The sequence below is a fragment of the Fundulus heteroclitus genome, chromosome 22 (genome assembly GCF_011125445.2).
Source record: "Fundulus heteroclitus isolate FHET01 chromosome 22, MU-UCD_Fhet_4.1, whole genome shotgun sequence".
NCBI lineage: Eukaryota > Metazoa > Chordata > Actinopteri > Cyprinodontiformes > Fundulidae > Fundulus > Fundulus heteroclitus.
This window is the reverse complement of record NC_046382.1, coordinates 33,621,534-33,692,876: the sequence shown is the minus strand read 5'-3', so window position 1 is coordinate 33,692,876 and position 71,343 is coordinate 33,621,534. Positions and strand designations below refer to the sequence as shown.

Below are 71,343 nucleotides of genomic sequence, written 5' to 3'. Positions count from 1 at the left end.
TACAATGTAAATAAAATATAAAAATAAGAATTTAACTAACTGAACATATATGATGCATGTGTTTAAATAAGTTTCTGCATCATACAAAAAAATTATCTATCCACACTAGAAAGTATAAAACTAAGATTACATACCTACAGTCCACTACCTACAGTCGTGGACTGTAGGTAGAAAAATTCACTTCAGTACCATGGACAGTTACAACTGTCGATGGGAAAAATAAAGGAAAAAATAAACAATAAGTGATTATGTTTCATTTTGTCTTAGGTCTTAGCTCTCCTGAACCAATTTTCTTGGCACCTTGTCTTTGTCTAAAAGCAGTGAGCAGACAGGAAGGAAGTAGCATTGCGGTGGTACCAATAAACAGAGCCAGTTTATATGAAACCGGAGCTCTTATGGCTTTCTTCCAGCAATAGCTCATCCAGGCCAGATTTTTGAAGAGCACAATGAATAGTTTTATCAACAAATCTCTCTCTCGCCTTGCTCAACCAGTAATTTAAGGTGGAGCACAATGCCTTGGTAGGTGTACAGTTGTGCTTTCTCTAGCTGTCCATTTCCCCATTTGATTTAATTTAGTACTTTTTATTGTGCTCTATCTATTGTTACAGATGATGGACTGGACATCCGCTATAAGAAGTTAAAATTTTGGGATTTTATGACCCTTTTTTTTTAAACAAACCTCTGAGGCCTTCACAAAACAGCTGTATTCATACTCAGTGATTTACACACGAAGGGGCTGTATTTACTCAGCTTCTTTAATAATAAAAAAACAACAACTTTATTGTCCCCAGAGGGGCGATTTGTTTTGCAGCCAGCAAGAACAAATTCAGAGGAAGAAATCAAATATAAATGAAATAAAATAAAATAAATAAATAAAAAACATTCGCAGCAATATTGCAAACGTAAATGTCTACTAGACAGGTCAAATCACTGATACGGCTCACACTAACTGGGACAAATGAACATGTCTACCATTTTGTTTTGCACTTAACCACCATGTATCTGTGAGTAGATAGCAGCAGCCTGTAATTACTGAAAAGAGGGCTGCTTGGGATAGCCTTAGTCTTCCTTAAAACTCTTGTCCTGTAGAGCTGTGAGAGCTCCACAAGACGTATATTTTATCTAGGTGTAGCAGATAATGGGGGCTGATTGCAAATGGACAAAGCACTTGTTCAGACTTTATATGGAAAAGATGTATCACTTTTCTCCCACCTCACAAATATAAGCTACTCAATGTTGCTCTGTCACATTTGTTTCCAAGGAACTGCGAAAAGATTTGTTTTAGAATGGGTAAAAAATGTGAATCGGTTCAATGAGTATGAATGCTTTTGTAAGCCACAGTGACTTCTTTGATGTTAAACAACAGATTTAATAACGATATATTTTCTGACATAACTCTTCATGGCACAGAGGTTAAAAAACCCTGAAAATGCCTTGTTGCATATTAAATTATATATATATATATATATATATATATATATATATATATATATATATATATATATATATATATATATATATGTTTGTGTGTGTATATATATGTTTGTGTGTATATATATGTTGCATAGTCACTAAATAACTTTTATATTCCTGAATTAAACTACAGACATTGCCGAGCTAAAACACCTGTTCTTCCCTTCTCATAAAAAGTTAAATAGATAAATGCAAAAAAAAAAAAAAACACAAAATCCACAGGAAACACAAACAACAACAACAAGAGGTGAGTTTATGGCTTTCATTTTAGTCTTCTGTTGGATTTTCTTTTTTAGATTAAAATACATCAGTATTCATCAGGCTTCTATTAAAGAATTTTAGCCACATGTAATTATCAAGAGGTTTTGTGAAAAAAATATATATTTCTTGCCAAAAATAGTGTTGGTTATAAAATCACCCCTTCTTACCACACATGGACAACTGCAGACTAGTACGTCTCTGCACAAAAAAAGTTTACTTTGTTATAAAAACACCTCTATTGATGAGATCATCACAGCTTTCCAATCCAGCCCAACATCACGCCTCTGCTTCGACTTCAGCTGGTCTTCGCAGCTTCGGTGAGAGGAGTTCATCTTCCTCATGTGACGCAGGTCTGCTGTCTCGTGTGTAAAGACCTCTGTGACGTTTAAAGGCGTAAAAGTTGTTGCTTTGGGAGCTGTTGTCATGAGCTGCACCAGAATGTGAGTTTTCACAGCTGTGATTTGTCAGGTGAAGAAAGAAAAGGCATACTTCTCACTCGCCTCTCCTTAAAATGTGCTAAAATTCGACGTCAGGGATATGTGACGCTCTTGTTCATGTTTGCTTTACTCTTCTTTTTTTTAAAGATTTTAAAGTGTGTTTACGTAACATATTTATTTAGTAGCCAGATGGGTTTACATAAGAAGGAGGTTTTGAGCAATTATTAAATCACATTTACACACCCAATTTGACACCAGCTGCTGAAGGGAGAAGCAGCAGCATTTTTGCCCTTTCAGACCACCACTATTTTTTTCAGAAACTGCTTTTGTATAAACATTTTCTGTGTAATTAGGATTTCTGTTCTATGACCCAAACTTGGAACAAAATCAACAACTTTGTTTTGTTGTCTAGAGATGCTGCTGTTGTCGTTATCCCTTGAGCATTGGCGACAGCAGTAACTGTGGTTCATTTAAATAGTTTTCACACTTATTTCTATATCCACTTGGCATGCCGATTTGTCCTCCACATGAGAAGATCTGGAGTTTGAACCTCTGTAATTTCTCACTTTTTTTGTTGTTGTTGCTCTGTAGTTTATATGTTGATCAATGAACCACTTTAAAGAATAAATGGCTAGCTTTACCTTGAAAACTGTCCCTGGAGCACTGTTTCTACCAGTGGTGAGGAGCAAGAAAACAACAACACATTAAGACTTATTGTGACTTTGTATACTTGTCAGATTTAGGGAGGGATCAAATTTCTTTTGGTCAAAATATGATGGAGCAGAAACTTCATCTGTGGCCTAAGAGGCTAGGTAATTTTACATTTCTGACTAGAGACGATCAATCAAATGCAGCCCCGATTTGTTAAAAATAAGTAAAAAAAAAAAAAAAAAAACTTTGCTGTTTTGTTGCTGTTTAAATACGAAGTGTTTAGCACAGAAAAATAATCAACTGCAGTGTCACTGACCACCATAGTGAGCAGCTATGATTTTTTTTTAAATGAATACACTGAGCACATCATAGGGGGGCCGCCCACTCCTTATTGACAAGAGTTGAAAATAAGCAATGGGAAACCTATGCAATAGTGGCACCTCCAGGCACTCTAAGTGGAGAGCCATCGTCCTGAAATCAATGGAAAACATTTCAAAATCAAGTGCAAATGTGTGGAATCAAAATGATCACGGTCTTGTTTTTTTAACTGGCACAAGAAAGCATGAGCACATTTCCCCTGTTTTAGTCTGGCTGCACTGGTGGCCTGTACATTTAGGATACATTTTAAAGTCCTTTTATTTGTATTTAAAGCATTACACGGCCTTGCACCACTCTACCTCACTGAGCTGCTGCCTTCTTATTCCCCCTCCCACTCTCTCAGGTCAGCCGACCAGCTGCTCCTGAGCGTCCTAAAGACTAATGGGAAGCTTTGAGGGGATCGTGCTCTCTCTGCTGCTGCTCCTGAACTATGGAACCACCGGCCTTTGGGCATCAGACACGCCGCCTACCTGTCAGCTTCCTAATCACTTCTTAAAACCCATCTCTTCCCTTTGGCTTTAGGCACCATGTAAAATGTTGATTTTTTATTTTAAATTAAGATTGTTTTAATTGGTCTTACATGTTTATTGTTGTTTCTGCATGGAGTTTGCATGTTCTCCCTGTGCATGCGTGGGTTCTCTCCGGGTACTCCGGCTTCCTCCCACAGTTCAAAAACTGTTAGGTTAATTGGCCTCTCTAAATTCTCCTTAGTTTGTACGTAAATGGTTGTTTGTCCTGTCTGTCTCTATGTTGCCCTGCCATAGACTGGCTACCGTTCCAGGGTGTACCCCGCCTCTCACCTGTTGAATGGATGGATGTTAATTGTTTGTTTTTTTTGTTCAGGCTTTTATTGTGCACTGTGGCTGCTCTTGTGTTTTGTTGACTGTGACTGTACAACATGTTGGTACTATGGTTGTTTAAAAAGCTTTATAAATAAAGTTGGTTTGGTTTTCATGTGGCTCATTTTGTTTAAGCGAAAGTGACAGCAAATACAGTCAGTAAAAAAGTGCACCTAATGTCCTATATAAGCTTTTAGTGTGTACATGATATTGTCATTACCATGTTCTGAAATATGAAAAATCTAACCCCGTGAAGTAGCTTAAAAAATTCAAAAAGGCATTTGTAAGACCAATAAACAGAGCTGAATTAGAAAGGATGACTGGTTTAATACAGGCTCTGCAGGTGTCACGATCCCCAGGTATAAGGCTTGATTGTATTTTTTTTTTATATTCTCGGGATCGTGCAGTCTTCAGTTTTCATCTTTTTAGCATCACTCAGTTTGTAGATTCTGTTTATTCCTTCTTGTTTCTTGTTCTTGTTAGATTTCTGTTTTCCTCCCTGATTGTCATATCCTTGTCACACTGTCACACTGCTCTGTACCACCTCCAGATGTTTCTATGCCTGCCTTCCCGGTGTTTCAGTTACTGTGAGTTTGTTCATTTTCAGTAAACATCACGTTTAACCCACTACACTCTGCACTTGGGTCCTCCATCTCCAACACCTGACAGCAAGTCAAGGAGTACATAAGCCATTATGTAAAATATATTGGTGAAACTTGCAAGATTTACAAGGCTGACAAATAATTGTTTCTGTCAGTAGGTAGCATCACATATCCATTATAGTTAATTAAATATGTTTTTTATGTGTCTTGTCCTGGCAGGTCAGGCAATGATCATAGGTGGTCTGGTTGCTTTGCGGTGTCAGGGCAGATTCCATCTAGCAAAGAATTTAATAGGATATTCTTAACGTTTCATAATTGCCTGAACTTAAGGTATCTGGTTCACAAATTACAGTGGGCAGCCGCTAACAGTCACTATACATAGATCCATTGATGACAATGGATCTATGTATAGATCCATCATGCTTGGTCCAGCTGATGACCAAGCATGAGTGTCTCGTAAATGATACACTGATGAATGAATCCACGGTATATACCATAAATTGTCAAATATTTTCACTCGTCCGTCCTACTACATTAATTGCAGTGGTCCAAACACTTCCGTGGAGACAGGAGCATAAAGCCCAACCCCAAGACCCCTACAGACTGCTTCGGCAAGCAAGGGTAAAGGAATTTTTAGCTTTCAGGAGCTCAGTGAATTCCAGGGTGTTGCCGCGATAGGATGCCATCTACCCAAATAAAATAAATAAATAAAAGGTTAGGAAATTTCAGCTGTTAGATGTATTATAACAATGGGGAACAGTAACTCAGCCATGAAGAGGTAAAAAAAAAAAAAGTAAAATGTCAGATCTCAATGCAGTGGGTATCTGTTTTCCGGAGTGACAATTTATGTCTCTCTTTGTGGCGCTCAAATGATGACGTTGAATTTGATAGTTGCCAGGAGAATGGCCGGATTGCTTTGTGGCGAGTGTTGCTGTGAGGGAACTGTGATGTAAGGCTGTGTTTAAGGAGTTGGGCTTGGCCCCTTTGTTCATGTGAAAGGAACTCTTAAGGCTTTTAGTATACTAAGAGGTTTAAGACAGGCTCATAATCTCAATTGTATGGTAATAGTTCGAAGGTAGTCTCTTTCTGTTCCATCACAGGTGAGCACCAGTGCACAAAGTAAGTCATGGATGTCTTAGTGTAGAACAACTTTACTGACATACAGACTCCTAACCTAGATGCGTTTGAGCAACTATGGGATGAATTAGGGCAGAGACTGAGAGCTAGGCCTTCTCGTCCAACATCAATGTCTAACCTCACAACTCCACATGGGGAAGATCGGTCAAAATCATAACAAAAAAACATCTAATAAGCCTTTCCTGCAAGAGTTCCACAAAATAGGTCAGCATCACTTTTAAATCTCTGCATTAGAGAAAGGATGTTACTTAAATTAATATATGTGTGAAGGCAGGTGAGCTAATATTTTTGACAATAAAGTCTAAGTACATGAAATATGATCATGGAAGTGTTCTTAAACCATAATAAAAAAAACATTTTGGAAAGACCATTTGGGAAACCTTTGAAACCAAATGTTCTGAATTGCTTTAAGAAACCAGCAAATGCAAACTAAATGTAAAAAGTTTATATATTTTCTAACAGTTTCAGCACCCATATGACTCCAATGCTGTATTTTGTTAATTTAACTTTCGAAGAAGTTTCAAATCTGACACGGGTTAAATTAAAATGCGTTGCGTTGAGAAAACACAAAAACTGAAGAAAACAAAACAAAATTGTCTGCAAAAGTGTAGTATTTTGCACAAATTCGTAATAAAGATTATGTTATTTAAGTCTACAATAACACATCAACATGCCTGCCCATTTATAGTGTGTGTCCTCCCGCTAACCCTCCATGATTACCGACTGCTTTGTGGAGAGGCTTCACTCATTAAATATCATCACCGCTGATCTTAATGGACCAAACAGAGCAAAAACAGACAAGAGAAAAGGACTGCTGCCTTTTAATACCAAGCACTGAATATATGTGTGTTGTTTCTTTTCAGACAACTAAATCAATAATTCTGCAAAAGACATGCTTGAATCTACAAATTCACAAGTAAAGGGAAGCTCATTAGTTGATAACACCCAAACACGGCCATACAGCCAAAGTCTTTCATAAGAGAAGATGCTGACCCTTCCTTGGATCAGTCTGTGTGCAAAAGAAAAGAAAGTTTGTGTGCTGAGTCACACAGAAATTAAGGCCCTTAAAATAGTCCGAAAACATTTTCTTTAATATTTGTTTTGTGGTTCAATGGGTAGCTTTTACAGCAAGAGCAAAGCAAAGGAAACATGGGCATCATGCATTGGGGAAATTTGGAGAGAGTATATGAATTCATGTGGAACCAACATGCTTGATAAAACGTTTTAGTTAAACTGGGAAAAGCCAAATACTGACAGGCTAAAAGGGTTACATACTCACTGACAGCACAGTGACGTATCTCGATCCTTGTGCTGATACAGAGATGGGGATCAGGACAGAAATCCAATTAAACTGCCTTGGTGAGCTTTAACTGTTGCTTGATTTAACTGTATTGGTTTAACACTCTTTAACAGTGTTAGCAGAAAGAGAACCACTGGGTTCCCTGGATGTCAAGTTGAAGAACATTATGAAACAAATGAAAAGCATTTTATGGAACATCAAGTCCTGTCATGTGTATCAAGTAAGTCAATTATTTATGACACACTTTTGTCATGTTTTGTAGGTTATTAGTATGACCAAATGAAGACTGGAACTTGGGATGAATAGGGTGGAGGTTTCATAATAAATCCAAAAATCTTTCAGTACTTACAAAAGAAGAACAGGAAATTGAGCTGGGGCAGATTGACAGGCAAATAAATTAAGGAATCCAGCAAGCAACACGATTAACAGATTAGACCAGATATGGAACATCTGCGGCAGAAAGAAAGCAAGAAAACTGTGGGAGGGCGACTAATTAACACAAATAAAACTACTAACCAATTGGAAAGGAGTGACACTGTCAGATATCAGAGGAATAAATCCAAATTCGCAAAGAACAGAGACAAGAGTAAGCTAAGAAACTAAACACAGAGAAATGAACCTTGTATGGCAACTTTATTATTAAAACTTTATCATCAGGCATCATCCTCGGGACACTGGCGTAAACAGTTAAACAGATTTCAACCAATGAAACAGGTGTGACAATTTGCACACTTTTTAATTTGGATGAATATTACTCAATGTTTTTGACTCACAACTTTGATAAATTTCAATGATCTAACTACTCTCTGAAATTTGGTGAATTGAAATATCTATAATGTTTTTATTTATTTATTTATTTATTTATTTATTTATTTTTTACTGGAATTAGTGCAATTACTCAAACAAACATTTACTTTGTTATTGAAATATATAGTGTGATACTGATTTGGACTGTCTAACTGATTTGTTAATTTGATATTTTACAAACAAAATGGAAGAGCAAAAGATCTTCATCATCAACAATTCATAAACAATGAGATAATAACAGCATTAAATAAAAAAATTGCTAATGCTGGATCATGTTTCTTTATATAGACTACATTTAAAACCTAAGTGTTACATGGGATTCACAGGGATACACTCTCACAGCTCCTGTTATGAATGTAAACAAACCAGTTTCAAAGACGCAGAGGACCCCCCTCTGTTACAACAGTCTCCTCTGATGGCACCCCTGTGAAGCAGAACATCATTAACAAGCACCTTCACCGTCACAAAACCATCAGATATATTCTCAATTTCAAAAAGACACTAATATTAAGGCATGAGTTTATACTGAAAAAGTGATAAACTTTCAAAATGAAAATAAGGTGATGTGTAAATGTTTTTGAAGGCACCCAGCCCAGCTAACATGTTGCGTTAGCAACGGGGTAGCAAGAGCTAACGCAGCATTCGGACGCTTGCTAGCAAGTTTGACTTTAGCATTAGCGCTGTTGCTAAGTAAAAGCGGTAAATTATAATTCCTTCTCGGACACATAATCATTGTCAAACGCATATCTGACAGATGTGGGTCAACAGAAAGAGTAGTCATCCTGCAGTTGGAAAGTTGTGGGTTCGATATCTGTTTCCTCACAGGTTGATGTGTCCCTGGGCAAGGCACCTTACCCCAAGTTGCCAAGCAATCGGTGCATCAGTGTATTAAGGTGTGTGCATTAGTGAGTGCAACTGGGAAAACGTAGCTCTAGTGCAAAGTGCTTTGAGTTGTCAGGGAGACTAGAAAAGCACTGTGAATTCAGCCCTCTTAACGATTTAAATCTAAAATCTGCTACAAGTATGAATGTTGCTTTAACCAAGAGGTGCAGAAAAATCCTACGGGTGCAGCTGAACCTTATTTCAGATTATTTATTACTGATGGCAGATCTAAACCCAATAAAAAGCTATTTCAATTAATCAAGGGGTGTGTATACTTATCCAACCAGGTTATTGTAGCTTCTTAATGATTAATATTTTTTCAGATGTTTGTTTTTCAGTCGAATTGAAATAGATATACGTCAAATTAAAGAGGTGAAAATGCTTAGAAATGATTTATCATATTCTTAACATTTTACATAACAAGAACCTGGAATCTCAACGATGGAGTCAGCTGTGAACTGGGGTTGTTTGTTTTGCTCTTGAATCATTTCCTGCTCCATTCATGTTTTGCTGCAGGCACTCGAGTGACAGCCTCATTTCTGGGCTTTTACAGTCCCGCTTTGGTGACATCCAGCCAATTGACCTGTAGAAGTCACTGCACATCAGGATCACCAACCCAAAAAAAGAATAGAAACACATCACACATGTTCTGCGTGTTGCCTTGTCATGCACCAACCCTCATTACTTCCTCTGGCCTGAGGCTGAAATGAGCTAGAAGCAGAAAAAATGTGAACTTTAAAGTGATAAAGTGATAAAAATGCTGGAATGCTGACAGACAGGAGGAGAGAAGAAGAGATATTGGGAAAGTAAATACGGAGATTTCACAAAGTATTGACATGTCTTATCTGGGACACTTTCAATTTCAAACATGTAGGCTGTCAGAGGTTTTTGTTAAGGTCCGGTTTGTTATTAGACACATAGCGTCACCTATACACATGTGACAGGCTGCTCTAATGACTTCCACAGCCAGCAGGCCTGATTGTGTCAGGGATGTGCCTCCGTTCAGCCTCCGATCAATAAATCTGCCGGATAAATGATCCCGAGTCGCCGAGGGAGCGAAAGGCCAGAGTACGGATTAATCAGCAGACGCCACCACAGCCCTGACACCCGCCCAGACTCTCTACAACAAGATCCATTTTACAGCCTCATCATGACATTTTATTGTTTGTTACATTAACTCGTCTGTGGCCCTCTCCTTTCTTTCCACCCAAAGTGACCGCTTTCTATTTGATCATTTTTCAAGAGAGGTGATGAGGACCTGGAAAAGACTTGCAGTATGACAAAGACCCTAAAACCCATAATCCCAAATTATACTGGAATGGTTAACATCAAATCATATTTAAGAGCGAGACGGTCATAGCCCAGAAAACCCAAGTCCAACTGTCAATCTGTGGCAGGACCTGAAATTTGCTGTTCACAGATGCCCTCCATCCAGTCTGAACTGAAGGGAAAAGGCAATTTATCCAGCGCTCATCATCAGACTGTTGAGTCCTGGATCTTTTCAGAAAGACACCCACACAGGGTTGCACTGTTGGGGGTCTTTTTAGACTTTGCAAACGGTTTCCTTGTCATCTGATAGCAAATTTAGCTTAGTTTCATCGTAGTTTTCCTCTCACTTTGTTTTGCGGTTGCAGTTTCAGAGACAGCAGTGGGGGCTCGGCCTGATTTTGCTCTTTCTAACCTCTTCAAGACATGTTAATATTTAGGTTCCTGCTCGGTTCTTTCTAAGCTTAATATCATACCCTGTCCTGGCCATTCTTGAAGTCTAATAATAAGCATTTCCTTTAAGACAACATAAACGACGAAAACCAAGCACAGGTCAAGTGCGAGCCACCAGAATTGACAAAGACTCCTGGATAGGTGTCGAAACGTTTTCAGAAAGAACTGAGCTGAAGCCTGTTTGCTGTCAAAGACAGGTCCCAAATGAAATTAGCTTGTGATGCTTCAATCACAGCATCAAGGTCTTGAACACAAAAATAGGATCATTTTGTAAAACTATGTTGACATTGTCAACATAGTTTTACTTCTGTTTGAACAGACATTTCTGTTCAAACAGAAATACAACGTGAACTTAAAGCTCTCACTTACTTGAGTCGGACAGGCTTGTCTAAAAATATGGCACATCGACAACATTCACACGTCCTAGTTTCCTTTACCAGCTCACCTAAAACTGTGTCTATGTTTTAATGTATGCTTATCATGGAAATCACTCTGAGTCATATTAAATTTAGATTTTTCTTATTTATTTAAATAGATTCAGACCATCCACCCATGGGTTATTTGGGGTTAATGGGTTAGGTGGCTCTAACTCCCAATTACCGCTGAGTTTGGACGCATTCCAGGTAAAGCTGTAATCAGGTTACATTAGTAAAGACAGAGGCTCGGGTCTGTTTATTGAATCAGTGCACACCTGCTCTGCCTGACTGGAAGGGGCTGTTTTCTGACAGCCACAGGACTTTCCCTGCCACGGGACATCCCACCGACAAACAGCAACGGCATCCACACCGGAGTTAAATGAGAGCTGACTGCTGCGTGCGTTTGTCATCGCAATCAAAACAGGCGCACGGCAGCTCCGCTCCGAGAGGCAGAGACGAGAGACAAATGGGTCATCTCGCAAATGTCAGGGGTAACCATCCAGTCTCGGTGATGCTATTTGTAGATTCAGAAGTCATCTGGGCGAGGGACGGCTGATTCAGCCCAACCTGTTCGAGGGGAAATTGCAGATATCCTGGGAGGAATTTTTCAACACTTGGTGAGTGGATGTTTTGGGCAGGTGCTTTTCCAGAGCTCCAGGTCAGATGAAGAGATAATTGAGATGTCATCACGCAAAAGCTAAAAAAAAACAAAAAAACTCAAGATTTTCTAAACTCATTTCGACTGAAAGGAAGTAGAAGGGGCTATCCCCAGCAGCTATTGGGCAAGAGGACATCGTGGACAGTCCATCACAAAGCAGCATAGAGACACAACCAGAGAGAAATTAACACCATAGTCATGTTTTTGCACTACAGGAGGAAGAGAGCCCACACATGCATGTGGAGAACATGCAAACTCAGGCCAGGATTTGAACTAGGGGCCTACCAACTGCACCACTCTGCAGCCTGCCTTGTACCCATCTCTCATCATGACTGGCTGTAAACGTGCTTTCCCTCCTTGCAATTGAATTGACTCAGTCAGCGATGTAAATATAAGTGTTTACAACTGTAAAGGACAAGTATCCAAACACAAAGCTTGATTTATCCATCAACCAAAACTCATAAATGAAACGTTGCCTGGAAAACAATGTGTGAACCTTTACTTAAATATATTAAATGGCAGAATAAGTATCTGCATAAACAAATAAAGATTTTATCAAGCATAATGGTTATTTCTGGACTGAGGTTGCATTTAAGGGTGCTACATCTCAAACTTAAACCACTTTGTTTAATGCGTTGCATGAAAGCTTCACGGTGAACCGCCCCGCCTGAGAAGGTCTGACCCGGTGAACCAGTGTGAACTGGAAAAACCGGCGCTCATGTTATATGCATGAGTGTAATTGAAAAGGAAATAACTAGTTCATTTAAAAGCTGATTTTTAAGATCAACCTAAAAGCAGGACCATTAGGTGTTAGATCAGATCTTGTCCTCCTCACACACCCTGGGGAGGAAGGGCATTCAAATTACTTGTAAGTTAGGTTCTGAGTGCATTTTCACCCCAGACTTGACAAAGACAACTAGTTGAGCAGCTCCCTGACCTAGTTTTCCCGAGGTCACAAAACGGATGGCCCGAGTCACTGAGGTTTCTAGTAGAAAGCAGATGGTGCCGTCAATTACAGCAAGCAGGCCCAGAGCATCACACCGCCTCCACTTTGACGCTCACATCCATGTTGTCTTGCTGAACGGCTGTTCTTCATGACCTCCAGGACTTGTTGTTGATGTGGTCTTGGGAGAAATTTCTGAGGTCCAACACTCCCGGGGAGGTTCTCCGCTCCGTTTTCTCTTTGTGTGGATCACCTATCGTGGTTTTTTGGAGTCGCAAAGCGTTAGAGGTTGTTCTGCAACGTTTTCCAGACTGACAGTCAGCCGCTAACCAAATTAGTTTAGTTGTGTTGCTATTTTGAGAACTTTCAGCCTACTTCATGCTGTCAGAAAAGCCATTTAAATAATCTTATTTTACCAATCAGGCAGCAGCCACGTGTGTGTGGCGAATTACTTCTACCCAAATAGGTAGTTACAGTAAATTAATGAATTAAAAAGGGGCAAAAGCTTTTCCAGGAGGCCAAGTTGGTTTGGGTAGTGTTTTTTTCCTCTTAGGAAATTAAATAACTTAAAAAATGCATTTAATATTCATTCAGGTTATCTTTATGCTATTAACAATTTGGATGATCTGAAGCATGTGACAAAACAGACAACAGTAGTGTGTAAGGGGACAAATGCCAGACCCCAAATATTTACTTTTTACTGAATTTATCACTGAAGGTTTTGGCTGAAATTTCTATAAATATGCATAAAAAAAAAAGGAAAATTAGGTACCAAACAGCAACATAAAACTGAATCTGGTTTGTAGGTTTAAAATACGATATCATGACCATTGATAAGAAAAGCTTTGAAGAAAACAATACTGCCCTCTTGTGCAATAAACACCAATTATTCTTTTAGAAAAAAAAGAAATGCCATTTTACTGAAGCCAAAACTCAAGCTACGCTTTTTAGAAACATATTTGCTTTATCAGCTGTGAAGGTGATTTTAGAGCCTGGAGGAGAGAAAACGGGAATGTTGCCTCTCTAAACACAGTCATTTAGACGGGTACAGTGGGACTGGAGTGAAAAATACCCCGTTTCTCAAGCTTTGAAGAAGAAAAGCACAAAACTCAGGATAGATTTATATGTAAATATCTATTTACAGGTACAGGTTATACAAATGCAATAGAACTGAGCAAAACCAATGTCAACATTTATTTAAAAATGTGTTTAAAAGAATATAAAATGAATATATATTCATACATTTTCAACTTTAAAAATTATATAAAAAAAATAATAATCTGAAAGTTAAATACTTTCCATTTCTTTCTTTTTTTCTTTTCTTGGGGGCCCTAAAAAAAACTGTTAGGCAACAGTTTTGGGTAGATTGTTCCAGCAGTGCTTTAAGTGCTTGTTCCATTTGATCACAGTTTGGCACTCGAGTCACGCTCGCGTTGAGCTCGTGTAAAAGCTGTCCGAGGTTCAAGCGGAGCCCCTAGCAGCAGAGACGTTTACATCAGTTAAAAGAGTCAGTGAATAAAGGGACGGCGTAAACCGTCATCACAAGCGCCTGATGCTTCTCTTGCTGCGCGCGCTCCCCGCGATGATCGGGCTCTTCTTGGAGGTAGTGAGGCACGAACTGGGTTTGACTGTTCGGCACGGGGCGGAGCTGTGGTAGGGCTCCTGGCACCGGGTGCAGAAGTCAAAGAGACAGCTGGAGCGAGTGCATTTGGCCCTCTGTGTCTCGGGTGAATGGACCGCAGGCGAGTTGCAGCGCCTGCAGGAGCGCAGAGACTCGTGCTGCTTCAGACTGCTGGCAGCCTGCGAATGAGAGCGACAAATTAGGCTCAGTTAAGGAATGCTTTCAAAAAGCATGTGGCAAATTTACCTTTGATTAGAACTAGAACGAAAGAGACTTACTTGCACAAATTTGTCAAAGCGTTCACACTGAGGGTTGGGCAGGCTCCTGCAGCTTTGCGTGGATGAAGATTGAGAGGAAGCTGGTGTGCTTGAGGAGGCCAGAGTCTGCATGCAGGACAGTACCATCCTGGATGCAACGACGTCTCTCGTCAGACCAGTAGCAGGTTGTCTCTGAGAGCTTCTTGACTCCTAAATGTCAAAAGTTACATTAAGCAGCATGAAAACACGAATCTAGCAGGCATAATATTTAAAAACAGCACTGAAATATAGAGTGCCTAACAAAATTGTTTGAACCCTTTCAACATTGTCCTCTTGCAACCATTTGTTGCGATAGATCAACACCTGGTAGTGTATATGTCTGGGGAAAAAAGCTACATTTTCATCTGAATCTGAAAAGTGCGGCATATAAAGGTGTGATCTTAGCAGCCTTGTAGTTTACACGTCTAGCAGCCAACATTTTTGGCCCATTCTTCACAAAGTAGCTCAGACCCATATTGGATGAAGATGGTCTAGAGATAAAAAGTTTAAAGTGTTGCTAGGGCGAACCTCAAATCCTCCCACTAGAACTTCTCCGTGCATTTAGCTCCAGCCATCTTCCCATCATAATAAACTAGAGTAGGAACCACAGCTGAGGGTGTCCACTCAGACTGCTGAACTTCAGCAAAGGTCTTTTTGTTTTTTGGTAGGTGTAAGATGGAAGGGCTTTGGAGAAGAGGCTGTAGATTGCTATCACACAGACTTTTTAATTCTGGGCAAACCACCCTGTCCCCAGGATATCTTTTGGCAAACTACAAACCAGACTTCTTGTGGCTTTCCCCTCTGCACTCTTCCATAAAGGTCAGATTGGCCTGTCAACAAACTGCTCCAGGGTTATAGTAAACCTCTTGGCCGTTTCTGTTATCAACAGTTCACTGGTTGAGTCAGTTTAGGTGGTCCACCATATCCTGGTATTTTGTGGCTGGGCTGTACTTTCTGTATTTTCTGATCGACTGAACATGATCCTGGTTGTTCTGTGACAATTATGCATGGTGCCATCACAAGATGCATTCAATTTTGCAGTTAATGATGACACACACAAAAAAAAAAAGAAGAAGTTTAAGGGCCAAGAATACTTCTGCACGGCGCAGTACACACGGCAACAGCTTTGCATACTATCTGGGTGTTCGCATTGATTTCCTCACCCTGAGAGCCTGCTCAGCTTGCTGACACCTCCTCGTAGCTGCAGAATCCTCACATATGATCTTCTTCCAGGTCCTGCTCACCTTCTTACAACTATAAGGGAAAAAACACAAAGATGTTAAAGCAAATGTTAAAAAAAAAATGTCCAGGTACACCCAGGAGTGTCCCCCCCATTGATGGTTGTGTTGGTCTAACGGCTTTTGCCCTGATGGAAGAACTTTAAAGGTACCTTATGAGGTCCATGTCTCCCAGCAGGGCCAGGATGTTGGTGAGGATGCTTTTCATGTTCCTGGCAAGCAGAGATTCAAACACGTCGATGTACTCGAGGCCTATGGACCCTCCGATTACTCGGTCCAAAAGATAGTCCTGTGCTATCTTTGGGATGACACTCCAGTCATACCTGCAAAATTAGAACATCCCCGTCACTAAACTGATACAAACAAAAAAGTTAAAGGGGTGCTTAAAACGTAAAAAAAAATCTTTACTGCAATATTACCTCTTGCTCTTCTTGTAGCTCTTAGCGAGCTCTGCACAAACAGCCTGTTGGAATCTTAAAATAGGCAGATTGGGGCCTGTGTGATGGTTGGTGGGGGTGGACGACAGAGCTACTGTTGTCCTTTCATGGCGATCTACATGTGTGAAAGCTGCCAGCGACCCTGGAAGGCTGGCTCTAATCCTCCCTTGACATTTTGAGGGGGAATTATTCGCCGAAACAGTCGTTCTCTGGTGTGTCCCATCTACGTGGGCGTCTTCGTCGTCGACGTGGTGATCTATTTGGCTATTGAGCAAAGACAAATAACCACTGTCCTCAAAGCATTCGTCCAGGGTCCCATCGTGCACCCTGCTGGTGCTGTTTTCCTTGTTGTGAACTGCGCTGGCGTCGCCCTCGATGGGAGCCAACACAGTGGCCTGGGCATCCTGAGACCTGATGGGGACTGGCGCTTTCTTTGGGGAATCTCTCAGGTAGAACTCCTTGGACACTGCAGCGTCAGCGGGGCTTTTCTCCATCGTGTCGTCCTTTGTAGACTTCATCACGGGGCATTTCATGGCCACTCTTTTTTTTTAGAGTTAAAGACGTGTTCTGGCTGAACGGTATGGTGATCTCTGCAGAGACACAAGAAGGGGGGAGAGAAGTCAGGGATCGTGTACGTGGGGTGGACGCGACGGGCGCTAATCAAGTAGCATGGCTGCTTTAGACGAGATCTAAGCTTTAAGGACGAGCACATCACCATCATGTGCATAATAAATGTTAAGAGTCTCCTTTCATGCTCACCGATCAGATGAACTAACGGTACGAGGCGTCTTAAAAGTAATAGTCGGTTTTGGCGCGATGCGGATTTGGCGGAAAGATAGCGTAATGGTGACGTAAAGAAAGCCAGCTTGTATCCCCCCCATCTACGCTTTAACTGTGTTTCAATATAAAAAGGAAATGGGCTAAATCCCCTTTACAACAGGCTAGTCAAGCTAATAATGGCGCTTTTATTACCTTCTCTTATCGGTATCTGTATTTAGGCGGGTGCATTACGTGCAAAGCCGCCTAGAGCAAAGTATCAAGCTGAAGTCGAAGTAATAACGCTTAGTTTTGCATAAAAGTTGCTTTAGGATTTCCGGTTATTTCCCGGAATAACGTGCGCAATGCTCTAAACCACAAGAACAACAAAACAGCGAGGATGGTCATACACAGACTTGCTAATAAAATCCTCTGAAACTGCCTCACAACGATGTCCGAGTTTAGCTTCAAAGATGTTACATAAATATTCATACCTTGGGTTATTCTCCTAAAATAACGTCGAAAAAGCTTCCTGTTTCAGTTCTTTCAGCCCTTTCGGGCGCGCTCTCTTCCAGCAGGTACCCGCTTTAAAATCCACTAGCTCGGAGAAAATCCGCCTGTTTCTTCTTCTCATTCGAAATCCGTGCGCAAAGGCGCAAACCAATCATATTAAAGCGGCTAGCTTCCGCTTTGCAGAATCAACCAATGGGGGTGTTAGGTTGCCCGGAAGTGACTTTTTTTCACTCCCTTTTTCTTATTGAGGAACATCTTTGTTTACAAATACAGAAAAAGGACACGGAACAAAACACAGAGTATGAAATAAATCATGCAAGGGCTATAGGCTTCTCCAATAAGTACATTGGGGCAAGAAAAAAAAAAAAAAAGCTAAACAAGAATACGCAGGACGTGGTGCAACTGTTTTGTGTCCCGACGTGAAACACAGTTGGGGGCTGGAAATAAAAAAAAATAAAAAAAATAGTGCTGTTCCATGCCCGATTTGTAATCGGTCTGGAAAAAACGGTATCAGACACCCCTAAAAAATAGTACAAAATACCCAAACATCTTGCAAATACACACGTTTGTGGTTTGATTTGATGAAGTTAAGTTGGAACACAGTATTTTATATTGTAAATTTGCCATCGATGTACAGTCTCTTATTCTTATATTTTGTTTTATTATTTTCACAAAAAGGGTTGCTGGAAGTTAGAAAGCAAAATAGCAAAGTCAGAGATTTCTCAACACTGACTTAAAAATGCAAACTGTCATTATCCAACACCCCGGGACAACAACAGTTAAAAAAAAAAGGTTGTTTGTGGTTCTGATGATTTGTATTCCATCAAAGCTTTTCAGACTGTATTTGTAAATATAACATTTGTGAAAACCTTGTTCCAGTGTCTGAAAGTACAGAAAGCAGAGCAATGTTACGATAGCTTGGTCACTGTGTATTGATTAACAAATTCCAAAGTTTTAAGTCGGCACTGAACCAGAGGTAAATTGAGTTCCTGATTCCAGTTCCCACTTCATGGGAACAAAGCATGTGTGGTTGCTGCTAAACGCTGCTCCCCCCGCCACCCCCTTTTTTTATATACTTTTGGTGCTTATTACCTCTACATCACAGTTAATTGACTGTATTTATCTTAAAAATAATTATTACTAAAACTGTTATCAAATACTTAGACAAATAAGGCCTCTAGTCATTCTTCTAGCACAGCTACAGTGAGACTATGCAGATACAGACTGACATACACAGCACAGTAGGGGCTACCTTTTGTAATTTTATCAGACTTACAAAATGTCATTGAGAGAACTAACTGTTGTTGCCAGCTTGTGTAAGACAAGCGCTAAAAGGAAACTAAGAAGGGGGGTGCAAATAGTTCACACCCCTGCCTGGAATGTGTAAAATGGCTCTTTCACTGAAACCAGACAGTGAGGGGATGGGGCAGGGGAGGGTTTCCATAAAAAGCTTCTGTATTCATGTTGTATTTTACACTTCTTTTTAAAGTCTTCCTTTAACTTTGGTCTAACTGAATTTGGCTGAAATTCACAGCAAAGCTCAGTAAACATAGCCCAGTTAGGAACTTCAGTGAAGGCTCATGTATTTGTAAGAAATTTGCATACTGAAGTGCATTCATGCAAATTCAGTAATAAATCATAGATCGACCCCGTTCAGCCTACTCTCCAAGTCCGGATTGTCTTTTTATTTGCACATGTCCCTGATCAGACCATGGAATTCATGTAGGAAGACATGATGGATTCACATCACACAATAAATTGCTTTGGGATTAAGTGAGACGTCTTCTCATTTAAAAAATATAACTGTTTTCAATAGAAAATGTATTTTGTCTTATTTTGACTTTGGTCAAAAGAAAACAGCTACTGACCAAGTAGGAAAAGGAGGGAAAATGAGACCAGGGGATCAATGGTGGAAACAATGTGTATTTAAATAGAAATATTCAGTTGTTATTTGCTCAGAAAATGGGGGAGTGGTGACCTGTGGTGGTGAAAGCAGGGTGCTTGCATTCTACAGGCCCCCTGGTCTAAATCCTCCAGACTGCCTCTCTGGGTCCCTGAGCAAGACCCCAGAATGCTCCCTAAGAGATCACGAGATGGGTTAAATGCAGAGGACAAATTTCATTGGAATGTACAGTTGCAATGACAAATAATTATGATTATTATTACTAAAACTGGATGGCTGTAATGCTTTTTAAATGTTTTCTAAAGACTCCGAAATGTACTGTAGAAAATGCTTAAGCTTTAAATAATGCTAACATATAAAAACAAAGGCGATAAGAGATTTCTGGAGCTGAAATTAGCAGGTCTAGATGTCTGAAGAGAGATAAAACAGTCAGAGGTTCAAGTCAAAAATGTATTTAGTCTTACTGGGAAATAGTGAATTTTATGTTTAGCACCTTGAATACAGCTTTTTAAATAAGTACGCTCCCTTAGTCTTCATTGACAGAATTGGAGACTGAAAATAAAGACAGAATAGAGCAGGGGCGGGAAATACAATATTACAAGGGGCCCCATGAGAAACCTAACTTAAAGGGGACCTAATTTGAGCATAAAGGGGACAAATCATACTCATACTCAAATCATTCAGTTCTTCCTTTTCACATCAAATAATTCAGTTGTAGTCTATATAAAGTGGAACTGCAACGCTTTGGTCTGAATTTCTCATTAATTTACCCCCAGGTTCCCCCTTTTTACCCCTGTTCTGAGGTGTGTTTTGGTGCTGTCTCTTTAAATGCAAATGAGGCAGTTAACCCCCCTCCCAATTTTTAACCTTGTTTGCATTCACCATGTCCTGTGTGATGGAAAATCTTCCCCAGCACATTGCTAATGTGCTGGGGAAGGCCATGTCTTGGAAGATTTCAAGTTGTACCACACTCGTCTGATGACGGTGCTTTGTGAGATGTTCAGATATCGTCTTATAACCTAACTCCACGTTTAACTTCCCCACAACTTTAGCCGTAACTTCTCTGCTGTGTGTGTGTTCCTTGGTCTTAATGATGCTGTTTGTTAACTAATGTTCTCCAACAAACCTCTGAGGCCTTCCTAGAATGTGTTTCTTATAAGAATTACACGCATATGGGCTTTGCTTACTTATTAACTTCCTTCTGAAGTCAACTATTTGTATTGGACTTTTTTTTAGGGCTCTCAGAGTAAAGGGTTTTAACTACAAATTATTTTCTGTTCGTCACCCAGGAGGACTGCAGTGAGCCTTTAAAGCCGCTAGGGGGGCTAACAGCTCAGAGTGAAAGAGCTGTCGCCGGTTCTTGCGCATGCGTACCACAGTCAACATGTCTGCGCCCTTAGCAAGGTGGGAAAGCGTTAACAAACAATTTATTGATTGTTTGGATGCAATGAATCGCTAAAATTAGTCTTTTTTATAATCACAGCAACGTGTCCGATAACAGAGATTTACTGATAGTAGCTTTCAGTAGTTTTACTGGCGCTGCGACGTTGTTGTCGACTTCTTTTCAATTATCTAATGTTTTGTAGGTTGAGCCATGTCATAAATACGACATCGCAAAGCAGCTTTCCCGTTTTAGCAGATGGCCTTGTAGCTGTAAGGCTAAATGTATGTTTTTTGATGTTTATACGTGTTTTGAAATGGCTCCTGGAAACTAAAGTTGACCAAAAAGATTGACGTTTTATTAAATTAACGTCTTATGTTATCGTTATTGCCCTCTTACACTAAGCTAATGTCGTTTGGTGCAGGCTGTCTTCTGAGAATAAACAAGCGTGGTGCATTTTGTTGGACTAAACTGCAGGGAGATCTTAAATGGACTGAAACACAGTGGCCTGCAGAGCAGCATGCTCCACAGAGAAACTAATTCAGATTCTGGTTGCTCCACTGTCACAGAACGAGCGATTAGATAGAATGGCTTACAGGAGACTTGTAAGCCTTCTCTCGAGAAGAAGGGAGTGGGCACCCCACTTTCAAACCCCTCAACGTGTCCATGGCAAAACTGTCTGCAAGCACCCCACCCACCACCCTGCCAGAAACCAGAGACTCCTTCATACGGGTCGACCGGTCATGACGATGATGAAGCTGCTGTCGGTGGATGAGCTGTTTGCCAAACGCTCTCTGCAGGAGCACCTGAAAAAGGTGGAGAAAGAGTATAATGAGTGTTTGCAGGCCGTCACTTACAGTGCGACAGACGATGAGTGCAGTGAAGATGAGCTGAAGGAAAAGAGAACCAAAGTATCCCTGCTGGCTCCTCTCATCCAGAGCATCCGAGAGCTGGACAAGAAGCAACAAGAGATCATGGAGACCGAGATGCTCCTGAAAGGTAAGCAGGGAGGAGGTTTGAGTAGCCATTTGTCAAACGGATCTCTGTCTGCTGTGTTTTATTAAAACAGATTAGAAATAACTTTTAGTTTGCCTTCTGGGGGTTAATTCGGGTGTATCAGTGGCAGAGGGAAAGGTAAAAAGAAGCATGCAGATAAACACAGAGAAAGAATATGGAAATAAAAAGAGACTGTACTGTGAGGGCAACATAGGAAAAAAATACTGTACAGTTATTAAAAGAAAATATTTTTAAAAATGTGGGAAAAAGTGTCCATTAGAAGCATGTTCTCAGATGTACAGCTGCATCCACAATGTTTGGGAATACTGGTAAAGATGTGTGTATGTATGTGTGTGTGTGTGTGTATATATATATATATATATATATATATATATATATATATATATATATATATATATATATATATATATATATATAGTTTCACAGTCAAAACTACACATGAACCCAAGTGGGGTAGAAAGTCCAACTTTATTCATTAACAGCATTTACAAGATAACCTCCGCTACGATTACAGGTACACCTGTAATTAATCATGTGTACCACACCATGCTGCCCAGCCAAGGACTCTGTTTTCACTGATAACATGTCAGAAGATTGGTTTATACAGAGAGAGAGAGAGAGAGAGAGTATATTGCATATTTTTGATGCTGTATATGCTAACTGGGCCTTAAGAGGAGAAATAGGCCCAGAGCATCAGAGATCCTTAACTGTAGATGACAGTGGATGTCAGCTGCTTTGACATGCACCCACCCTTTGTTTGAGCCCTGGATCTTCACTTATTCTCTCTTTTCTTTGGCTCATCCCACATGTTTTGTTGTGGATTCAGGTCTGGGGACTGTAATCACCCCAGAAGACAGGTGTTTTGGTTTCTGTTGAGCTATTTCTATGTTAATTTGACCATCTGTTTTTGACAACTAACCTGCTAGAAGGCCCTGTGACAACCGGTTTTCTGTTTGCTAGCAGAGGCCATCTGATATTCATCAAATGTTGTGGTTTTCCAAAGAGCTTTATAATCCCTGGCCTCTGTATCATATAGCAAACTGTTTACTTGTATAATGGTAAGATAAAATTAGTGTCTTGCGTTCCTGGTAAACAACCGGTTGCATTTTAAGCATTGTCTAATGGTTGTTCTGTACACATGTTGTCTACATTATGCCTCTCTTTGGTGCAGTTATGTGACCGTAAGCTTGGAGACGAGGCTAATTTAGGCAAATGGGGATTTTTCTTGTAACCTTTACCAACTTGTAAAAAAAAAAACACCCACTTTTCTTCTTTACTGGCAGGTTTTCTCATCTTTCCCATTTTGAAGAGTGGTAAACAGAAATGGGCCTCTGTGTCACATCGTACTTACAGCCCAGGAAGTAAAAAAAACAAAAACAAGAATGGATCATTAAGTAACAGCTCCTTATTTCACTAATCCACTTAAAAAATGGGAACATTTTGAAAAACGCTTTACTTATATTTATTTCCTTCAACCTTTTTTCACCCTCAGTGAACGAATGTACTGGTTTTTTTCTAGTGTGATAATATGCTACTTTAATACAGGAAGAATTTATTTTAAAGATTTATTTTTATGCCTTTACCAGTGGGGCAAATGCATGGCCTGAGCTGCATGTTAGGCAGCAACGGCGAATGACGTGTGCACTCTCTGTTTTTAACTGTATTCCTGCCTCTCTTCCAAGACGACGACGCAGCGCTGCGAGAACTGGCCGAGCTGGAAAGAGAAAGCTGTTTGCGAGATATTCAAGATCTCAGACAAAAGGTAGAGCCCGCTGCTTCAAAATGAACCAGAAGACCTGAAAACGGGTCTTTGCATGGATAGCTAACGTCGTTCAGTGGTCAGAGTAGCGGTGTTGTGACGTGCTGTTTATTGTAATCCTCATTGATAAGACATGTTGACCATCCAGGTCCTGGAGCTGCTGATCCCCGAGGAGGAGGCCGACATGAGCGACCTGGTCCTGGAAGTCACCGCTGGGGTCGGTGGACAGGAGGCCATGCTCTTCACCGCTGAGGTCTGCTCTTTAAAACGTACAGCTGAGGATGTGCGACGGTTACATTTTAGGATGAGTTGAGCTGATAGAAGTCAGGGTCATGTAAATGTCTGTTTATGCAGCCAGCGCAGAAAAAGCCTACCTTGGTGTGCTTTGATGTCCAGCTGTCTGTTGTGCTCTCTCCTGAAGATGTTCGACATGTATGAAGGCTTCGCCCGGTACCACGGCTGGTCCTTCGACGTACTGGAGCACATGTCTAGCGATTTAGGTCAGTGGCTCTCCCATCATCGTTCAGCCAAACTTTAAGAAACCAGTTTCTACATACTTTCACCTCCTTTTTTTTTGGAACCATGTTTTTACATTTTAATAGGGTGACACTGTAGACAGCTATGCTTATAGTTCAAGGAGAAATCCGTTAGTTATTTGCGTGTTTCTCACATAATCTGTTGTAAAACCTCAGGAGGATGAAATCGTCCAGATTGCTCAGTCAGCTCTGGCTCGCTGGTTATGAAGGGAAACTGCTTGATGATTATTAATTTTTGCAGAAGATGCAGCCGTGTGCTTTGATTACTAAAACAGTACTGTGACCAAAAATAAGACTGAACCTACCAACATTTCTTGAGCAGCACCGTTTTAGGACAGACGATGTCAAATGTTTACGTGAGTGCGTTTGTGTTGGTCTGTGCTGCCAAAAGTGATCGACTGTCATACGTGTTTCTATCTGTAGCTGAAACGTGGAGGTGATGGCGATTACCTATCAAGCCACACGTCTCGGCTCTAACCACTGAGCTATATAATACACTGGAGTGCTAATCGCCCGCTGTTAGAACGAGTCGCTTTGAAGCCACCAGCCGCCATATTGGTACTCCCTATTTCCCCCCAGTAACTAGGGAATACGTGCGCTACAGCATCGAATAACGATGATTTTCTCATGTTCAGGGGGGGCTTACATTTTTTAAAATGTCAAATGCCATATAGTTTTATGTTATGTTCTAAAAGTATCAAGTATTGAGAAAGTCATGTGCTGAAATATTTTGCATTTTATTCATTTAAATATATATATATAACATTTATAAATATATAAATACAATATACAAAAAAAAAAAAAAAAAAAAAAAAAAATATATATATATATATATATATATATATACAAATACACATACTTATATATACATATATCTAAATTAAATATGAATTACATGTAAAATATTTAAGCACATCATTTCCTAGTAGTTGATACTGTTAGTACATCTACTGACTGTAGAAACGTTTTCACAGAGCCAGAAAACTGCTTGTTGTTGCAACCAAATCCTATGGGATTCTGTGAGATTAGGGAGTAGCAAGATGGCGGCTAGTGACTTCAGTTTTTCGGCAAAATATTATATAGCTCAGTGGCTCTAACCCTGTAAAGAACACCTGCTTCGTTTTTCCTTGCAGCTAAGATTGCAGTAACAACTAACAAGCTCAAGAGGGAGCTCTTAGCTGTGAGTCCAAATCCCAGAAACGGCCCACAGGCTCCAGTGAAAGTTTTACCTTGACCGTTATGGAAGAGCTGGATTTAAATGTTTAGTTAAAAAATGTTGGGATTAGTATTTGTTAAAAGATTATAAGAAGTTAATTTAGATAGAACCTCTTGTAGGTGGTACCAGAGGTGGGGACTCGAGTCACATGACTTAGACTCGAGTCAGACTCGAGTCGTTAAAATCACGACTTGAGACTTGACTTGAAAAAATGCTCAAAGACTCGGACTTGACTTGGACTTTCATGCCATTGACTTCGGACTTGACTCGACTTGAAGCTGTTTACTTGAAAAGACTTGATATTTTTTACTCAAAGTCTTAAAATTTAAAACACATTATTTATAAAGTGGCGTCATTAATTAATTTCACTCATTCCGTATCAATATGCACAGACCGTCACTATGTTTTTCCTCTCTCCTTATGTATGTATGTGTACGTAGCGGCAGCACAACCAATCAAATTAACAGGATTTGGACATTTAAAAAAACGCGGCGAAGCTACAGAGCTCAGGGAACGAAATAACCGCTCGAATATGCTTCCGCGAGTAATTTCTTTTGGCTACGTAGGTTATGAACTTTCAAATAAAAAACGAACTGCAACTTGTAAAACATGCAAGAAAAGAATATCGGATGGAGATGCCACGACGTCCAACTTTGTCCGGCATTTGAAGCTTCACAAAGAGCGGTAGGTGGCACTTTTCTTTTGCTGTAAGATAGTTGACTTTAGCTAACTTCATGTTAGCATGTGTACTCCCGGTTAAATTGGTGATGATTTACCCTAAATCCGGTCCTTCAAATGCCTCCACAAATAATGTGCACCGTATTAGCTCAGTAAGCCGGTGGATAGTGAGCGGGGCTCCGGAACAGAAAGCCGGCTGCGCCACCGAGAGGCTGCGGCTGCGTACAGCTCTGTACCAACTCGCAGACTTTTTCACAAAAAATGCCGGTAAACTCGCTGGAAACCACTCATCTACCGAGTCGTTTAGTGCATGACCGCCAACGCCTGCTGGAATTACGGTCATGCAGTGTTTTTTGGACTTGTAACCACTTCTACGCTCAACTGTTTACGCTGCTTTGGAGCGCTCCGCTCTCAAGACCCAGAGGCCGAGGAGGCCGCGGCCACTTCCGGCAACTCGCGCCGGAGTAGAGTGAAGAGGAAGCGGCTGAGCCGGCCAAGGAAGCGCGGCTACCGTGGAGGGCTAGCAGCTAAGCTAAAGGCTAACCCATTTAGATCGCCGCTTCCATCCATCTTGCTCTCCAACGTACGCTCACTGGACAACAAAACGGACCATCTACAACTCGAGCTCTCTGCAAAGAGGGAGTTTAGAGACTGCTGCGCTCTGTCCCATCATGATGATGAGCCGGGTCTAGTATCATCTAAGGATGGTTAGTGTATTTGAAGACATCTACGTTGGGAAATTATATTGACAATATATTGTTTACTGCAGTCAGTGCATTAAGTCAACTGTTCAGTGTTTCCCGCAGGAATTTGCTTATGCGAGGCGGAACGACTCGCGGAGGGGGGGGGGGGCTGGACGACACGTTTTCCGCGGACCGACTCGCGGAGCGGGGGGAGGGGGATGACACGGTTTCCGCGGACAGACTCGCGGAGCGGGGGTATCCATGTGTTTTTTCCATGCCATTCACGTACGCGCGAAAGCGCGTGTTAACGTCACTTTTTTTTTTTTTTTTTTTTTTTTTTTTTTTTGGAATGTTGGCGTGGCGGTAGCGTGAGTTTGGCGTGGCGGCCGCCACGCCAAGATAGCGCTGCGGGAAACCCTGCTGTTTTTGACTTAATGCACTGACCGGCGTGACTGTCACATGTCGTACAGACCCATTTCCAAGTGGTATAGCTTTGCTGGGGGAAAAAAAGACCAAATTGTCCCAAATAAATTTTGTGTTTAGAATATCTGTCCCATATTTACGGAGGACTGAAACTAACATAAGTAGAAATAAAAGCAGAAAAATAAATGCACCAGACCTTCCTGAGTTTACTTGTGATAACTTCATTTATACTTATTTCATTTTTTTAAAACTATGTTGTAGTGTTGATGTTTATTTATGAAAAGAACGAGTAAACTGAAGTCAAATGTAATTCATGAATGGCTGTAATTTATTTTCTGACATCTGTTTACTTCTGACAGATTTGAAGAATACCAGATGAATAAGAGGATCACAAATGAACCTCAACAGCCTTCCATATCACAATTTCTGGACACTCGTGCTGGGCAGTACAGTATGAATCATCCACAGCAGAAAGCCATTACAAATGCCTTACTACGTGACTTAATTATTGGTTGTAATCTGCCCCTGTCTATTGTGGAAAACAAGAGTTTTCGACACTTTCTGACAGTAGTCGACAGCAAATACAGCCCAATATGTCGCAGAACAATGACATCAAAAATAGAAGATCTTGCTGCTGAGAAACATTTGATGTTAAAAACCCAGCTGAGCCAGACTGATCATGTTTCAGTGACAGTGGACATTTGGTCAGACCGAAAGATGAGGGGTTTCCTTGGCATCACTGTGCACTGGATACAAAAAGGAATTGAGAGGCTCGAGGTAAAATCAAAACTGTTGGCCTTTGAGCGCTTCAAAGGCTCGCACACAGGTGAAAGAATCTGTGAAAAGTTTGAAGCTGTATGCGATGAATACAACATCAAAGATAAGCTAGATTACATTATAAGTGACAATGCTGCCAATATGCGAAAAGCATTCACTGTATGCTTTCCCACTGACCAAGGTGAGGAACCTGATGATAATCATCATCTTGACGACCCAGAGCTCTGGCATGACTTACCCTTGGAAGATCAGGAAACAGTCGGTGCTTCTTTGGGAAAGAAACATCGCCTGCAATGTTTTGCTCACACACTTCAGCTGGTGGTGAGAGATGGCCTGACAGAGACCAAAGTGGCATCTCCTGCCCTTTCAAAGCTATCTAAGCTCAGCTCACTACTGCACACACGCACAACATTGAAAGATGTGTTTGAAGCTGAATTTGGTGAACGGAAAGGCATCCCTGCTTCTGTAATCACAAGATGGAATTCAACAGTGAGACAAGTGAAGGCGGTTCTTCAATGTGAACATCTAAAACTCTGTGCTATTCTTGAAAAGGCCGGGCACAAGAAGTTGTTATTCACAATACGAGAGTGGAACTTGTTGAAGGAGATTGTGGACATCTTGAAACCGTTTGAAGAGGCAACTGATTTGACACAAGGTGAGAAAATAGTCACGATCAGTGCTGTTGTTCCATCCGTGCTGTCCCTCAATCACCACCTTGAGAAACTGAAGCCGCAAGTCCGTTTCCTGAATGGTCTGGTCAGCAGTCTCCAGGCATCTTTGAACAAAAGATTTCTTGGAATTTTTATCAGTGTGCAAATGGCGAGAGCAGAAGAAGGGATCACTGCACCCTTTTCAGATCCAGTGTACCTCAAAGCAGCTGCTTTGGATCCAGCGTTTTCTCTGTTGTGGGTGGAACACCATGTGTTGGGCAGTCAGGACATGAAGACAGAAGTGACACAAAAAGTTAAAGGTAAAGACTGTATTTGGTGTTCTTTTTCTGTATTATTTATTTATTGTCTAAAATTCTAATACAGACTCTTTTGCCGCTGTTACTTGGATGTTTTCTCAGATCTGATCCTGGAAAATGCTGCAGATCCTGCAAAGTTGGAGCAACACGTGACTCCTGGTGATAAAGATCAAAAGGACTGTGAAGATGGAGGACTGTTTGCTGCTTATTGTAAGAGGCAGAAGAAGGATGTCCAGACAAGTCCAGCACTACAGCTAAGTCATTACCTCCATATTGCTGATGGACAGAACGCCCTCTTGTTCTGGGCAATGAACATGCACACTCTTCCTTCACTGTTTAATGTGGCCACCAGAGTTTTGGCAGTGCCTGCTTGCAGTGCTCCAGTGGAGCGCGTCTTCAGCTATGGTGGCATCATTTTACGTCCTCATCGTGCACAAATGACAGACAGACTTTTGGCCAGTTTGGTCTTTTGCAAATGCAATGCAGAATAGTTAACTGAAATACAGTATCCTCAATTGCAGATTTGTTAATTGTTCAGTTGATATATTTGTTTTGTTTCTTATGTCACTCAAAACATGGACACATAAAAATACATGTTCACTCAGTGACCAGGTCAGAGAAAAGAGGAAAAAACTGCTGTTATGGTTCTTTGTATTGTGCTGTGGAAATGTCAGCATTTTTGTCTTTTTTTTATTGAATATCAAGTTTAACAGAACTGCGCAGTAAAGTGGTCCAATTTAAAAATGTTTTTTATACTTTGTGTTCAGCTACACATGTTCTATCATCTGAGATAAATACATATTTTAAAAAGAACAAATGGTCTATTATTTGAATTTTATGTATAATTGCGAATTATATATAAAAAAATAAAATAAGAACGACTCGAAATGACTTGAAATTAAAGGTTCCTGACTTGAGACTTGACTCGACTTTACCTGTCTTTACTTGAGACTTGACTCGACTTTACCTGTCTTTACTTGAGACTTGACTCGGACTTGAGGACAGAGACTTGAGACTTACTTGAGACTTGCAACACAGTGACTTGGTCACACCTCTGGGTGGTACTCTTCGCATGTTCACTCAGAATAAATCCAGAAGAGCTGGTCTGAAATTTACAGTAAGTCTGGGCCAAGACCACAGCAGACTGCACATAACACGTGTTTATGACAATATTATATATATTGTTGTGACATTTTCATTGGGTGGTTATTTCCACAATTGCCTCCTATGTTTTCAAAAAAGGAAAAAGGAGGTTGGAGGAGGTGCACCAGAAAGGATTTACCAGTCTGAGGCACATTCTGAGCAGTCATTGTGTTTTGCACAAAATCTTTGATCTATTTTATGCTACGCTTTAATCAGCTATGACTTTATTTTGGTGAAGATTCTCAGTCACCCAGGTCACGATCAATCCAAAAAAAAGGTTAAACAATGAAACAACTGGATTTCTATTCTGAAGCTGAAGATTCTATTCTGAAGCTTCCCATCCAGGAAGCTTTCTCAATCAGACAGAGGCCGGTCCATCCTGAGGACAAAACCCCCAAACCTAAGATCAGCAGGGAGGTGTATGCAGTTCAGTGCAGTGAGGAATATTCTGTTCTTTATATTGGAGAAACCAAACAACCTCTTCACAGACGCATGGCTCAACACAGGAGAGCTTCCTCCTCAGGACAAGACTCAGCCATACACCTGCTCAGGTTTGATGGCTCAGATTTCAACTTTCTTGAAAAAAAAAAGAGAGAAAAAAAAAAGGGAAAAAAAGGGGGGGGGGAGGAAAAAAAAAGATTTCAACTTTCAAAAACTTACAACACAGCGATAGGTTTGATTCCTTCATACATGTGACCTCAACATTCCTCCTGTGAGCCAGGCAAACGATGAGCCTAACAACTCTCCTTTGTTAGGGCGGTCAGTTCCAGCTGAATTTACATGTGAATCTAACTCCTGTGTTAGTAGTGGAACTCCTCACTACTCCAGACATTTTCTGGGAAAGCTTCCTGGATGAGAAGCAAAACGTCTTCAGCTTCATAACAGAAGTCCAGTTGTTTTACTTTTTAACCTTTGTTAAAAGGTGGAGTTATATTTTTAGTTTTAGTGGATTAAATGTTGTTTATGGCTAAGCCTACTTAATATAAAACCATAGAGGAATAGGTTTTCTGTTACATGATGAAGGATGATCCTTTCTTTACACATAGTTGAAGCTGAAGAATGGAATGGCATTAAGATTTTGTTTTGCAATTCACAAAGACATAGATTAACTTTTATTTTGAAATAAAATTCCTAATGAGGATGCCCTGTCTCTATTGAAGAATGTTGTGTGCATTTTTTAAAGGTCTCATATATATCTAAGGTCATATATGTAATTTTTTTTAAATTAATTTTGCTTTTTAGCACATGCTAAAATGAAATCTTATTGGATCTTATCTCTGCCCAACATTGTTGTCTGATTTGAATTAATTGATCAAGAATCTTTATTGTCATTATGTGTTACCATAGTGAACTTTTTGTATGAGACACCAGGTCAGAATGCAGACACTTTACACATAACACGCAGACACAACAAGACATAATGTTTCCAAACTTTATTTTCTTCATGAACTCAGTTGGTTGCACTGACCAACAACACTTCCTGCTTCCTGAGAAGCTTAAAGCGTGCAAATAGTCCTTAGCATCTCATAGACTCATGTTCGAGTCAAAAAGTCAGATAGCAGACCCTTTACAGACGATGTAGATTACTGTGCAGCTGCATGAATGTATCGGACGAACGCTCCGTCATTTGATTCGTGCACACAGCAAAATACTGCAATTACTGTAGTTAAAACGTTCAAGTTACAGAACTCTGCGCTTTTGTCATCTGTCCAAACAGACATTTTCTAAAAATAAAACTAAAGTCTGCGATGTCAGTCATGTTTGTCATAGTTTCAGACATTCGGGGGAAATTCTGTTTAATTTCTGCGAAGACCAAAAGGTTGTAGGCAAAAATGCAAAGAATACACCGAGAGCAAGTCATGTATTTCCAGTCAGTAACCAACAGTAAGGAAAGTAGTGTAAAAAGAAAGATATTTGACAAGTTAGAGTGAACACTATGTAATTGATTTTTTTAATGCATTTTTCTATCAGGTAGTAACTCCGACCAGAAACGCATTGTGTGTGTTCAATCCCTCAGCCTGTTTCACTAAGGAAGATTATTGTTGGTCGTACAATAACTCCCATTTTCAGTGTAAATATCGGTCACGTTCTGTGTAAATAATCCCATGCTGCATGCATGACAGTGGTTTAAAGCTTGATAAAATCGATTTAGAATAAACAGATGTGACCTTTTTGAGGCTGGGGTCCTTTTTAAGAAGGAACAAGTCAGAGCTGCCCGTCTGTGACAGGCGACAGCTTTTAGCCTCCGTTACCAGCTAATTTGAATTCACACTAACTGAGGAGACACCAAAAGCATTATCTGCTGTAGGTAGATAAAGGTGAACACGTGTAAAACCTTGTTTACTGATGTGTGGCGTTGCCTCCTTGAATGTGACCAGGCGGACTGCGGCACGCGTCAGCCAGCATCAGCGGCTCCCAGAGCTACAAAAAGATGAAGTTTGAGGCCGGAGTTCATCGAGTTCAGAGGGTTCCCAAGACTGAAAAACAGGGCAGGACGCACACCAGCACCATGACTGTGGCTGTACTGCCTCAACCTACCGAGGTACAGCCGAACAATATGGCTAGATGATAAAAGCATGAAGTACTGATATACTAATTGTTACTGTCGATACAAAACAAAATAATAAAAAAATGAGTGCATTAAGAGAGCATTTTATTTTCTGAATATGATGCATGTTAATGAGAATGGCATTTGATGTTAAAATAACAACTATAGAGGCTATTGACAAAAATAAAAATAAATTTGGCCCATTTGGACTTTGTTCTCCACGACAGAACATGTCTGGTATCAGTACTTATTTATCCGGCACGTAGAAGTTTCGTTGCCATTTTTCTCTGACTCTGTTTTATCCCGTGTGGTCTTTTTAGATCTCTTTCACGATAAACCCAAAGGACCTGAAGATCGAGACAACACGAGCAAGCGGAGCTGGCGGTCAACATGTCAATACAACAGACAGCGCTGTCAGAATAGTCCATCTTCCAACAGGTAAAAACTGGGTAAAACACCTTATTTAAAACCAAACCTAATGCTTTTTGTGTTTGTTACTCTGAAGAACTTGGGTTAACATGACATGGCTACTTTTGTGTGTAGTTAAAGATGTACAGCCATCTTTAACTAAACTACGCTGCATTGTTATTATCAATCTTCTCAAAGCTAACACAAAGAGGTCATTTGCAACCCTGCATGCATTAGCAGGAAATCCTAGATAGAAATTGCACATTTCAAAAAGAGAAGGGGCAAAAAAGGGTCCTCCTCTTCTCAGTTTGAACAACAAATTAAGACATTTCTTTATAGTTTAAAGTGGATTTAAAGAAATTTACTTTAAACATGCAAAAATCCTGCAGGATGTAAAGCAATCCCTCGCACTGAGCAATCCATATGGCGGCAGTGGAAAATGAAACCGCCCCTTTTGACAGGTGGAGACCTCTAGCAGAACTTGGCCTAGTGCAAGCGGCCATATCCCATGATTGGCTTGGGGTTTGAGTCTTTTAAGAAATAATGAAAGTTGTGTGGCATTTCACAACACAGCCCTAAACACAGAAGTTGGTTTGTGTGTGTCAGGGTTGGTTGCAGAGTGCCAACAGGAGCGCTCCCAGCTGAAGAACCGGGAGAAGGCCATGAAGTCTCTGAGAGCCAAACTGTACAGCATGAAGCTGGAGGAGGAGACCAGCAAGCGTTACAACCAGCGCAAAGTCCAAGTGAGATTATATTCATTTAAATGTAATCCTCCATTTTTCAGTGACAGATAAAAGAAAAATGATTTTAATACGTTAACTGTAAACCCGGAACTGGATGAAATGTAGTACCCTTGTGATGACATTATAAATGATTACTCATGTAAAATATTGCTGCTGTGAATTGTAGAAGCAGTGAGATGCATGCAAAATGATCCAACGGGCTTTTTCAGATCGGCACCAAAGGCAGATCGGAAAAGATCCGGACCTACAACTATGCCCAGGACCGTATAACCGACCACCGCATCAGCATGACGGTGCACGACGTCAGGAGCTTCCTGTTGGGGGAGGATCTGTTGAACGAGATGAACTCCTCTCTGCAGGAATTCTCCAATCAGGAGGCCCTCATGGAGCTGCTGGAAGAGGGAAATCAGGTGGAGCCATGAGTTTGGCCCCCGATCCAGAGGAAACTTTTTAATGCAACACTGTGATATCGATCAGCTGTACTCTGCTTTGACTTCTCATTAATATTTGCCGTGATACGTTGAACCGAGGTCGAAGTACTTTCTCTAAACTGCAAGAATATGACCACATGGATGTGAACCAGTAAAATGTTATTTTCTTTTTTTAAAAAGCTTGTCATGGTTTGACTTTCACGTTCTGCTATGTAAGTGAAGGAGGTATGTGTGTCCTGTGGGTTTGATACAGATTTGTTCTTTGTTGAAATTCCGGATTGAAGGATCAAACACATTTTCTTGAAGGAACAAAAGTGACACCGTTTGAAAATTGATTAATTGCTTATATGTTTTCCATCGGATTGTAGCATGAAGATGGACCAATCAATGAAGGCATACAGTATTGGTCAGAAGTTTACTAACGCTCACCAAATTTATTTTGGGCTTGTAATGATGCAGTCAGACTTTTGTCAGGGTGGAAGGATTTTGGTTTCTGATAGAAGATCCCTTAAATAGTTGCTCCTCTTTTTAGCCATCAGCAAACTAGATGGCATACTTTTGGTTGGATATTTGACCGTTCTGCTCAGCAATGTTTTTGGTTAATTCAATTTTGGTCAGTCTTCTGGTATGGAGCAGGCTTTTTGAAGAGTACACACAATTTAGTATAGTTCAGTCCATTTTCCATTCAGTTTAAACCACATAGAGCCATTTAACAAGAAATGTCTTCTCAGTGCACCGTACAGAAAGAAAAGCCATTTCAATCCAATCATACACACAGATTCAGAGTCGGTTACATAAATTCCAAATTCATCCTAGATTAAATCGGATCTATATCTGAAGACTTACTATTCGTCTGCTTAACCTAGTCCAGAAAGTGTTTAGGATGATTGCCCTGTTGGAAAACCCAAATTGGTCTAAGATTCAACAATCTAGCAATGGATCCGAGGTGAAGATTGAGAATTAGTATTTAGTCCGTCCTTACCTTGGTTAAACATCCAGTTTGACTAATGCACCAGTACCGCTGGCAGCTAAACAAAGATCATGTTTGCAAATTACCACAGTGTTCTAAAGTCTGAAAGCATCACTTTGACTCCCCCAAAGAAACATCTCCTTATCCAAACTGATCAATCTGTCTTTGACCGTAGAAGCTTTAGTCAGTGATGTAGCATTAATTTGAGCCAGTATGCAAAATTTTGCCTCGGTGACAGAGCAAAAGAAAAGAAAGTTGGGCTCCTTGCTTTCTTTTTCAAGTTGTTTGTTGTGTAGCAAATCCACTCTGAAAAGAATGACTTAAAAACACATTTCAAAGCCCAAACGTAATTTGAGACAGTTAATTATGAGTGAATGAATGTCCAGAGAATAATGTACAACAGATGCAGCTTACAAAGATGTAAAATGTTAGTGTCGCCCGACACTAAAATGCTTTAAGTAGACGCAAAAGCGTTTCTTCTTGCCTGGCTCGCTCCCTTTGAGCAAACTACATCACCCATAATGCTCATCGTGATAAGGTTGAGCGCAGAAACGGCCAAATCCTCGCGCTACAGTCTCATCCACCGCTACCGTTAGCCACAGTAGCAGTGTGTTTTTTCCCCCCTTTCACTGAAAATTACCCTCTTAAATCTTAGGAACATGTTGCTTATTGGAATAGCTGGCCTTGGAAAATGAAACTAATTTCTCCACTTTCGATGGAGGACAAATACTCCTCTGTACGACGTCGGTAGCCGGGCGTGTTTAGCGAGTCGTTTCGTTTGGACACCGAGGAGAGGCTCATCTGTCCGCCGCTGCTGCTGCTGCTGCTGCTCCCCCCCTCAGCGGGGATTTGGACAAAGCCAGTCAGATGTTGGACGACAGGAAACATATTCGGAACTCTGTCGGTTTTTAGGCCGGGTTTTTGAAACGGCATTTTTTATTTTATTTTTTACCCGAACTCCACTCGTGAAAGTGACGGCGGCAAGCCAGCTTAGAGGGGCGAGAGTTGGGATCTGGCAACGAGGGAAGGAGGAGGAAGAAGCCGCGGGGGAAGAAGGGACGAAGGGGCCGAGATCCTGATGCCAGTGATGGCAAACGAGCCGATCATCCTGAACGTCTATGATATGGTAAGAAAACAGGAAACCATCGATCTGTTCTTTGCTTTTTTTCATCTATCTTACAACTATTGATAAACAATATTGGCGCAAAAAATATTTTTCCACCCTCTGTAAATGAAATGATCAAAGTGAAATACTTTTGCAAACGGTTTTATGTTATAAACGTTTCAGCTCATGGTTCTTTTGGGAATTAAGTCACTTTGCACTAAACTATAACTACAGTCATCAGTTTTTTTCTGTTTGTAGAAGTAAGAAGTAGGGGCGGTCCCAGAGAGGTTTTGTCAGGGGTGGCCACCATCAGGTTGGCAAACCGAAAGGAGCAGTCTCACAATTCCAGGATTTTTATTAGCCGTGTTTCAATAGAAGAAGTTTTAAAATCAGATTAAAAAAAAAAAACGTTTCTTTTAGTTCGCCCTCTATAAATCCGAACGTCCGGGTTCATTCATGTGTTGGACTGTTTTGCTGCCGCCGTTCTCTTGACGTTGAGGACATTAATTCACTGATCACTGAGTAATGCTCTGTCAGGCAGCGATTATCCTTAAAGTAATATTCTTAGTGTTTCTTCATACAAAAAAAAGAAACAAAAAACAAACATGGAAGTGTTTCATTAAGAGGACCACGGTGGACTGGGATGATCGCGTTACTTTTCTTTAAGATTTCCTGTAAAGCCACAAGTTCAGCCACCAGAAAAAAAGCCTGTAAGAGTTAATAAATACATTTATGTATGTATGGCGGGCGATCAAAGCATAGCCAAGCTTTTAAATTGAAGCATTGTGATGATTGATAACTGAGACCTTTTTGTTTTTTCTTTAAATCATGTGTTGCTGTTTTTTTTTTTTTTTCCCCTTTTCTCATGATGTTGCTGTAGTAAACGTATGACACGGTCAAACCTAAGCGTGTTTAGGGAAGTCACTTTTTTAAAAAATGTACACGTGGCTGACAAAGGAAGATGGTACATTAACGACCTCAGCAGGAGATTAAAAAAAAAAAGAAGAAAAAAAAGAAGTGCATGTTAAACAGCTTGAGAATGACAAGTGTTTCTACACGGGGGGAAATGTGCAGTTGTGTTTTTGGTGAAAAGTGGGACTGCTTGACATTGAGCAACAATGCTGTCACCGTGTCAGGGCTGAGTCAGCGATTAGGAGTTTGGTTACAGTGGACTCCCTCTGGTGTCTACATTCAACCTAAAACAGTCTTTGATAGACTATAAAATCAAGTGCAGGCCTTTTAGGAATTAGAAGTGCAATTACTCCACACCTGCAGATCACCAAACATTTTCTCCAGACGTTTGTTCCTCGTCCTGCAGACCGTTGTTTAGTCCCCCCCCTCCCCACGTTCTCCCCCGCCGTTTTTGTCAATAGGATGTCAAATTCAAATTATACAGTTCCCACGGGTCTGAAACGGAATTGATGCACGTCCTTAAACTGTTAAGGTGCTAGACATGCGCAACGACGGTCATCGCGGCTTCTGGACAAACAAAAAGAAAGTATGGCGATGCCTCTTGACCAACGTGCGAGAGAACGGTACAGCCACAGAATCGCGGCTGTCGGGATCGACCCGCGTGAGGTGGAGAACAGAAAAACGTCAGACGACACGAGGTCGACCGATACCGATCATTCTGACATCGGTCTCATCGATACCCAATATGTGCTACTGATTTTTTTTTTTTTTTTTTTTGGAGGGGGGGGGTTGGGCAATTCTTGAGGCCGATATTGTTTTTACTTCCTCCTGCTGAATGTGCTGATGGATCGGCGAACGCACGTACTGGCCGATACCGACGCAGGAAAAAAACACGCAAATGTTAGCCGATGTATCTGTCGACCTCTACAGGCGACGAGGACAAACTGCCTCATATATCTTACTATGACATCGTTAATTACTTGGTGAACACGAAGACTGCCTACACAGTGGAGGAGCTTCGCGGCCTGAAATCCACGGATGCGTCCAGTCGGTGTTCTGCCGGTTTTGTAAAGGACGTCCAAACTCTTCATGACTGTCGACTGGCAGAGTAGTAATTACAATACCATATACGTCCATGTCTCCCGCGTCTGCAGAAACAGGCAGATGAGGTAAGCTAATTTGGTTAGCGCTATAGTAAATACCACTGATATTTCTCTCAGTATAGTATAGCTCCTTGTCTATGTATAATGGGCCAGTTCGTCTAAAAACTACAACGTACCGTAGGGGACGACGCAGACGCAGCGGGCGTTTACTGTGTGGAGGTTTAGCGTAGCTAAGGTAGCCGCAGCAGAGACGTACTAAATCATGATCAGAACAGTTACTGGAATAAAGGTAAAAAAAATTAAAAAATAAATCTAAATAAGATAAATACTCATTGGTAGTCAAACTTACTCGATTCTACCAGCCTACATGGAGTGCCCAGGTATGCGACGTGGCGTGAGAAAACTAATGCTTCATTTCATTTTTCTTTGATTGTCCTGACAAGCTGTCAAAGTTCATGGAGGGAATTTAGGTATTTCATACGCGGCGTTCCTTGTCAGGTCGTATGCTATACTCACTGTTCCTCTAGGGCTGCTAGAAACACGTCCTTTATCACATGCCAGAAATAGTTTTCTGCCATTCGTCCTGTTCTCCTGCCCTAACCTTCTATTCTATCCTTTCTTTCTTTGTCCCTTGCTTTTCCTTGTCATTTATTCATCTTTCTGCCCCACCTTCCCCCCTTTTTTCCTCACTTGTTTATGTTTTTCTTTGTGGCCACAATAGTTTCTTGTCAGTAAAGTCTGACGAGCTCATATCTTCATCTCCGTTTTGCTGCCACGGCTGACTGCGGAGAACCCAACATACTTACTTTGGCATGCAGGACGTGCGCCGACCAGAAGCTGTTCCTTCTTCCAAAACGCATTTGAAGTGTATCTGAACAAAAGAACTCTGAATACAGGAATCTTTGTTTTTATATAGAGCCATCTAGTTTAAGCCGACTAGGGGAGGCGTGCTTACAGCTACCAGTCTTTTGGGTTATTTTGGTCAACTCTTGCCACAGATTCTTAGTCGGCTTTAGGCCCGGGCTTTGATTAGGCCGTTCTGGGACATGAACATGGCGTAGCCTAAAGCGTCACCTGTCAGTCTGGACCGGGTTGAAGCTTAGACGGAGCGAACACGGGCCGACCACCCTAGACTCAGAAAGGATGCAGCGTCAGAAACGGGCAGCGGCCTTGCAGGAGTATTTATACCTCTCAACCTTTTGCTCATTCTGTCATTTTACACACTTTTTTTATTGTTGTTATTTTACATGGCAGACGAGCACAGTTGCACAAACTACTTGTGAAGCAGGAGGAAGGTGACACAGTCACCAGTGTAAGTGTGAGGCGTGGCTTGCTTTTGCATTCTGGCCTCCTGAGTCAGTGCTTCGTGGAACTACAAGTATTGACTCATTGGGTGACTTCTCTGCCAGCATTGCAAAACCTTTCCCAGTTGTTGTGTTTTTTTTTGTTTTTTTTCCTACAAACCGTTTAAGCTCAGTCACAAAGGACGAAGCTCGTCTGTGAACATTCATATTCAAGCCTTGCCACACGTCATCTTTGTCTGGGGTTATTCTGACGGCAAAATAAGTTTTGAATCTGAATCGTTGGGCTGTGGCCGTCTTGCTGACGTGAACCCCCCCCTCCCCCCCAGCAGCCGCGTCCGGGCCGCAGGGAAGCATCCCCGCAGCATGATGCCGCCTCCACCGTGTTCCCCTCCCCGTTTAGGGTAATTCACGTCCATCCAGAAGAACAGGCTCATACAGATGTTGTCCAGTTGTGCTATATTATCTTGTCACATTGTGTCCTTCAGAGCACACAATGTTCCCTAAGTATAAAAAAAGGTCTAGTAAAATTAGCTGAGGTCGACCTCAGGCTCTTCTTTTGTCCTCTAGTCTAATTTAGATATCGCATTCAAAGCAGCAAAACCCGTAGTTTCCCTGTGCAGGGAGCAGACGCCTCGGCGTCCTCCACATCAGTTATAGTAGGCGCTGCATGACGGAGCTTCACGTTGACTTGCTAGGTCACTTTCTGTATGCTTGGAGACAGAGTCACGCTTTGCAGAGGTCACACAGGCCTGTCTCACTTCCTCTTAGATCGGTCAACTTAGAAGACCCCCCCCCCCCAGTACAGTTTGGATGACCGCTGCTGTAAACGATCCAACGTTTTCATTATCTTGGAGCGCGTACGTGTCCAAATTCCTGCAAATGGCGACCCTGACCTATGTGCTGATGGCAGCGGGTCTGTTTGTGCTCCGCTACGCTGCCATTGGTCCTGGTGCTAAACGGTGGAGGCGGCCGACTGAGTAAATGCCACCACTGCACCCCAAGTTGGACAGGAAGGTCGTCATTCACAGGGAACTCTAACTACACAGCTTCAGCTCCAGTGTTCCTGCTGGATTTTATTTTTTATATTTTTGTTCCTGTTTAGTCCTTGGGTCACACAGCAGGTTCTTCAAAATCACCCGAACTGATGTAAAAGCGACCGACGTGGTCTAGAATATCCCGAGGGACACAACGGTCATAAAGTAACAGACTCACTCGTGTGTGGCAATGCAGTACGGACACTTTCTTTTTTTAACCAATGAAGATCTTTTATTGAGATGTGCCAATCAGGTTTTTCCTGGCTGAAATTTATGAAAGGAAAAAAAAAAAAAGTACGCTAATTCCAGTTTTGACCTGTAGGGCCTTTCATATTGTTCTTGGCAAAAGCTGTCGATTCATTTGCAGAGGTAGTAGTTTTAAATCCAGTATTTTTCTGCTGATACACTGATGCTTTTTATCGCTATTTTATCATCTATTGCTTTTTTTTTTTTAACCTGCCCTGGACGGCTAACTGGCATATTTACATGTGCATTTCAGGAACCCGTGTTAATTAACGCGCATTGTCCCATTTCAAATAAATAAGCAAATAAAAATGCATAGGTCACACGGTTGTTCCTGTTAATACCTCTGCACATGTGCCCCTAACCCTTATCTGAGCTCTAATAACCTTTAAAAATAAATGTCATGTCTCACGCTGCGGGCCCATGCTTTTAGAAACCCAGAATCGGTTGCAATTCACAGCTTCAGTTCATCTGATAAAGTAGATTAGAGAACATCAGGGAAACGATAAATTAGAAAGCATTCTTATTTTCCAGATATTGACCCGCTCTTCACAGATTAGAGCCAATGAAAGGAAAACTGGCTGTCCCAGTATCCTTCTTTATGCGTGCAACCTTGTTTGTAGCAACAACAAAAAAAAAAAAAAAAGAGTGATGAAAAGTCATCCTTGCATTTGTGGATCAATACCGTCACGTGATTTTCAGGAACGTATGTGCAGACACAAGAGGAGCCCCCCCCCCCGCGCCCGCTCCCTCTTCTTCCACGTCCTTCCTGTTGGGCTCTCCCCGCCGTCCCGCTCCTGTCTCCACTAAGTGGATTTTCTGGCCAGCTCTGAGTGCTTTAGTACGGCACTCTAACGAGCGAGCATTATCTTTACACCACCTGTCTGCCCGCCCGGCTGTCAGACAGACACGTGGCGCATCCCACGCGTCTTCTCGCTGTTGTGCCAGTGAGAGGACAGGCGAGGGTGGCGGCCTTAACTGGGCAGGTTGCGTTGCTCGTGCTGGCTGCAGATTTTTTCCTCTTCTCTCCACAGAGAATCCTCTTCTTTCGTGCTTGCCCGATCGATTAAGGTAACGCGACAGTCTGGTGATGCAGCAAAGCCGTCGGAGCTCTTTTAATCGGGACAAGCCATCGATCATCGCAGGGCTAGAGTAGAAGCAGAAGCTGTCGGGGGGTTGAAACGGACAGCAGGCCAACGTTACGGCAACCTTTTGGGCAAACTGCAGTTCAGCCCCATCTTTCCAGTAGATTAGCTTTGGATCAAATTTTTGTTAAGTACCCCCAAGATCTAATTCCTTACAGCGTACAAAGTTACAGCCCTATGTTGCTACAGTGGGTCAGGGCGAGTTAGCTTTATTTTAATCGGCCTTATGTGTCAAAATGATCAGAGATCAACACGCGACACCAATAGCCTAAATTTGTTCCATTAATTCCTATTAAAGTCTCTGGATTGAACCTGAAAGTACTGTAAGTTGGTCCTATTGTTTACATCCGAATCACTGTAGCACAGTGGGTCGCAGTGTAGAGAGCCTACCGGTATGTTGTGGACTTGTTGTCTGAACAAATAATTGGGAAGTATTAGCTTGAGGTATATTTAAAAGAAGAAATGACATTTTGTCCATTGATTTGTTTTTGTTCACTGATGGAGATGACTCATCCAGGAGGGAAACCAAGAGGTCCTCCTCTTGGTTTCCCTCCTGGAAAAGGGCCTCGGTCCATCTATCCGTCTCCTTGCCTCATCCCGTCTTCACAGGGGAGCAACATGACAAGACGCTTAAACCCCTGGGCTTGATTTAGAGACACCCTGAAACCAGGGGGACCGATCCGCCGAGCCGTCAGCTTGAGAACCGGGGCTTTTTCTTTACCACATGGTTTAATTCAGAATTATATTATTGTGATTGCTAGAGAAATATTACTGGGAGGAATTGGACGTCGAATTTGAAACACGTACTAAAATGTTTATTTATTCAGCTTCAGACAACTATGAATAAATCAGTTTCTTCAATAGTATTTGTGTCTTGAAAACCTTCTAAACCTTACATCCCCAACACCAGTTTACAGTTTTCATGTAAACCAGCAGTTCTAAACCTTTTTGCACTCTTTTTAAATTCAGTACAATTTGTACTTTCCTCTGTGAAAATACAAAGTAAACGTATCTTTGTTTGTGATCTGAAAAAGTACAAAAGCCGTTTTGGCTAAAAGCTGATTAGCTTTCTTAACACAAGCTAAAAACAGACTTGATAAACCCTTGAAACCTGTGGTTGGTAGTCATTTCCTTCCTTTCAGTCTACATTTTCAGAGCGGCGACATACTTTGTTAAAAAGAAACACGTCCAACCACAGATATACAGCAAGTGTTTCAGAACCGTTTCCCTTTAGTCGTCCTTCTCTGTTTGTGCTCCCTCAAACTATCCAAGAAATGTTTCTACACTTGTGAAGACTCAAAGCAGTCCTTTTTGTTTTCGATTACTTGGAGAGTAAAACATCCCCAGACACTCATAGACTCTTTCACTCACACCCCAAACAGCAGCTTTCAAGGTTTTCTAACCGTTCATCAGGGCTTTTGTTGCATGCGATAAATGGGTTTTTGTTGTTGCAGATGTTTTGCACAGGCCGAGTTTCTAGAAGGAGAATCTTAGCCAGTGAGCTGATTATCAGAATGGCGCGTTTTGCCAAAACACCGCCAGCGACGATGTAAGAGATTACAAACTGAGGCTTGGTGCTGGTTCCATTTTTGGACTGTTTTTTCTTTTCTTTCTTTTTTAGTTTTTCTTGGCATGTTGTGATAAATTCAGTCGGAAGACGTCATCTCTACCGCCGAACTGTCTACGCAGGCTAGTTTCAAGCGGTTAAAGACAAAACAAGCAGGATAAATGACAAATGATTGTTGGTTGGAAACTTAAAAGTGATTTTAAAGTACAAAAATAAATCCACGTTTGTTTATTGGAGGACCTGAAACATTTGTTAACAAAATAGCTGGTGTGCTGAGAAGCTATATTATTTGCCTAATTTAAAGCAGAGCATGCAATCGCTGGTTATGGGAGCTGTTGTTTTTGGAAGGTGATTGAGATAGTTTTAAAAATGGCAGGTGACAGTATGACAGATCAGTGCTGCTGTAGCTGATCTATGTGTTCCTGTTTGTTGGTGAGATGAATCTTGATTGGGACTAATAAATGTCATTTCCAACATGTGTGAACAGCAGCCAGCGGTTCGGTTGCCTCAGAATTAAGAATGAAGTCCAGTTTATGTTTTCATCGGAGAACGTTGGGTTGTGAGAGTCTCTACTGGAAAATAAAACTGCCAAAATCCAACATAAATATGGCCAGAGTGATTAACGGTGTGTTGAAATAACAAATCAGTTTGCATTGCACCATTCTTGCTATGCTGCATCTTCAGTTGCCATCTGTGGTGGAAATGCATTGAAGATTTTATCAGAGGTTGACAGGATGTATGGTGCTATTTTATCTTTTTTTTTTTTGTTTTTGCTTTTAGTTTATAATGTTGTTTGAGTGATGAAAAGGGGTCCAGAAGAATCACCAAATGTTTCTGTCCATGTGTTCCATGTGTAACTGAGTTAAATACAGTATGAAAAGTTGCATTTACCATGAGTATTTAATGCAGACTTCTCTTCTTCTATCTGCAGTACTGGATCAATGAGTTCACCAGCTCTCTGGGCATTGGAGTCTTTCACTCAGGGATCGAGATCTATGGAAGAGGCAAGTTGCCCAGAGTTTCTATGCCACGCGGTTTGCCTTTGGAAGATGACGGTCTCTTTTCAGCTCTGATTCTTCGTGAATGTATTGGTCATTGAATGCCTTTCTTTCTACGTCCTGTAAACGACCATTTTCCTGTGCTCAGAGTTTGCCTATGGTGGACACCCATACCCATTCTCAGGGATCTTTGAGATCACTCCGGGCGACGCAACTGAACTTGGCGAAACATTTAAATTTAAGTAAGTAGGGGGCTTTTGAGTTTTCTGACAAGCACGACATGTCCGTTAAGATGTTTTCTCATAATTTACAAAAGTCAAAATTTCTTCTGCAACCTGAATAAATTGCTCAAGGCATATCTCCGAAGTCCCTGTCTAGCATTAACTTAATGTTTAGTGAACCACTTATGGAGAAAGTTATTAAGCCAAACGCAATGAATTTTTGTCGACCATCATCTGCACAATAACTGCAGCAACAAAGCTACATAGCAGTAAAACACTGAAACCCAGGTTTTAAAGGAGCAATAAGAAATAATGACACCTAGTGTTTCAATTCGGAACAACACACGACAGCCAATGCCGTTTTCTCCACAGTCCGTTGCTCCTGTGAAACTCCACTGAACTCTGGGAACTCTCTTATGATTGGCTCAGGAACCAGGAATTAAACACGGGCTACACTCTGAACCGAAGTCATTCCGCACAGTACCTCTAGGTTTGACAGGAGAAAAACTTCACTGAGACATTGTTGATGGAGAGGACCGATTGTAGGGAATGTTGCTTCCGTGCCAGGTGACAAATGAGTGATTTTGCTTAATTTTACAGTACATTTCTTACTTATTGTTCCTTTAAACGAGTACAGTTAACTACTAGGAAAGTGCCGTCATTTGTAGAATTTACTACAAAAAGCAGCATTTCAAAATGCCGCCTTGCTTCGTTTCCGTCGCTCTGCAGCCAATCAGCATTGATTACCTCTGGCAGGTAAGGTAGACCATGGCGAGTGACGCATTAACCGCGGGACACAACGAATCGATGATGACATTTGTTGCCGACGCTTTTAATTGTCGATTTTATCCATTCGTTGTTGCAACCCTAAATAAAAACCCCACAGTTTATGAATATTATGAACATGCGGTGATCAAGAATTTACTTCCTCTAAGCCACTTTGCCAACAGGTTGGAAAAGCAGTCAAGATGGCGCCGTGTATGGCAGCCTCTTGCTCTCATGTACTTTGCATGTTTTTGTATGTTTATTCTGCTCTCTGCCACCATTATGTGACCACTTTTATTAGAAAGGAACTCATTAACATCCGACAGTCCTCTTGGTATTTTATTTTTTACATTTTTCATCAATCCCAAATTTCGGCAGAAATTCTGTAAGCCCTTGCCTTCAATCCACCTGGCTAATATAGTGGACGAATTTCTGCTTCTCATCTCTTAAAAACTAAAAGTTCTATGAATCTACAGGTGCTAGGGTTCCAGCTGTTTAGTGCGAACAGCAGCAAGGAGGTCATAGCGACAAAGAGAGGAGGTGGAATCTGGTTTTACATAAATGCAGGTTGGTGTAAGGATGTAACTATGTTACAGAAGACAGATCTCATCGTTTGTTCTGGCTTATGTTTCCATCCCACCACGAGGCAGCGCGTCAGGCTAAAAAACAGCTTGCTGAGCCGATAGAATGTGAAGAAAAAACACCCCGACTTTCTCATCATTGTTCTTGGAGATTTTAACAACCCAGTACCTCTTAAATGTACTAGTAAAATACAAACAGCAAAGTGCCCCACCAAGGATAAAATTGCCACTGCACCAGAGCAAGTGGAACCAGTTTCCTTGATACAGATGTTTCGTTTTTTTCTACACTGTATTCAGCAAGAGTTACAGCAATCAGATTTATATCGGAATTGGCCAATTGTCTCTTGATCTGCTCTGATCATTGATTATCAGGTCCAATGTAGAAACACCTTTTTTTCATATTCAGTAAATGCTTTGAAACTGGAACTCCCACTATGTTCAATCTGTTAAAAATATACCTTGATTCACTTTATGCATTGAAGAAAAACCTTCTAGAATTTGGGGACATTTACTTTAGTGCACGAAAAGCAGATATTCTTGGAATTTCTTTATTTTAAGTTAATTTTAAAAACCTGCTACCTCTTTTTCCAAAACTGCTGCACATTTTTCAGAATCATTCAGAATCAGAATCGGCGGGTAAGACCTCAAAGAAAAGGAGTTCAGTAGAAACTTGTTCGGTGCATCACTATTTAACTGCCTATGACCACAAACAAAAGTGTAAATATTTTTAATTGTCTACATGAAATGCATATTTTCATACCCTTATTTTCTTAATAGATGTAGACCTAGAAAAAAAAGACTAAATCTGGACTATGTCATCATTGGTGCAGAAAAAACAGCCATTCTTTTGCTTAATCTTGAAAAGCACAATGAGAATAATGGGAAAGACGTGTGCTTGTCTGTGTTTTATTGAGACAGAGATAAAGGCACAAAACGATTCAGCTGAGCAGAGGTTTTATCCTCTAGCTTAGTGCAACAACGACTTTTATTTTGGATGCTTTCCTCTCCAGTTGGATTAAAGTCAGAGAAACGGCAGAAGATGAGTCTGTTCAATATGTTAGAGAAGCCTCTGTTTGTCCAGAGCTACGCTGCTGCTGTGGATTACTTCTGCTCTAGTTGATCTGCCCTGTGGCTTCCCAGGGACTCTTCCCCACACCAACACACACACACACACTTACATGTTGTCCTCGTACAGAGCAGCAGGCTGCGAGTATGGATCGTCTGGGACAAATGGCTTGATGTCGGAGAGACGGGCATATGGAGCAGAGCTCTCGGACTGAAACAGACGTTTGATTTTATTCGCTTATGTCAGATAGGAGTGCAAGAAGGATGCAGAAATTGTCCTTTTTGAAGATTTTATTCTAAAATCGTTCAATAAATGAAAATGTTCTGCTTTGCATGCCGATTTAGTGTTCAAAGATGTGAAAGACAGATGAGTAGGAGCGAATCAAATATGTTAATTAGAGATGCAACAATCAATCAACCAGAAAACTGAAGTAGATCTTTATCGCTTAAATGGCTCCGACGGGTTAAATACGGAAAAATCCGCTATTTGTTTTTCTCTTCATTACTTGCATCAAAAATAAACCGTCCCTGTTTTCAGTCTGTAACCTCATCGCTCCACAGGACGTACATCAATGCACTTTTTTCAGTTCAGCAAAACTCATAAACGGGGAAAGTCGTCTAAAGCGTTCGTTCACTTTGATTCAGGACTACGGTCTCCATCAAATAACCCGCAGCGCGTTTGGTTTATGCTGTAGTGTGAAATCAGAATCCGTTGATATCGAACTCAGATCAGACCTCAGAGAAAGCTGGAAATGGTTTTCAGGTAAACACTGGTCAGTGCTCCTCCTCTGGAATAAAACCCAAATGTCTGAATGTTAGAAAAATGTTGACCCAAATGTCTGAGATGTCTTCTGTTGATTGTGCCTGCATTGTTAGAGCTTGTATTCACTGACGCATGACATGGATCTCCCATCTCCCCCCCCCCCCCCCCCCCCTCCTGTCTCTGTAGAGAAGCCATAGTCCTGGGTAGCACAGACTTCACAGAGGAGGACGTGGAGCGGATCGTGGAGGAGATGGGGAAGGAGTACAAGGGCAACGCCTACCACCTCATGCACAAGAACTGCAACCACTTTTCCTCAGCACTTTCAGAGGTGGAGTCCCATAAAATACCACAGGCTTGCACAACTGTCCATATTAGGGCTTTGCATTGACTTCTTTTCAACGTGAAGAGCATAAAACTAACAGTAAGGTGAACGTGTGGAAAGTGTCGCAGCGCGAGGACTCCATCAGTGGATAATTAACTGGATACGGTTACATCAACAGATTAGTGTTATACGTCTCTTTTCTGAAGCGAGCTTGTAGTCATTTTGCTCCTGGTGTGTGTGTGTGTGTGTGTGTGTGTGTGTGTTTGTGTGTGTGTCCAATCAGCTTATGTTGGAGTGACTAATGAGCAGGGAGTCTTACAGTCATCAACTAGAGCTTACTGATGCAAGCCTGGACATGCAGAGCCAGCTGGCAGACACACACACACACACACACACACACACACACTGATGCAACGCATATGTGCTGTAAATATACCACACAGAGAAATAACAGTTTAGAGTTCAGACTTTCACACATGGCGTATGTCTGAACTCGGACACAAAGCCGGGGAGCGTTGTGCTCAGAACGCACCGTTTCCCTCAGGATTTAACTCTCGCTGTTGTAACACGGAACCACAGCAGAGAGAAAGAGACGATCAGAAAAGATCAGATCAGGTGGAGTAATTACTTCTTCAGAGTAATTACCCCCCCCCCCCCCCACAAACGAGCCTGTGCTCGGTTCCGGTCATCATTTCTCGTTCATACACGTCTGTGATCTGGTCACATTTAGTTTTGGATTTGGCGGTGAAAAATCGAGGACATAAAGCACATGACGTCGGTAGGGTTAGGGTTAGAGAGGGCGACGTTGTTTTTTTTAGTCATAGAGGTTTCTCCTCGTTTAAACGTCTTACTTTCAGTATCTTTTTCTCACACTTCCTTAAGATGTCTTAGCAGCAATTTGCTCAGGTCAAGACAGGACATGCTCATCAGCGAGATGAAACTGTTTTGTTTGCAGTAACAAAGCGGAGTAAATTAGGGATAGACAGGGTACAAGTTGCATCCATCGGTGAGTCACGTTTACCTGCCAAACACAATCTGTAGTTTGGTATAATTTATGTTGGAAATGAGCAAAACAAACGGTTTAAAAAGAGAGCAGGGTAGAGAGTAAAATTCTGTTGTAGCGTAGAAAAGTCCCCGCTCTCTTCTCGTTTTCATGTCGTATCAAGCCGTCTGTGTCAGCTGTAAGAAGCCATCATAACTGCTATGAGCGAACCGAGGGTGTGGGTTAATCAGAGGATGTTTGTGGATTAGCTGCTCCTCTCCGTCGGCCTCTGCCTGGAAGGGAACAGAAACGGTAGAAAGCTTTTGAGGCTATGAGATCATCTGCACTGTCGCCGTGTGGCGGCTGCTGTGCCAAAACACGCTATGAGACGTCTAAGCTTCTTCTTGCCTCTACGTCAGCACTCCACAAATTAAACTGACAGTATAAAAGGAATTGCCCAATCTCCCCCACCCTAATTTTATACGCTCCCCACCTATTAGGAGCCTCTGTTAGCGGTCGAAAACATCATCTTTACAGGTATATAGCCACGTAATATGCTTATACAAAAAGACCAAAAACCGTCTGAACATGATGAAATAAGGTTCTATACACCAAGCGTCCATCTTGATAGTGTTTTGATGGTCCTTTTTGAGCCAAAAAATAATTTGCTCTGTGGCGTGATGAACAAATATAATCAGATGTGGCGCCATCTAGCACAGTATCGCAGAACCATCATAATGCCGGTTTGCTTAATTTATAAATCCAAAATTAAATAATGCCGACCCGAGCCTGACCCTCTGCAATACCTCGCTGTAAAGGGACAGCTCAGAGTGATGGAAAACCAACCGTTATTAATTAAATACACCCATCTACAGCAACTTTAACAGCCTCAAAGCAGATAATTTACTCACGTCAATCAACTCTGCGGTCACATCTGAGCAATCTACAGGTTTAGGGTCCGCTTCAGTGAACACCAACGTTCGTACTGTGTTCCCAGTGACATCCCAGTCTTTTCCCTCTTTTATTCACTGGATCTTGGAACATTTTTCATTGTTTTGCTGGGAGATGCTAATAGCCATTAGCCGCTAACTTATTTTAACCCCTGCTGCGCAGTACAAACTTACATACACGAAAGGCTTTATTTACTAACAAATTGAGCAAAAACGAAGCATAAAACACCGAACTAACAACTAATACGCTAGCAGGATGTGATAATCTTTCATAAACACTTTGTATGCAACCAGAGTGAGCTACTTAATTATAAAGTCAAATAACGTGGCTATGCACCTTTTTACCAAGGAAGGCTCAGGAAGCAGGTCAGGTCCTGATGATGGTGCTAAAGCTGAGCGATCTGCACATCATGACGAGTCCTAATCTGTTTAGGTGTTTGCAATATCACAATCACAAAGGACTGCTTGGATGTAATGTTTAGTTAGCAGTAATGTTTCAGGTGTCAGGCGTTCATGCGCCGCACTTTGATCACCCGTCTGGCCGGTTGGATGGAGGCTTAATGTGGTTCATGCCCTCTCCTAATGAATTAATCAGAATAGCTGTCGTAATGCAGACGACAAACAGGACGGGCAGCAACACTTTCAGACGATGTCATCTGTTACACAAAGAAAACGAAACCTCTCAGACTAGTCTTCCAGTAGCTGGACAAATGGGCTTTGCTGATGCCCTCCAGGCAAAAAGCTCTTCTATAGTGTTTCAGAAGAAAGAGCTCACCTTCCATCGCTGGTGTTTCACAGAAGTGGTTTTCATGGTTAGCACTGCTAGCATGATCAAAGGCCTGTGATGAAGATGTCACTGGAGTAGACCAGCGGTCGGCAACCATTACAATCCTAAGAGCCGGTTTTACCCTCAATCCGGCAAGATAAAACTTGTTTGAGCCCCAAGTGCTGCACCACCTTTTGAAAAATGACTACTTATAGTTGTGCTAAATATATAATGTAGGAAATGTGATGTCTCTTTAAAAGAAGCACCAGTTTGTTTCTATTTTTAGGTGTTTAAATTAAAGAAAAACAAAAAGCCTTCACAAAAGGATGGGTGATGTGTTTTTTTTCTGTGGGATGTAGATATCTGTAGCTCAGTTTTCTACCCAATGACAAGAAAAATAGATCTAAAGGAACATTTGTGGCACGTTTTACTGTCTGTCGTTGTAATGTGATGCATTTATTCCATGAAAAGACGACTAAAAAATACATTTGGTACAAAAATATCGTGTTATAATTTTTAGCCGAAGTTATGAAGAGTCGTTGCTGGAGGTCTAAGGAGCCACAGGGTCCGTTTAACCATTTACTGCGATGATGCCGGGGGTCAAACACGCCAGCGATGAATCTGCCTTTCTTTTAGTTGCTAACCCGTTCCTAAATGTCCCTTCTCCTCTGCTCAGATCCTGTGTGGCAGGGAGATCCCTCGTTGGGTCAACCGCCTGGCCTACTTCAGCTCCTGCGTGCCGTTCCTCCAGAGCTGCCTGCCCAAAGAATGGTTGACCCCTGCTGCCTTACAGTCCAGCGTGAGCCAGGAGCTGCACGCAGGCGCCGGAGAGCTGGAGGAGGCGGAGGACGCCGCCGCCACCGCCTCCCTGGCCTCCTTGTCACCTTCGTCCTCCTCCAGCCCCTCCTCCTCTTTGCCTCGACACCTTCGCCCGCAGCCCCGCAGGTAGAACCAGCTCGCTCCGCTGGGGGAAACCTGGGCCCTTATTCTTTATTTTTTGTTTTTTTTTTTTGTTTTTTCTAAGAGGAAATGAGGTAACAAAGAAGCTGCTGCTGCCAAAAGTCGTGTCAGTCTGTAGCTTCAGGCTCTGATCGCTGCTCCGCGTGGATCATCAGGACGATCTCTGGCACAGCCTGGATCTGACCAAGGCTTCTGGCTGAAGGGAATGAGATCCTGATTCCCCTTGAAAAGTCAAACCATCGCTACACATTTCTCCCTTGTCATTTACAAGCCACATGCAGATTGTACCAGCGTTTAATATAATCCCCGTCTTATTACGGAATAAAAAAAAGAACGGTAAAAACTATAAACTCCTTGGTGAATCGATACACGGCATTTCTCTTTATTTTAAACATTTTCCTGAACGTGTTCTGACTGGAAAATGTCAATGAATTGAAATCGATCATTTTTTCCTATAGCCGTCCAATCATTTTCTGAGCGACTAAATCTCAGTTCCTGATTTGGGATGTGAGGAACCTCGTGGGTGACGCTCCGGCCTGAGAGACGGTCCTTCCTCGGCGTTCACTGAGGCTGAACGTTTTCTGAAGAAGGCCGCCTCTGTCCTGCAGAAACACCCCACGGCATGCAGACGGGGGAACTGTAACTAAAGTTCCCCCGTCTGTTGAGAAGCTCACCCCAGTGAACCCGGAACAGACATGGGCTCAGAGCTTTTCCGTCACTGTTGATTATTACAATCTGAATCCCTGGTAAAGATGTGTTCAAACTCTGTCGTGGCTGTAGGACCGTTTGCAACCGTTTTGATCTGAGAAGATTTATTCAGGGAGGGGGAAATCTCCTGGCTCCTCTCTCATGCTCTCCTCTCCTTCTTCTCCTTCTTGGGACTCATGTCGACGGAGGAAGGTTGATTTGGTGTCGGGGAACCAAAGGGAAATCTTTACCAGGGGTTGAATGAGTGGAGTCAGCTGCTGCAAAAGGGGAACTAAAAGTAGAATTTTTGTGCATTGAGTGCATTTGTCCTTGATCTGAGCAACTAAAAAAAGATTATCTGCCACTGGAATGAGTATTTTTTAACTCTAAAATAAGGTAATTAGATATACTACAGTTGAAATAATTTGCTGGAGAAGAGTTGTTGCTAGCTTAAGTGCAAAGATCTTATTCCATTGTCAGATCGTTTAAACTTGCTGCTCAGATACAGGACAAATACGCTCATTTCAAGAACATTTTACCTGCTTTTAGTTCCCTTTTTGCAGTGTAACGTCTTCTGAAATGAAACCCTGGAAGGATGCACGCAAAGTTCTGGTCCAGGATCTTCCTCCCTCACAAAGCGTGAAGCAGCTTCAGTCAGGTCTGCAGTCCAGTTGATCCAGCATACATGGCACCTTGGACGGCTGAAGTTCCTCCCATAGGCAGCCTGTCTCGTTGTGTTCTATATCCAGAGAAATCCTTAGCAGTAGCTCAGGTCCTTCTAGACTAAAACAATCCTTATGTACTCAAACTGACTGGAAGAAGCAGATTCATACCAACTCATCCTCCTGGGATTAGGAAAGACCTGAATGATTTAGGAACCAGGGGGCAGGCAGTGAGATGAAGGAGTGACCCTTTCTCAGTAGCAGCTGCCATGGTGCCTTGGAACCAGGTACTTTCTTATACAACCTATAACTCTAGCTTACAAGACAACTTTTAATAGCTTTTACAAAGCAAAGTCAGATTTACGCTCCATCTAAGGCCGTATGATAATCCACATCGAAAGCTGTGTAACTGACCTGAGATCAGCCTGCATCAGTCATTTCCTCCCAGGTGGAAAGACAAAGCAACTCCCGCTGTGCGTTGGAAGTTGTTTTTGCCACATTATATTCCCATTGATTACGTGGTCACAGTGAACAGAAACACAAGCTGATGGTGTACTCCTAAGTCTCCTAAATAAAGCTTTATATGATCCAGGAAGGTGCTAGTTCTCCTCAACGACGAGCGACTCGTTTTTAAACTCCACAGATGCTGCAGGATGAGTCGTGCTGAAAACCGAGAGCGGCTGACGGGTTGAAAGGATCTTTGGGACGATCGATGTTTCTGAAGAGTCAAACCTGACAAATCCTGGTTGAACTTTACTGTATTTCTAATAGAAAACTCTGGCCTTTTTTTTTGTTGTTGTCAATTTTGTTTATTTTTGAGAAACTCAGGACTCGTAAAGGCTTTGCAGTTTGAACCGTTTCTTTGTTTTTTTCACGTTTTATGCTGTGGTTCCTTTTTCTAAAGCAGTAGATGCTCAGCGACACACTGTGCCAGAGCACTTTTGTATTCCACTCGAAATGAAAAACCTTTTGTTTACTATCTCTTTTTTTACATGTAGAAATCTGTTCACTCTCTTTTCTAAACGATGTAGTATCAGGCTGTCGACTGTCAACACCTTTACAAATGTAGCACTGATTCAAAATGTCTGTCCAACAGGGTTTTTAAGTCAATCGTTTCAGATTTCTTTATTTAAGTGCTGCGGCACCCACAGGTCACTAAATTATTTAATATTCTGAATCAAACAGCATCAGTGTTAGTAAAGAAAGGGTAAAGCAGAGATATTTTGTCACAAAACCAGCAGCTGACTTGGTGGGAGGAGGTGGAATCAGTGCTTTATCAGCCTAATGTCAAAGGTGACTCCTATTGTTTTTATCGTGTTTTGTTAAAGGTTCCGACGTGGCGCCCTCTGTTGGAGGTTTAATGTAGTTACTGAGGTTTCCTGAAGAGCCTGCACGTTTCTCAGCTTTAAACTGATACGGTATTATTTTTCATGTTTATAATAAATTATCTTGTTTATTATTATTGTCCCTTTGCAGCTTTTCACAACCGCGGATATTTGCAGGCGTAAAATTATAAATTGGACTCTGGTTTTAATGCACATCAGTAAATCTCAGAAACACTGATTTCAGCTGTTTTTTTTTTTTTGTTTTTTTTTACGTTGATTTTGTTTTGTTTTTTTCAGAGATTCTAATACATCCGAACACAACTGTATCCCGTCTGAATATTTTTTAAAACAAATATACTCCTGTTTTTATGTTGTGATAGTTTTAACTGACAATAAATTATGGTTGTTTAGTTACAGAATATATTACCAATAAAGCCTTATGTTTTCATTCACATATTTAGATTACATAAACCGGTTTTACTTTTTGGAAAATATGTCTATATTGGCATCTTTTGTCTTTAGCCTTGCTGAAGCTGTTGGAGACGATTTTCAATCACCCAGGTCTGTGTTTAAAAACCAAATGAGCAGCTTAGCTGCCGTCCATTCAGCCATTCAGGGTTCTTAGTTCTCACTTGCAGTGCTAGTTCCTGCTACTGGAGCTTTTTAGTTAAATCTGGAACCTATATGCTGACATATGCTGTATTTCAGATGTCCAAAGGGTAGAGATGCACCGATCCAACACCTGGATCGGATATCTGCTCCGATATTGACTAGTTTGCTGGGTCGGACATCGGATGAATGATGCCGATCCAGTCATTTCTGTTTTTAATAGTATCACAGCAATACAGTATCAGCCGATACGTTCAGCCCAGGTAACGGTGTCGTTTCGGAAGCACTGGATCGTTCATCTCTAGTTAAAGGAAACCCTTTGAGCGTTTACCGTTTTTCTTGTCGCTTTGGTACATCAGAATTGAAATTCTCAAGACTACTTGTTCAGTCTTCATGTCATTGTGTTACATCAAGAAAAGCAGTTTCTCATTTCATTGAGCAAGTAAAAGCTTTGGTCATCAACACAAATGATTATGTACAATTCTCTGCTGTTTGCTACGTTGTAGTTGTCATGTTGATCAAAATGTATCGTAATGCATCTCTGTTGAATAGTCTCCACCCCCACGACATTTAGGCTTTGGTTCATTGCGTATGTCTTTATATGCAAGATGTGTAGACATAAGCATATTTCATAAGAAAACTTACTACACATTTCCATTAAGATTTTATTAAAGTCTGTCCTGAATGGGTAAGTTGCTCCCAGATGGACAGGGTCAATAGCCACACAGAAGAGGAGCTGGGATTAGGGCTGGATATAGAAAAAACAGTTTCAGACTCAGGTGTATGATATAATTTGTATTTGAATTTTTGCACAATATTTTGATTGACATACAAATATGAATTGTTAAAATCATACATCTTTGTAAGAACTTCCTTACTATATATATATATATATATATATATATATATATATATATATATATATATATATATATATATATTTATTACCATTCAAAAGTTTGGGGTCACATTGAAATGACCTTATTTTTGAAGGAAAAGCACTGTACTTTTCAATGAAGATAACTTTAAACTAGTCTTAACTTTAAAGAAATACATTCTATACATTGCTAAAGTGGTAAATAACTATTCTAGCTGCAAATGTCTGGTTTTTGGTGCAATATCTACATAGGTGTATAGAGGTCCATTTCCAGCAACTACCACTCCAGTGTTCTAATGGTACAATGCGTTTGCTCATTGGCTCAGAAGGCCAATCGATGATTAGAAAACCCTTGTGCAATCATGTTCACACATCTGAAAACAGTTTAGCTCGTTACAGAAGCTACAAAACTGACCTGCCTTTGAGCAGATTGAGTTTCTGGAGCATCACATTTGTGGGGTCAATTAAACGCTCAAAATGGCCAGAAAAAGATAACTTTCAATCTAAAACTTGACAGTCTATTCTTGTTCTTAGAAATGAAGGCTATTCCATGCGAGAAATTGCTAAGAAATTGAAGATTTCCTACAACGGTGTGTACTACTCCCTTCAGAGTACAGCCCAAACAGGCTCTAACCAGAGTAGAAAAAGAAGTGGGAGGCCGCGTTGCACAACTGAGCAAGAAGATGAGTACATTAGAGTCTCTAGTTTGAGAAACAGACGCCTCACAGGTCCCCAACTGGCATCTTCATTAAATAGTACCCGCAAAACACCAGTGTCAACATCTACAGTGAAGAGGCGGCTGCAGGATTCTGGGCTTCAGGGCAGAGTGGCAAAGAAAAAGCCATATCTGAGACTGGCCAATAAAAAAAAAAAAGATTTAGATGGGCAAAAGAACACATACATTGGACAGAGGAAGACTGGAAAAAAGTTTTGTGGATGGATGAATCCAACTTTGAGGTGTTTGGATCACAAAGAACGCTTGTGAGACGCAGAACAAATGAAAAGATGCTGGAAGAATGCCTGGCGCCATCTGTTAAGCATGGCGGAGGTAATGTGATGGTCTGGGGTTGCTTTGGTGCTGGTAAGGTGGGAGATTTGTACGGGGTAAAAGGGATTCTGAATAAGGAAGGCTATCACTCCATTTTGCAACGCCATGCCATACCCAGTGGACAGCGCTTGATTGGAGCCAATTTCATCCTACAACAGGACAATGACCCTAAACACGCCTCCAAATTATGCAAGAACTATTTAGAGCAGAAGCAGGCAGCTGGTATTCTATCGGTAATGGAGTGGCCAGCGCAGTCACCAGATCTGAACCCCATTGAGCTGTTGTGGGAGCAGCTTGACTGTATGGTACGCAAGAAGTGCCCATCCAACCAATCCAACCTGTGGGAGCTGCTTCTGGAAGCGTGGGGTGCAATTTCTCCAGATTACCTCAACAAATTAACATCTGGAATGCCAAAGGTCTGCAATGCTGTAATTGCTGCAAATGGAGGATTCTTTGACGAAAGCAAAGTTTGGTTTGATGTAAAAAAAATCTTATTTCAAATACAAATTATTATTTCTAACCTTGTCAATGTCTTGACTCTATTTTCTATTCATTTCACAACGTATGGTGGTGAATAAGTGTGACTTTTCATGGAAAACACAAAATTGTTTGGCTGACCCCAAACTTTTGAACGGTAGTGTGTATATATATATATATATATATATATATATATATATATATATATATATATAATTAGCCTGTGTTCTCTCGCTAATGTGTCAATAGTATTTATTCAGTATCAATGTATTTATTTTTAGTTATTTTTATAGGCTTGATGGTAAAAAGCTGTGAAATGGATAAGTCAGATTCCTTTACTGTCCCACAATAGGGAAATATGGGCTTGACAGTGGCAAAGACAGACAGTTACACACAGTTTATGGTAGTAAAAAAACAGCAAACTGTGAAAACCAAAAGTTAGTTTCAGCATGGCTTGTATAGCACATTACAGCAGCAAGGCGGTTCAAAGTGCTTTACATCATGAAAACATAAAAACGTCATAAACACATGGAAGCAGTCACAGTTTGTTAGATCAGTACCAAACATGCAGTTATATCAAGTGAAAACATCAATGCACATCAACTATGTTGGTCAATGGTCCCTTTATTATGGGCCAAAAACGACTCTATTAGCAAAGGTTTTGGCCAGATGCTCCTCCTGACACAACCCTCTGCATTTATCCGGGCTTGGGACCGGCCCAAAAAGGACACAGGACACTGTGGCCCCCTTTGAGGCTGCATTAGTGTGTTAGTTAGCTAAAGTAGTAATTATAAAAAGTACAAAATTTCAAACAAAAGCATAAAACTAAATACAAAATCATTGTTTTTCATTTTTATGTTTTAGAGGTCTTTTTTTGTTTTTCTTGTTTTCTAGATTTCCTTGTATTTCTTTTATTTACAGATTGTGACATATATTTACATATGTACATGAGAACACACTTGGAGTCAGGAATTTGATCAAGTGCTTCTGATAGCCTGGAGGCCTGTGTTTGCCTACTGGCCTCTATAAGGGGGACGTCTCCTATTTGCATGTGACCCTCCGTTTTTATGGTGGTCTGCATGTGGGTACAGGCCTGGGTTTGCACTGAAGCCTCTGTTAGTATTCTGTCCCCTGTGTTCATGCTGGGGGCCTCTGCCCTCATGAACAGCCCTGTTTCTCTGAGGCCCTGTTTGCCTGGGTGCCTGTGTTTGTTTGGAGAACTCAGTTTTCATGGAGGCTTTAGTTTGTGCGGCGGCCTCTGTGTGATGGGAGACGTCAGTTTGCGTGGACGCCTCTGTTTGCGAGGAAATCTTAGGATGTTGGTTTTTCAAAGCAAGGTTCAACTCTAAGGTCAGTTCTCCAACCTGACTCTTCAGAGATTCGATTGTTTCCTGCTGTTCTTTGAATCTGGAGGCTTCTTGATAGTTACTCCTCAGCTGATCCTCATATTTGACTCTCAGCTGCTGTTCAGCTACCAAAGCCTTTGCTAGCCTCTCGCTGTTCAAAGCGTGTTTTTCCGCCCGCCTCCTAAAAAACTGAAGCTCATTCAGAACGCTCTCATGGACCGTAACTTTGGGAATGCGAGGAAATCTTGATGCACCCGCAGCCTGCGGTGCAGCAAACGTTTCCTGCTTCTCCGCTTTCTCTTCACATTTCAATCTCATGTGGCGTTCCTGTTCTAAACTTTTTTCCAGTTGTTGGATCTGCTCCAGCTGTGCTTTGCAGTCAACCTGAAACTTGATTCTTCGTTCTCTCTCCTCGTGAAGATCAAAGACCTTACCCTGCAGCTCCTGTTTAAGATCGTCCACCTGCTGCGTGAGATCACCGATACGTTTGATTGCCTGTTCAATGTCCAACGAGGGAGGGATCAACGTAACAGCTGAGGCCTGAGGAGTTTCAGATTCAGCAGAGAGACCAGATTCCTCTTGGATCTCTGTACCATCTTCTGGCTGGGTGGGATGCAGCTCACTGGTACCGTCACCGCCATCTTCCATAGGGAAGATGATTGCATCGTAGTCGACTTGGATGTTGAGGTCGACCATATCTACCCATGAAAGTGTTTGCTCCATGTCTAACTTTCTGTAAATCAGATATAGTCGCTTCTCTGAAAGGCGTCTGATATCTGAGATCGAATTCTCGCTGTTTGGCTAAGATTCGAACGTGCTCTCTCAAAGGTGTACTGTCGCGATGGGGGTCTCGGGAACAGTAAATGAAAAAGCAGCTTGGTGTTCAATAGTAGTTAAGATTCCGTTGATGTGTCACGGAGTGATGTCATCAGCTGTGATGTCATAGAACACTTTGATGCTAAACATTCTACTTGAACATGCTGTGAGCAAGATGACACAGAGCAGAAGACAGAATAAACTTTATTAGGATTTAAACAATATATTTATGGGTAATGCCAGTTTGGTTGTTTTTTTATTTTACTGAGTAGATTAAATCTTTTAAAGAAGGAGTTGAGAACTTTCATTAACTCAGTCTTTTATTTCCAAATATCTCATCTTTTGAATATTTCTGTTATATAATGAAACCCCAGAGTTTATAGAGGAAATCTAAAAATATGAAACATTTTGGTTTGCTCATTACCCACAATGCTCAATGAAGTGTGCATGCCCAATGTGCTCGTAGAAGTCTTGCTCGGTACATGACAACCGCTAGGTGGCAGAAGAGTGTAAAAATACACTAACTGATCTTATGTCACATCTCCGGATGCTGAAGCAGCACCCCTGTCCTCCCAGTGTCAAGTCCAGTTTTCTAAAGTAGAATAGATGCTTTATTGTCCAATCGGGAAATTTTACTCAGTGTGTGAACACATAACACCAGCATCAAGTTATAAGAAAACAGACAAATTAACTAACAAAAGTAATTAGGTAAGACACACAATCAAAAGACACTTAGTTACAGACAATGTAAAGACAGAATTAACAACATCCTCTGCATCTAATGGCTTTCATACATTGTACTTAATGTACCAGGGAATCTGAAAATACAACAAATACCTACTGATTAAAACATGTTGTCAAATAGAAACATAAATCTTCTATTAGTTTAGACCTAACAACCACAAAAGACAAGTGAAATAAAACAATCTATGGCTTCAATATGTTGTCTAAGAAACTAATTAATTTAGGTACAAAGGAGTATTTTTTCTATTTTTTAAAAAGGACTAGGTAGCAGTATCTTGTACATGAGTGTTGCAGTGGATGCTTTGATTAGCAAAAACCCTTTTTCCCTGATTAAAGGGTCTTTGTTTATAGATGTGTTCCAGTTGATCCAAACCAAAGCCCAGCATCTTACATGCTGTGGTCACTATTTATCTCAGTGTGTTCAGTTGTGCTTTTGTTTTATCACCACACCAGCATGATCACTAGCTAAAGCAGTCTCCACAAACTGCTATAAAACATCTTCAGCATTATACGGTTAACATGAAATAAAACCATTATTTTCAGAAAGTAAAGTTTTTTCTGTCCCATTTCTGAATGAGTTCTATGTATTTGTCCCACTTCTGTTTGTTATCAAGGATGACCACGAAGTGCTTGAATTCATTAACAATCTGTATTGATGTCCTCTGCCAGCTGTCAATTCAATTAAATTCAATTTTATTTATATCGCACTAACTCGCAACACGTCATATGAGGGCACTTTAAAAAGTCTATTAAATCAAATCATACAGACAGATTGGTCAAAAAGGTGCCTACCTAAGAAAACCCAGCACATTGCATTGAGTCTTTGACTTGCAGCATTCAATCCTCCTGAAGGAGCGTGTAGCCACAGAGGACAGTTGTCTAAAATGTCCTTTGCTTTGCAGCAATCTCTCATACCAAGCATGCATGTAGCGACAGTGGAGAGGAAGACTCCCTTTTAACAGGAAGAAACCTCCAGCAGAACCAGTCTCAGTGTGAATAGTCATCTGCCATGACCCACTGGAGGTCATCTAGGTGACCTTTGTAGTGGCTTCCTTTAGCAGGAGACTTTAATCATGTTGGATTAAGAGCTGTGCTCCCCAAGTTCCGTACATTTATGAAGTTCCCGACCAAAGACAATAATATATTAGATCAAGTTTGCTGCAATATCCCAGGAGCATATAAAGCTGCTGCTGCTCCCCACTTTGGTGCATCAGATCTTATCTCTGTGGAGCTGATCCCTGCCTACAAGCCACTGATCTGCAGAACCAGACCAGTCACCACAACCATTCAGGTTTGGACTGAGGAGGCCTGCTCAGCTCTACAGGACTGTTTTGAACACACTGACTAGGATGTATTTAAAGAAGGTGCTGATCTAGAGAATTATGCTTCATCTGTATGGTCCCTGCTGAAGGCCCGTGATGCAGCGTTCAGATCGGGAGACAAACTGGCCTACAGCAGGGCTAGAGGCAGATGATTTGTGGAAATCACAGATAATGACACTTGTTCCAGCAGTTCAAGGTTAATATTTAGAAATTTAATGTACATGATTTTCTAGAAAAAAAGAACTGACAATGTGTAGAAGTGCGACTATAGAAAAGTATGAAATGTGAAAATAAAATCAATGGAACTGTTATACTATAGACCTGTTCTCGGCCTCCCCTGATTCTTTTATCTGGTAATGTAGTGTTTCTATTGTAGACTTCTGTAGTAATAAAAAGACTCTTCAAACCGTAACTATATTTCTACCCTGTTTAATGTAAAAGACAGAGGAATGTTTACAGATTCAGTGCTGGGTTCTTATAAGAACACAACGCAACCGGTACCTGAGAACCCCGTTTGTTCTCACAAACAGACATTAAATACCTAGCATGTGTCCACCCATCCAGGGGCGTACACAGTATGATATCAGCGTTCCGTTCATCACATTGGTGGAGAAGATCATGCAGTAATGCAGACGTCCTTGCTGACACATATCACCCATAACAGTCATTCTGTCCAGTCTAAGTATGTCAGACACTTTGCCTTCAGAGTCTGTTTATATAAAATTTCCATGGCAACCAACTTTGCAGTCCAGTCTCTGTAATCTCATAATCTCTTACAGAACCTTATTTAAGAAAAATGAGTAAACGTTTATGTTCACTTTTGGTTAAGACAGCCGAAAAGCAACGTTTTCCCACTTCAGACTTCTATTGTTAAAAAAAGGTTAAAACCTTTTATTCTTTACCCCCTCTGCACATTCATGCACCGATTTGTGTTGGTCTTTCCCATAACCGTCCAACAGATTCAATCTTATAGTTAATTACACGTGGCCTGTGATCCCTCAACGCAGTTATGAGGGCCGAGGCCGAATGGCTTGTATGCGAATGGGTTCTAATTTTTAAACTCCACAGATGCTGCAGGATGAGTCGTGCTGAAAACCGAGAGCGGCTGACGGGTTGAAAGGATCTTTGGGACGAGCGATGTTTCTGAAGATTCAAACCTGACAAATCCTGGTTGAACTTTACTGTATTTCTGATAGAAAACTCTGGCCTTTTTTTTTGTTGTTGTCAATTTTGTTTATTTTTGAGAAACTCAGGACTGGTAAAGGCTTTGCAGTTTGAACCGTTTCTTTGTTTTTTCACGTTTTATGCTCATGTGGTTCCTTTTTCTAAAGCTGTATATTCTCAGCGACACACTGTGTCTCGACCATCCAGACCACTCAGGTCTTCTGGCTCCAGCCTTCTCTGCATACCCAGAACCAGAACCAGAACTAAACATGGAGAAGCAGCATTTAGTTCCTATGCTCCACTTATTTGGAACAAACTTCCAGAAAACTGTAAAGGTGCGGAAAGCCTAAGTTCCTTTAAATCAAGATTAAAAACACATTTGTTTAGGTTGCCTTCAACTGTTCTGGTTAACTGAAACACCACTAGTGTTTTTTTTTTTTTTTTTAAATGTTCTATTTTCTATCTACATTTTATTCATATTTGCTTTTATTGTTTTATTTTGCTATATTTTAATCATGTAAAGCACTTTGCATTGTCTTTGTACTGAATTGTGCTATATAAATAAATTTGCCTTGCCTTGCCTTACAAATGTAGCACTGATTCAAAATGTCTGTCCAACAGGGTTTTTAAGTCAATCGTTTCAGATTCCTTTATTTAAGTTCTGCGGCACCCACGGGTCACTTCATTATTTAATATTCTGAATCAAACAGCATCAGTGTTAGTGAAGAAAGGGTAAAGCAGAGATATTTTGTCACAAAACCAGCAGCTGACTTGGTGGGAGGAGGTGGAATCAGTGCTTTATCAGCTTAATGTCAAAGGTGACTCCTATTGTTTTTATCGTGTTTTGTTAAAGGCTCCGATGTGGCGCCCTCTGCTGGAGGTTTAATGTACTTACTGAGGTTTCCTGAAGAGCCTGCACGTTTCTCAGCTTTAAACTGATACGGTATTATTTTTCATGTTTATAATAAATTATCATGTTTATTATTAATGTGGTTTTAATGCACATCAGGAAATCTCAGAAACACTGACTGCAGCTGTTTGTTTGTTTTTGTTATTTTACAGTGATTTTGTTTTTTTTCCAGAAATTCTAATACATCCGAACACAACTGTATCCCGTCTGAATATTTTTTAAAGCAAATATACTCCTGTTTTTATGTTGTGATAGTTTTAACTGACAATAAATTATGGTTGTTTAGTCACAGAATATATTACCAATAAAGCCTTATGTTTTCATTCACATATTTAGATTAAATAAACCGGTTTTACTTTTTGGAAAATATGTCTATATTGGCATCTTTTGTCTTTAGCCTTGCTGAAGCTGTTGGAGACGATTTTCAATCACCCAGGTCTGTGTTTAAAAACCAAATTAGCAGCTTAGCTGCCGTCCATTCAGACATTCAGGGTTCTTAGTTCTCACTTGCACTGCTAGTTCCTGCTACTGGAGCTTTTTAGTTAAATCTGGAACCTATATGCTGACATATGCTGTATTTCAGATGCTCCGATATTGACTAGTTTGTTGGGTCAGACATCAGATGAATGATGCCGATCCAGTCATTTCTGTTTTTAATAGTATCACAGCAATACAGTATCAGCCGATACGTTCAGCCCAGGTAACGGTATCGTTTTGGAAGCACTGGATCGGTTCATCTCTAGTTAAAGAAAACCCTTTGAGCGTTTACCGTTTTTCCTGTCGCTTTGGTACATCAGAATTGAAATTCTCAAGACTACTTGTTCAATCTTCAAGTCATTGTGTTACATCAAGAAAAGCAGTTTCTCATTTCATTGAGCAAGTAAAAGCTTTGGTCATCAACACAAATGATTATGTACAATTCTCTGCTGTTTGCTACGTTGCAGTTGTCATGTTGATCAAAATGTATCGTAATGGGTCTCTGTTGAATAGTCTCCACCCCCACGACATTTAGGCTTTGGTTCATTGCGTACGCCTTTATATGCAAAATGTGTAGACATAAGCATATTTCATAAGCAAATGACTACACATTTCCATTAAGATTTTATTAAAGTCTGTCCTGAATGGATAAGTTGCTCCCAGATGGACAAGGTCAATAGCCACAGATAAGAGGAGCTGGGAGTAGGGCTGGATATAGAAAAAACAGTTTGAGGTGTATGATATAATTTGTATATGGTATAATTACTACCATTCAAAAGTTTGGGGTCACATTGAAATGTCCTTATTTTTGAAGGAAAAGCACTGTACTTTTCAATGAAGATAACTTTAAACTAGTCTTAACTCTAAAGAAATACATTCTATACATTGCTAATGTGGTAAATGACTATTCTAGCTGCAAATGTCTGGTTTTTGGTGCAATATCTACATAGGTGTATAGAGGCCCATTTCCAGCAACTATCACTCCAGTGTTCTAATGGTACAATGTGTTTGCTCATTGGCTCAGAAGACTAATTGATGATTAGAAAACCCTTGTGCAATCATGTTCACACATCTGAAAACAGTTTAGCTCGTTACAGAAGCTACAAAACTGACCTGCCTTTGAGCAGATTGAGTTTCTGGACCATCACATTTGTGGGGTCAATTAAACGCTCAAAATGGCCAGAAAAAGAGAACTTTCATCTGAAACTCGACAGTCTATTCTTGTTCTTAAAAATGCAGGCTATTCCATGCGAGAAATTGCTAAGAAATTCAAGAATTCCTACAACGGTGTGTACTACTCCCTTCAGAGTACAGCACAAAGCTGTAAGGCTCTAACCAGAGTAGAAAAAGAAGTGGGAGGCCGCGTTGCACAACTGAGCAAGAAGATGAGTACATTAGAGTCTCTAGTTTGAGAAACAGACGCCTCACAGGTCCCCAACTGGCATCTTCATTAAATAGTACCCGCAAAACACCAGTGTCAACATCTACAGCGAAGAGGCGGCTGCGGGATTCTGGGCTTCAGGGCAGAGTGGCAAAGAAAAAGCCATATCTGAGACTGGCCAATAAAAAAAAACGATTAAGCTGGGCAAAAGAACACAGACATTGGACAGAGGAAGACTGGAAAAAAAGTGTTGTGGACGGATGAATCCAAGTTTGAGGTGTTTGGATCACAAAGAAGAACGCTTGTGAGACGGCGAACAAATGAAAAGATGCTGGAAGAATGCCTGACGCCATCTGTTAAGCATGGTGGAGGTAATGTGATGGTCTGGGGTTGCTTTGGTGCTGGTAAGGTGGGAGATTTGTACGGGGTAAAAGGGATTCTGAATAAGGAAGGCTATCACTCCATTTTGCAACGCCATGCCATACCCAGTGGACAGCGCTTGATTGGAGCCAATTTCATCCTACAACAGGAGAATGACCCTAAACACACCTCCAAATTGTGCAAGAACTATTTAGAGCAGAAGCAGGCAGCTGGTATTCTATTGGTAATGGAGTGGCCAGCGCAGTCACCAGATCTGAACCCCATTGAGCTGTTGTGGGAGCAGCTTGACCGTATGGTACGCAAGAAGTGCCCATCCAACCAATCCAACTTGTGGGAGCTGCTTCTGGAAGCGTTGGGTGCAATTTCTCCAGATTACCTCAACAAATTAACAGCTAGAATGCCAAAGGTCTGCAATGCTGCAAATGGAGGATTCTTTGATGAATGCAAAGTTTGATGTAAAAAAAAAATCTTATTTCAAATACAAATTATTATTTCTAACCTTGTCAATGTCTTGACTCTATTTTCTATTCATTTCACAACATATGGTGGTGAATAAGTGTGACTTTTCATGGAAAACACAAAATTGAAAAAAAATTAACAAATAAATAAATAAAATATATATATATAATTAGCCTGCGTTCTCTTGCTAATGTGTGAATGGTGGTGGAGATTCAACAAGACAGCCAGGTGAGGAGCGAAAAACTCATTTTACACGTGGGGCAATAAGGGTATGTATGGAACAGAAGAAAAAACAATTGACTTTTAAAATTGCCTAGTACTCCTTTGAACACAATTTTTGGGATATGAACAATGGCCTGTTAAATATTTCTTGACTTATGAATATATTCTAAATAGTATCTTATAAAAACACAATTTAAAGAGCACTATAACTATTTATTTGCATGCTTTTATACTTAATAAAGGAACCACTGTACTTATTCATAGGTTCATGATTTATGGATCATATAAAAATATTTATTTTTAGTTATTTTTATAGGCTTGATGGCAAAAAGCTGTGAAATGGATAAGACAGATTCCTTTATTGTCCCACAATAGGGAAATATGGGCTTTACAGTGGCAAAGACAGACAGTTACACACAGTTTATGGTAGTAAAAAAACAGCACACTGTGAAAACCAAAAGTTAGTTTCAGCATGGCTTGTATAGCACATTACAGCAGCAAGGCAGTTCAAAGTGCTTTACATCATGAAAACATAAAAACATAAAAACGTCATAAACACATCGAAGCAGTCACAGTTTGTTAGATCAGTACCAAACATCCAGTTGTATCAAGTGAAAACATCAATGCACATCAACTATGTTGGTCAATGGTCCCTTTATTATGGGCCAAAATCGACTCTATCAGCAAAGGTTTTGGCCAGATGCTCCTCCTGACACAACCCTCTGCATTTATCCGGGCTTGGGACCGGCCCAAAAAGGACACAGGACACTGTGGCCCCCTTTGAGGCTGCATTAGTGTGTTAGTTAGCTAAAGTAGTAATTATAAAAAGTACAAAATTCCAAATAAAAACATAAAACTAAATACAAAATCATTGTTTTTCATTTTTATGTTTTAGAGTTATTTTTTTTTGTTTTTCTTGTTTTCTAGATTTCCTTGTATTTCTTTTATTTACAGATTGTGACATATATTTACATATGTACATGAGAACACACTTGGAGTCAGCAATTTGATCAAGTGCTTCTGATAGCCTGGAGGCCTGTGTTTGCCTACTGGCCTCTATAAGGGGGACGTCTCCTATTTGCATGTGACCCTCCGTTTTTATGGTGGTCTGCATGTGGGTACAGGCCTGGGTTTGCACTGAAGCCTCTGTTAGTATTCTGTCTCCTGTGTTCATGCTGGGGGCCTCTACCCTCATGAACAGCCCTGTTTCTCTGAGGCCCTGTTTGCCTGGGTGCCTGTGTTTGTTTGGAGAACTCAGTTTTCATGGAGGCTTTAGTTTGTGTGGCGGCCCCTGTGTGATGGGAGACGTCAGTTTGCGTGGACGCCTCTGTTTGCGAGGAAATCTTAGGATGTTGGTTTTTCAAAGCAAGGTTCAACTCTACGGTCAGTTCTCCAACCTGACTCTTCAGAGATGCGATTGTTTCCTGCTGTTCTTTGAATCTGGAGGCTTCTTGATAGTTACTCCTCAGCTGATCCTCATATTTGACTCTCAGCTGCTGTTCAGCTACCAAAGCCTTTGCTAGCCTCTCGCTGTTCAAAGCGTGTTTTTCCGCCCGCCTCCTAAAAAACTGAAGCTCATTCAGAACGCTCTCATGGACCGTAACTTTGGGAATGCGAGGAAATCTTGATGCACCTGCAGCCTGCGGTGCAGCAAACGTTTCCTGCATCTCCGCTTTCTCTTCACATTTCAATCTCATGTGGCGTTCCTGTTCTAAACTTTTTTCCAGTTGTTGGATCTGCTCCAGCTGTGCTTTGCAGTCAACCTGAAACTTGATTCTTCGTTCTCTCTCCTCGTGAAGATCAAAGACCCTACCCTGCAGCTCCTGTTTAAGATCGTCCACCTGCTGCGTGAGATCACCGATACGTTTGATTGCCTGTTCAATGTCCAACGAGGGAGGGATCCCCGCGACAGCTGAGGCGTGAGGAGTTTCAGATTCAGCAGAGGGACCAGATTCCTCTTGGATCTCTGTACCATCTTCTGGCTGGGTGGGATGCAGCTCACTGGTACCGTCACTGCCATCTTCCATAGGGAAGATGATCGCATCGTAGTCGACCTGGATGTTGAGGTCGACCATATCTACCCATGAAAGCGTTTGCTCCATGTCTAACTTTCTGTAAATCAGATATAGTCGCTTCTCTGAAAGGCGTCTGATATCTGAGACTGAATTCTCGCTGTTTGGCTAAGATTCGAACGTGCTCTCTCAAAGGTGTACTGTCGCGATGGGGGTCTCGGGAACAGTAAATGAAAAAGCAGCTTGGTGTTCAATAGTAGTTAAGGTTCCGTTGATGTGTCACGGAGTGATGTCATCAGCTGTGATGTCATAGAACACTTTGATGCTAAACATTCTACTTGAACATGCTGTGAGCAAGATGACACAGAGCAGAAGACAGAATAAACTTTATTATGATTTAAACAATATATATATGGGTAATGCCAGTTTAGTTTTTTTATTTTTTTATTTTACTGAGTAGATTAAATCTTTTAAAGAAGGAGTTGAGAACTTTCATTAACTCAGTTTTATATTTCCAAATATCTCATCTTTTGAATATTTCCGTTATATAATTAAATCCCAGAGTTTATAGATGAAACCTAAAAAAATGAAACATTTTGTTTCGGTCATTACCCACAATGCTCAATGAAGTGCGCATGCCCAATGTGCTCGTAGAAGTCTGACTCGGTACATGACAACCGCTAGGTGGCAGAAGAGACACAGTTCTTCTGATCCTGAGATCCAGAAGAGTCCAGTTTCTCTCCTTGACACAGGTACCCTGCTGAGAACTGTGCAGGGCCAGAAGTTCACGGTCCAACAAATGATTGATTTAGCAAATAAATATGTATAGATATATATGACTCTTTGAATTAAGTCTGAAATTCATACTTTACATAGATATATATTTTTTCCATGATAACAAATAATTTAATAATTAATCAACTGCACCAAATAATTAATTCTATTAAGAAATTTTTTCATCAAACTGAATGAATTCTATATTTAAAGTGTAAAGGGACACAAATAATTCAGTGTTTGTTTAAATATTCAAAGTCTTGTGTTGCATGCCTCTATCGTCCTTCTAACCTGCTTAATCCACACAGGATTGCTTAACTCTGACAGGGGAGTGCAAGGAGGGAGTTTGGCCTCACCAAAAAAGGATCGGTTGTAACAACCAGTTATATACACCAAGTGACTTATATTTATTTGTTTACATTAAATGCATAAAAACATCTAGAACTTTCAGGAGAACGTAAATCAAAATAACACTTTAAGCCAGATGGTGATAACATGTATCCTTACCATATCTGGGTAAAAGACCTTCCTATGCTGCTAACACTGGAAGGTCTACATGAAGTCTACATGAAATGTAGAGAGGGATTTTGATCTTTGCTTGTTGTGCATTCTGTTGTTCTGTGCACAATAAAATAAAATAAAAATACACTAACTGATTTTATGTCACATCTCCGGATGCTGAAGCAGCACCCCTGTCCTCCCAGTGTCAAGTCCAGTTTTCTAAAGTAGAATAGATGCTTTATTGTCCAATTGGGACATTTTACTCAGTGTGTGAACACATGATACCAGCATCAACTTATAAGAAAACAAACAAATTAACTAACAAAAGTAATTAAGTAAGACACACAATCAAAAGACACTGAATTACAGACAATGTAAAGACAGAATTAACAACATCCTCTGCATCTCATGGCTTTCATACATTCTACTTAACAATGTACCAGAAAATATGAAAATACAACAAATACCTACTGATTAAAACATGTTGTCAAATAGAAACATAGAACTTCTATTAGTTTCAGGTTTGGACTGAGGAGGCCTGCTCAGCTCTACAGGACTGTTTTGAACACACTGACTAGTATGTATTTAAAGAAGGTGCTGATCTAGAGAATTATGCTTTATCTGTGCAGTCCCTGCTGAAGGCCCGTGATGTAGCGTTCAGATCGGGAGACAAAGTGGCCTACAGGGCTAGAGGCAGATGATTTGTGGAAATCACAGATAATGACACTTGTTCCAGCAGTTCAAGGTTAATACTTTGAAATTTAATGTACATGATTTTCTAGAAAAAAAACTGACAATGTGTAGAAGTGCGACTATAGAAAAGTATGAAACGTGAAAACAAAATTGATGGAACCCTATTTAAGAAAAATGAGTAAACGTTTATGGTCACATTTGCTTAAGACAGCTGAAAAGCAACGTTTTCCCCACTTCAGACTTCTATTGTTAAAACAAGGTCAAAACCTTTTATTCTTTACCCCCTCTGCACATTTATGCACCGATTTGTGTTGGTCTTTCACATAACCGTCCAACATATTCAATCTTACAGTTAATTACACATGGCCTGTGATCCCTCATAGTTTTCTGGGAACAAACTTCAGCATCACAGGCTTGGTCGGTTGATACTTCCAGTCAAACTCAATTGGGATCTGAAGACATAAACAGATAGAAATTAAACACTGACATGACAGCAGAGTTGAAAGACAGTCTGAATCATCACAGGGTGTCAGTCTTACCACGGTGTCTCTGCATGTTTCAACAGTGTAACTCTGCAGGATGCGCACAGTCAGCATCTTCATGACCAGGATTGCATATTGCATCCCAACGCAGTTACGAGGGCCGAGGCCGAAGGGCATGTATGCGTAGGGGTTCAGATCCTTCTCATTCTCTTTGCTGAACCTGAACGGGCCCAGAGTATAA

At 41.0% G+C, this 71,343-nt stretch overlaps 4 protein-coding genes across 5 annotated transcripts in view; 2 read left to right on the top strand and 2 right to left on the bottom strand.

The window, feature by feature from the left end:
- Positions 1-13,618: 13,618 nt before the first annotated feature.
- Positions 13,619-17,506, bottom strand: fbxo5 (F-box protein 5). Its single transcript, XM_012878421.3, has 6 exons — positions 17,346-17,506; positions 16,078-16,685; positions 15,811-15,981; positions 15,584-15,674; positions 14,403-14,591; positions 13,619-14,303 (listed from the first exon to the last, which is right to left on the bottom strand). Exons 2-6 carry the CDS (start codon positions 16,626-16,628, stop codon positions 14,043-14,045), a joined length of 1,263 nt encoding a protein of 420 aa, XP_012733875.2. The 5' UTR covers positions 16,629-16,685; positions 17,346-17,506; the 3' UTR covers positions 13,619-14,042.
- A 3,523-nt stretch (positions 17,507-21,029) lies between these two features.
- Positions 21,030-34,159, top strand: mtrf1l (mitochondrial translational release factor 1-like). Its single transcript, XM_012878417.3, has 8 exons — positions 21,030-21,647; positions 23,348-23,427; positions 23,573-23,677; positions 23,846-23,924; positions 32,226-32,389; positions 32,716-32,833; positions 33,410-33,546; positions 33,756-34,159. Exons 1-8 carry the CDS (start codon positions 21,236-21,238, stop codon positions 33,966-33,968), a joined length of 1,308 nt encoding a protein of 435 aa, XP_012733871.2. The 5' UTR covers positions 21,030-21,235; the 3' UTR covers positions 33,969-34,159.
- A 1,319-nt stretch (positions 34,160-35,478) lies between these two features.
- On the top strand, positions 35,479-54,167 carry desi2 (desumoylating isopeptidase 2). The gene is made up of 6 exons (XM_012878398.3): positions 35,479-36,073; positions 44,292-44,364; positions 44,507-44,600; positions 47,940-48,081; positions 51,450-51,718; positions 53,726-54,167. The coding sequence occupies exons 1-6, from the start codon at positions 36,026-36,028 to the stop codon at positions 53,772-53,774; spliced, it is 675 nt and encodes a 224-aa protein (XP_012733852.3). The 5' UTR covers positions 35,479-36,025; the 3' UTR covers positions 53,775-54,167.
- A 16,627-nt stretch (positions 54,168-70,794) lies between these two features.
- LOC105937200 (cytochrome P450 3A40) overlaps positions 70,795-71,343 on the bottom strand; it is an 11,738-nt gene continuing 11,189 nt past the window's right edge. For both annotated transcript variants that reach the window (XM_021324474.2, XM_021324475.2), the window contains exons 12-13: positions 71,160-71,322; positions 70,795-71,072 (exon numbers count right to left, since the gene is read on the bottom strand). In XM_021324474.2, the coding sequence (XP_021180149.2) occupies positions 70,998-71,072; positions 71,160-71,322 (238 nt within the window). In that variant the 3' untranslated portion in view covers positions 70,795-70,997. The remainder of the gene's footprint in view (positions 71,073-71,159; positions 71,323-71,343) is intronic.

Bases quoted from the DNA above. Each gene is read 5' to 3' on its own strand.
- desi2 (XM_012878398.3), top strand. From the start codon at position 36,026: ATGCCAGTGATGGCAAACGAGCCGATCATCCTGAACGTCTATGATATG. The intron at 44,365-44,506 runs GCAAGTTGCCCA...TCCTGTGCTCAG, and splicing joins GATCGAGATCTATGGAAGAG to AGTTTGCCTATGGTGGACAC. The intron at 51,719-53,725 runs GTAGAACCAGCT...TAAACTCCACAG, and splicing joins CTTCGCCCGCAGCCCCGCAG to ATGCTGCAGGATGAGTCGTG.
- fbxo5 (XM_012878421.3), bottom strand. From the start codon at position 16,628: ATGAAATGCCCCGTGATGAAGTCTACAAAGGACGACACGATGGAGAAA. The intron at 15,982-16,077 runs GTAATATTGCAG...CTAATTTTGCAG, and splicing joins AGCTACAAGAAGAGCAAGAG to GTATGACTGGAGTGTCATCC. The intron at 15,675-15,810 runs GTACCTTTAAAG...TTTCCCTTATAG, and splicing joins GGAGACATGGACCTCATAAG to TTGTAAGAAGGTGAGCAGGA.
- mtrf1l (XM_012878417.3), top strand. From the start codon at position 21,236: ATGGCTTACAGGAGACTTGTAAGCCTTCTCTCGAGAAGAAGGGAGTGG. The intron at 23,428-23,572 runs GTAGAGCCCGCT...TTGACCATCCAG, and splicing joins TTCAAGATCTCAGACAAAAG to GTCCTGGAGCTGCTGATCCC. The intron at 23,925-32,225 runs GTCAGTGGCTCT...GAATGTGACCAG, and splicing joins GCACATGTCTAGCGATTTAG to GCGGACTGCGGCACGCGTCA.